Genomic DNA, 58,071 nt, shown 5'->3' on the forward strand with positions numbered 1-58,071 from the left:
ATAGTAATTAAACATTTTATAACAATATGCATGAAGAGATAGGAATAAAAAAACGTGGGCAAATATTGAGGAGGAGGGGGGTAATATAGACAGCAGTACACAGTGTATAAATGTATCAAGTGGGCATTTATTTGCATTGTTAATTGATAAAACTACTTTAGCTTTGTATTTAATAGAAACAATGTGAAAACAACCAGACCTTATTTTTTAATTCAATAAATTGCAATTTTTAAAAAAATATCGAACAGACGGTTAGCTTGTGACAAGTAAACACTCACAAGTAAGGGTGGTGGTGGTGGTGGTGGTGGTGGTGGTGGAGGATATGGAAATGTGAGGGCCAAATATACAACAACCAAACCATACAATCTTTTACTTTTTCTGATAACTGGAGTCAACTTTAAAAATATTGATTCTACCTACCCTATCATAATCCAAGATAACATTGCCCTTTGCTGTAGTATTGTGGAAAATCTCCACATTGTACTCAAAATCGATGGTTATCTTCTCCTTCACAAGCTGACCATCGACTTCCATTACCACGTTGTACTCCTGTAGTGTAACAATAAGTACAAACAATTAGATTACCACATTTGTTGTGAATGCCACATTTGATGTGAATGCAACATTTGATATGAATGCCACATTTGATCTGAATGCCACATTTCATACGAATGCCACATTTGATATGAATGCCTTCCACAAGCTAAGGTAATAATAATGATAATAATAACAACAACAATCTTTATTTCACTACCTTATCGTCAGCCTTTAAGTATTACATAACTGAGAATAAAAGTTTACAATTCAAGGGCTTGAAAATAACTAGATCACAGACAAAATACATGTGTACATGTGTCATTTTTTGTTTGTTTTTTGTTGAAATGACTTTGCTGGTCCTTTTTTTGTTGCAAAGAACATATTTTGCTAAATTTCTAGTTAAAATAATACTTTGAGTTTGCACGACACAAATTTGGTGTAGTAAAGTAACGAGGTAAATATTGAATTCTGAGGTCATGATAACATGGACAAATTAATTAGAAATTATATTGTTATTATTGTAATAAAAGCAAACGGTCTATGCGCTGTACAAGGTACTGGTATGTTGATAGATAGTCTGTCATGACGTCACTTAATTCAAAGAAAATTTAAAATAAAAAAATGTGAAAATGGTATCTGATTTCCGGGTTTGCACTCAAATGTAGTTAAAGGCTGATGGGCCAGGTATACAACTCATAACAACATAATTGACACAAAACTTACCTTCACATCACGCTCTGGCAGATAGATTCCAGTCAACACGCTCCCAATGATGAGAGCGGTCACGGCAACCATGCCAATCACACAAATCTTGAATTTACGGGTACTTGTAATATCAGCTACAACTCCACATCGTGAATAAGACTGCAATATTATAAAAAAATAAATTTATGAAACATCAAATTAAAAACATTTCTTACTAATATAAATAAATTATGATCGAAATCAGTATGTTTGCTATCCTAGAGCCATGTAATGGTCCCTTGGGCCGGGTGTGAATGCAAACATCGAAGACTCATCGATGCAAGGCCTGCAGGAATGAGTTCACACTTCATAATCATCCGGGGCCCAACCACCACCAACATAATATGGAAAACACCACGAACTCAGACATTCTAGCAAGCCAGAGTAAATATTTCTGCTAAAGCAACGAAAGTTGGTGGGTACGTTTCGAGCGGTGCGTAAAGAGTCTGTGGTTTACGACGATGGCGGGTACGTTTTGGACGGTGCCGTAAAGAGTCCTGGTTTACGATGCTGGGACTCAGAAAACAGCTCAAAATACGTACATGTAATGAATAGGACTAGTAAATTTTATTTAACCTGTTAAAACTAATATGATTTGTTTGAACACCTACAAAAAAAATAAACGCAATTAAAATAGTTTCGAATAACTTTTCTCAGGAAATGGAAAGCACGAACTATTACAGTTGATTTGTTCACAAAAAACGTCAAACCATTCCCAAAAAAGAGACTCATGGGTCATTGTACAAGTTGATTAAATATTGTTATTAAAATTAAGCCATTCTAGAAACCAATATAGCTCATAAATACTATTACATCTAACGTTCTTTTCTTATTTCAGGGAATCAGGAACAAGCTTCAAGTTTCATATGCCAAAAGTTGAAGAAAAAAAGCTATAAAGAACTTCTATTTTCAGCGAAAATTGCCCCCGAGGCACATATCATCTTAGAGATAACATTGCCATATAGACAAGTGTGGAGGGACTGAGGGATGCGATCAAATTCGCATATATATTATCGCTATTCTGTAAAACAATCACCAACGAGTTGTATATATATAGTTAGTTAATTAACACTCTGTATATATGACGAAACTTTTGAAAAGTCATTTTTTTTGTAAACGTATATAAAATGATTTTTTTAATTGTAATATGTGAAGTTAAAATCAAATATGCTGTTATTATTAAAATATGAAATTTACTTTTCTCTGTCAGCTGAACTGTAAACACCCCCCCCCCCCTCCCGACGAATGGTACTTGAAATAATATGTTGAATTGGTGGAGACGGCTATAACACAGCTTATTTGCAGTATAGCAGTGGGTTTTTTTGGTGTTTTTTTTTTATTTTATAACGTTTTTTATTGGACTTATTACAAAGATACAACTCTTTTCATGGATGGAAACTGTTACATTTTGTATTCGGAAACTTTTCTTAAGTTATCAATTTCAAAAACTGTCCCCATCTAACCGCAATATGAAACTCGACATTCTGAATAGTGTGCAAGTATTTTTTGTATGTCATCAAATCTGGTTTTTGTTTTCTAAACTTTGAAATAAAAATATAATGCTTAGCAACATTAACAAGAATAACAAAATTTAATAATAATGACAGTTGATTTGGAATATTAATAATCCAGTTTTCCTTCCCCATAACACATACAATCCAGTATGTCAATCAGTGTTACATCTACATAATAACTGAAAGAAAGATTATCACAGATAACTGAAACACTGAACATTAAAAACTCGGAATTAAGCCTTTGAACGCGTATGAAGATTACAAAATTAACAAAACACTCCACTCAAAAAAACTATTTTAGAAAAGAGGGAGATATGCTGCCTTACCGGTGGTGCAATGTTATTGTCTTCAGATACAATTTGGACTTTGTCTTCCATGATGTGACGAACGATGAGATTTTCAAACTTCAAACTTCAAAGATGTACAATTGGATTTGAGGTCACAGAACCAGTTGATAGTCCGCGGCTATCCCGTTTTGATGATTTTTCAAATAAGATATGCATATTTATGTCTTTAGAGGTGAATACATTAAGTTGTTGACAAAACTACTGGCCAATAATCGTTTATCAAACTGTTGAAATATTTGAAAAAAATTTATGGGAATTACAAGGAACTTCTTTGGGAGAATCCCTTGGCATACTTTTCTATTTGAATGTATGGAGCAGGGATATAATTGGGGAAAACCCCTTCCCATTTTTCTTGTAAAAATAAGAAATGTTGGCACATGTACAAGTAACACAGACTCCCGCGGTGAATATCTAGCACCATTCTCGCAAACCATAGCTGTTATTTCTTCCGCGAAATTCAAAATAACGGGAACGACCTCTGGTAGGGCACGCACTGGACGATGCCGTAAAAGAGAGGCCGTGATTTGCGACGATGATCTATCACTTGTATTTGTTTTGTACCACCTCGAATCTTGATCACGTGACCATGGATTGCCATGTTCTCTTTATTGTATTAGTAAGATAATTTCACATATTATCCAACAGTTCCAAGTAATATTCCATCATATCACCTTTTGTGCTTTTATATCATGATATGAGAAAGTTGACACATTCGAGTTGTAATGAGCGGTATAGGCGAACTTTCTATGAGTTTCAGAATGTGTACACTTTCTGATTTTGTGTGTATGTATTAGTCTTAACTAAAAGTAACAAGGCCTCTCCTTGGCTGAACGAAGAGAAATATTGGGGAATAGCATCTAATTATCTCTATCTTATGTGGTGTAATCTACCATTACGACAGGAAGATGGCGTTTATATTACCATCATCTTGTAACCATTTACAAAATGTCCTTTTGCGTGAACGTTGTCCCATGCCTGTCATTTCTTACTTGTCTGCTAGCGATTCAAATGTAACTTAACGCCAATTAGACTTCGACGTCAGTGACCTGAGTGTAGAGCATAACATTTTCATGAACCCGGAAAATTTCCACAAAAAAGAGAGACATGTATTTGTCAATTGGGATGGATGTCATGTTTATATATTGGATTTTAAGACATAACGTTGAGTAGTGGTCTTTCCTCTGTTGAGATCAAATAAACAACCGGCGATTAAAATGGTTAAACTCAAACATGATAAAACAATTTTAAAAGTCTGGCAACACAAGATAAAGTTGAAGAGTACCAGCTATGTGAGGCGTAGAGATTAAAGCTCACGACTAGCGCGATTTCCCCCCCCTCCCTCTCTCACCCCTGTCCCCCCTATCTCTCCCTTCCTCCATATCTCCCCCTCTAGCCCCTTTTCTTCCATCCCCTGCCCCCTCTCTTTGCAGCTGTTTTTTTTCGCTGAAAGCAATAATGAAATATAATATCAAAAGACGAGACGTATAAACAAAACATAGGTTGCATAATAGTTTACTCTGTTGGATAACTTTATATACTTAAACAAGAAAATGGCTCTGGCATAAATTTTTACAATTTCATACTTTCATACTCAAGGCAAAAGAATTTCCATAATAATTGCATTTTAAAAGGTAGATAATATTTTTAACCTTCTGCAAAAGTTTAGAAGAGTCAAGATCTGTAAAAATATACTTTAATTATTTTGATTTTCCTAAGTAGATCTAGAACGTTTACAGTATAATAAAATAACGTTTCTAAGAGGATCGATTTTCAAGGACGATAGAGGAAATACTTAAAGACAGTGGAGAAAATTTGTCGAAATGTCTTGCCATTGAAGGCGCTCACGTAATGAGAGGTCATGGCTTTCAGAATATTCTGAACGGTTCGTCGTTGCTGGCGCATGTTAACTGTGCGTTTAACACCACTCTAGAGGAACACATAATATTATCTTGAATAAGAAGGTGTATATGAGCAAATATTATCTTGAATAAGAAGGTGTATATGAACAAATATTATCTACCAGTCGTCTGACTATATGGAGACGAATAACGTTCCTACGAATAGGGGTACTATGTGCTATCCCTTCCATGCACATAAAACATCTCTTTCTTTCCACACGTAGCATTTTATCTTTCCACCCAAACAAGGAAGATGGAGTAAAACTGACTATAATATATTCGTATTTGTAACGTAATATTTCATATACCCATTCATACAAGCAAAATTAAGTGTCCATGTAAAAATTACGTGTCCATGTGAAAATTACGTGTCTATTAGACAGGATTGACCATAACGACGAATCTATCAGTTTAGACTTGGAGAGAAGACGTATACTGGGGGACGGTTCACATTACTTTATCGTGTATTCAAACGCTGGTAAAATAAATGTATATATCTTTCTTAAGGAACAAAAGGACGAATTGTAAAATCACAGTAATGATTGAACGACAACATAAAATACGACTTGTCTAAATAGATTAATATAAAACTGCACAATCCTGTCGCCGACTGATTTCTAAAATCGGACCCGCCAAAAGTTAGACGTGACGACGAAAGTTTAGTACAGTATAAAACAATGGTTATTAATTTTTAACAAGGCCTTTCTTGTTTAATGTGCCTACAGGCTTGAAAAGATTTTAAGATATGGTTAATAAAAAATATACAAATGCGAATACAAACGGCAATGCTTATAATAACGTAACGGATCTATATATGATGTAAATATAATTATTAAAATTGATAACTATAGAGGGCGCCACACACTATTTTTTCTAATTCAGATACGATGACGTATTGATTTTAAACATATGTGTTATGGCCCCTATCAAGAAATGGTCACGATCACGGTGAATATTTTCCCATAAAACCCGTCAACACGGAGGCGTTAAGTAACTTTGTCATGGTTACAAGTCTGGTGTAATGACATTGTCAAGTTTTCAGGAATTTAGAAAATTAACGAACAAAGCGTATAGTTTATATTAGATATAAGTTATCTAGTATTTATTCTCGAATATTCATTTAAAACTAAACACTATTGAACGGCAACGGTGTCATAGAAATTTATTATTAAATGTATATTAACTGGCCGATGGTGGCGCTATTTCTATTACTTCTATTTCACATACATGATTATATATGAGCCTATTAAATCTAACTTCAGTGGAATTTTATTCTTAAAACATGGAAAAGCGAAAAGAGTGTAAACAAATGGGAATCTGGGTGTTGTCCTGAAACCGTAAACCCATCCAAATATTTCAGTATATTCATAAATAGTCTAGATTTCAGTCGTCCGTTCGTTCTAGTCATGTGACGTCACCAGTTACGTCAGAGTTCGACTTCGACCAAGGCTCGGAATCCTTGACCCTGAACGGAGGCATCTGATTGGAAAGTAATCCATAGTTCTCCGGTGGTCGAGGTTAGAACTGTCGGTGGTGTCTTGTCGCCACAGAACCTACGATAAAAACATGAAGGATTTTAGTCATTACGATTAGATAAGCAGGTATTACAATACCAGAGTCGACAACACAGGTGCTTGTAGGATTTGATTTGCATATATTAGGTAAAAATTTATACAAGTACATACTAAAATACAAGGTATAAAAAGTCACCGAGGATAACACATAAAAGTATTTTTAAAAACACTTATTTCCAATGTGGTCCTCGTAGGGATATTCAAAATGCCATGGCGACAATAGCACAGAAAAATGTATTACATTGGAAATGCTAGAAAACTAATTAGAGTGATAAAATACACATTGACTGTAGTTTGTGATTTGGCAAACATTACATTTTTCAGAGAGTAATTTCCACAAATAGCAACAGTAAGCTGATTAAAAAAAGGAAAATAAAATGAATTCTGACTGAAATTCAGTGTGTTTTCTAACAAGAATTTACAGGATGTTTTCATAGGAAACAGTGTTAACAAATAGGTGACACAAATATTCATCGGTACAATCACAGCCCACAGGTGACTGTGGTTAGGAACCTTCACCTAGTACTCTTTCGACATTTAATGTAACCTTTGATTTATACTAACGAATGATTAATACTCTCTTTGTTTTATATGATAATAGGATGTTCACATTTGTTGGTTTCGTTCGGAAACGTCACTTTGTTTCGATAGACCCAATCTACAGCATCGTAGGGACAACGAATGTAAAGGCAAAGAACCCACACCCCACACAAACCCCGTCGATTATTATCAATTTTGCTTGACCCCATTTAACAACTAGTGTGGCATTATTGCAGACGGGGTTGTTGCCATTGGATTTCACAACTCGCAAACCCCAAGCCCGCACAGGCATTCATCATGTATGGCCGATAGTAAACACTAGTCTGAGAACGCAATATATATAAAAGTCGTGCCTATATATTTTAATTTCACATTTAAAACTTTTTAGGACGGCTATCACAAAAATCACTTACCTGCCAAGAGAAGTTTCCTTCCCGTCGCTGATATCCAGGAAATCGAAACGACAGTTTTCCTGATTCTCCAAGTCAAACACTTCAAATCGCAGCTTGATGGTTTTCCCAGTTATTTTCCATATGCAGTCCACTTTGTTGGGATAGTAATTCGGGAAGCCAGGGGATTCTAATGTACCTGTAGTGCCTAAATGATGAAATGAAATATGAAGTCAGATATGGTTAGAGGTAACTGAGCATACTCACAGGCAATACGAACAATATCTTTATAGGAATTGATTTCCTTACTTTGATAATAAAATAAAATATTTAGAACAATAACTTACCATTAAATACACCCCCACACTGTGACCCAACACTTTGTAGTTCATCTGTTTCATAGTGAATTGTAAAATTCCCATTGTGAGGCCACTCGGAATGAAAATGGAACCACACCACCTGGGAGTGTGTGTTGTGATCTCCTGGCCAATCAGATGGCTTACAGATGTGAATATAGCCACCATCTGGCCCATGACCTTGTCGTATACTGATAAAATCAGGACAATCTCCGTTATCTTCTGGCCAGTCAATGATGTCCAACCTACAAGAGACAAAATAAGTCTCTAAGTGTATTGGATGACGAGTGGCTTTTTTCTATCTGTGCACCTGAGGTAGGCGTACACAGAGTGATTGACATGTACAAATGGGGCTCATCAGCCAATCAGCTCTTTCTCTATATGTCATGATAATTATGTCTTCGCGCTCAGTTTTTGAATAAGAGAAAATACTCTTCCCAACTCAAATGCAACCATTTCTTCTCGATTTTGATGTAAGTTTGATTTTTAGCATATACAAACTAGAAACAGTACTACAGGCTAGGAGTTTGTGTGATAAAATTTTCAATTATAAGATAAATTAATTCGATATTTCGATGACTCAATATCGTCCCCATAGCCATTCTAGTAACAGTCTACATACCCCATGGTAATACCTTAGCTATTCGAATAACTGTCTACATACCCGATGGAGATACTCATGTCATCTTCGGCATCTATACTCCAGACACAGTCTATAGTGTTATTATTATCCTGTGGCATGATGGGAGATTTCATCGTGGTTTCAAGGGCTGTAAAATGCCCGCCACAGCCATCAATCACTGTGGGTAGGAAAGACAGTTTCAAAATAAAATTTCTAAATGATAAAATGCAGAAGATGCAAGGTCATTCTCTATTACGACTACTTTGTAATATTGGCCATGGTGAGCATTGCTGCGTCAATGACCAGGCCGGCAATGTACCGAGTAAGTCATTTATTCAATAGCCACTGCACTGTCTATTTTTTAAATAAAATATTTATTTATTAGAGATTTCTACAGGAGTACCCCATTTACATACACTCAGAAATTGGAAAAGACTAAAATGCATCAATATTTACAAAATTAATTTAAAAAATAAAAAAATATTGCCAAAATGTATAATGTATGTTGAAAGTGTTCACGTTAACGCAGTGTGTCTTCCTGTAGCCTATATACATGGACTTGGTACATAATTTATTCTCCATACTTCAGCTACCACAAAAACATACTCGGTGTACAGAGGAACGTGTGTCATGAAAGTCTAAATATTTATCCACATTTCCGTACACTATTACACTAACATCCAGTGGGTACATATATCTCATCGTATCATATATCATATAAATTTGAAGATTACAAATTTAAAAAAATGTAAAAAAATTATTGATTTTGTCTTTAATTGATGACAATGACTGGAAATAAACTAGAGATAAGTTAATCAAAAAGGTACACATTGAGAACAGAAACAAATAAACAAACTACTATGTCTTAACAAACAAACTATACTCCTCAGCAAAAACTTTTGAAAAGTCAACGCATGCGCAATCACTTACTTAGGCAACTTTTTTGATCAGTAGCCAAGAGGTAACCTGGGTAACAAGAACATTGGTAAGCTCCAAGGGTATTGGAACAACGATGATCGCAACCATTATTTTCTTCATCGTCACATTCATTCTCATCTAGGCGATACAAATAAAATTGGATGAAATTCGTAAATACACTTTCTATTACAGCCTACAGAATTATGTAGCACAGACACATTTGATTTGATTTATTCAACACGGATCGTTCTTTTCCATTTTCTTTGGTATAGACATCAACTCAATATAGTCACAATATTCAACAGCCTTCTATTTGAGTATATTTGTTTATAATTAATGTCAAATAATTTTTTTCAGATGTCTATACACATTTTATCATAACTGTTTTGATATGGTAGGTGACACGGGAAGGGATCCAGAAATCAAGTTGTTTACATCATCAATTACCGAATTATAGGTAAGTCACGCAAGTGTCTCTGTTTCTGCTTCTGCTTGATAGTATGCAACACTCCTTGCGGTTATCGCGCAAGTGTATTCCGTGGCAAACATTGATCTTTATGAGGGTTGTCTGAATTCTACGAGAAAAATCTACCGGAGGCACTACAGTAGTCTCTACGCGCGTGCAGATCGTGGATGCGTAGTTATGTGTACGCTAGACAAATGCGCGATGAGAAGAACTCATACGCGTTGTGTAAAGACGCAGTTGATTACGTCACAATACGATGCGCGTTCGCGCATTTGTCCAAGTCTCGGTCCTACCATATTCGAACATGCAGAATTCGACATGACGACAGTTGAAAACAATCTCTCATCTTTTGAATTTCTTCATATACTGAAATGACTCATGTTAAAGATGCAACAGCGGCAGTGAAGAGACTTGAGGAAACCCAAGAACGGATGGAAAAATTATGTGTGGAATTCGATAACATGCAAGTTGATATACGTTCACAGGAAGACTTCATTATTCGTAAAACAGAGAGACTGAGAAACATTGAGAAGGCGTTCTGCCAGATGAAATTTCAGATCACCCAGATGAAAGGACAGTTGGTGGATTTACAAACTAAGTTAAAAGAAGAGGAAGAAGAGGAAGAAATGAAACGAAGACTTCGACCTTGGTTGAAAGATTGAGTCGTCACTGAGTTATGCCAGTTCACTTCAGGAGGTAAACATTTCAATGTTTGATGTTGAACATTTCTTGATATGCTTTTGGAAAGAAAGACTTTGTCCCGACAATTTTTGTGAAGACTACAGTATAGGACATAATACAACATTTGGTATGGAGAGCGGAGACGCCGCCATTTCAATAGAAGAGGTCGACGCTCGCATCGAGGAATTGCGAAGTAGACTCGATAATTTGAACAGGAGCATGGACATCTTTCAAGCTCGCACCGAGGAAAGAGAAAGGGCGCTACATGAATTAGAACAGAAATTCGAAATGATTGACCAGGGTGTAGCAGACATAAAGGAGGAACAATCACAGTTAGACGACAGAATATGCACTTGTGAGAAAAAGGCGGAAGAAAATTCACATTTTTACGCCGAACAGAAATTGCAGTGTGATATCAGCGACTTGGTTGCAAACCCCGATTTACAAATCGGAAATATAGTTTCATATGTTCGAGAATGTTTCAAAATTATTCTTGAGTCACTAAATAAGATGGATATTGATGGAGAGTCGCCAATAAAATGCATCAAGTTGCTATGGTTACGAGAGGAGAAGAAAGATGGATTGAGACGACTGCGATGCGAGACATCGACGAGACTTGGTTTAGATGAGAACAAAATGGGCCAACTTAAGGAGTTTTATCAAACGTATCAACAGTTAGGGTGCCCTGAAATATTTCCGTCCGAAGAGTTCCATTATGAAGACAAGGAGGCACTGCTATTGCTCAGAAAACTTGAAAAAGCCAAAATGATGACAGATCTGAACGAAACTTTACGTCTTGTTATCGCGCTCGTCTGCGTCCATAGAAACCCAGAATTCTTGACGTCTCTGAAAGAATGCCATCAGACAGTCCTCGCAGACACTTTGTTTGGTTTAGACGTTAATTCAATAACGATATCAATACCGTCTGATGAGGATGCTGAAAATAGTGAAGATAGCAGAACCATTTGAATGAAATTTTTTACAGAAGAGCTTAAAAGTTCAAGTTTCACTCACAAACGGTTGCTGGAAACGCAAAAAAAGGAACGATTCTATATTTTCAAAAAAATCAATTATGTCGATTTAAGAGATAAAACATCAGATTAATTCGATAATCATACCCATTACGTTTTAATAGAAACATATTCAAAGTTAACGCGCATAGGATGTTATAGAATTGAACTTAAGTTTATAGTTTAAAAAGAATTAGTTTAAAAGATAACTACATGATAACATAGCATAGACGTATTACGTCGGATTCACAGCAATTTATAGAACATATCAATACATGTGACGACCAAAACATAAGGCTGTAGATTACAGACCGGGGGTGACTTACCTATACAGTTCTTTTGGTCGTGAGCCATGTAATAACCCTCTTGACATTCGCATACATATGCGCCATCCAGGTTGTTGCAAATATGAGAGCATCCCCCGTTGTCTTGTTCACATTCATTGATATCTAAGGTACATAAACGAAAGTAAGTCAGAATTTAACCCAAAATTGAACATTTAAAAAATCAAAATTTGTCGAAGAGAGTTATTTTTATTATCATTCGCAAAGTTATAATCTTCCTTACAGTATGACTGTTCTCCAAAGACTAAACTAAAACTCTGCTATACATGTATATTAGAGGAATGATACGACAGCGTAAATAACTATTCTGTCGGATAAAGGTTAGACCATAGACCTCTAGACCGACCTCCATGGCCCAGTAGAAGTTAACCCGGGTTAAAAGTTCACTTACCAGTACAGTTTCTGTTATTTTCGGCAACACGATAACCCCATCGACAACCACATGCATAAGTACCAATTAAATTCAAACAGGCTTGTTCACAACCACCCTGGTTTATTCGACACTCATCAATGTCTGCAAACAACCATAATGTATTTGTACTCACAAAATGAACGTTTCTGTTTTATTCATATCATTTTACACAGAACATGTAAACTTGTGAAGACAAAAACTGTTCTCGGTCCACCAAAAGAATGGAAGTAACTGGCGTTTTGGGATCAACCCTTTTAAAAGTCTAAAGTCCTAATACTACTTGGTTTGAGTCGTTCGTTTCTAATATTCTTCAAGAATAAATTAACTTTTCAGTATCAAAGGCAAATGCAACAAAACGTTGAAGTATGTGTGTGACAACTCTCTTGATTGAAACGTGGACTCTGCATGAAAGTAGGTCTATGATTAAAAAAAACAATTTTAAATAAACGAGAAACAATACTTTATTTCCATGACTATACAACGTAAAGTCTTTCATCATCGACTATTTACCTCTAGACTCATATGACGCCGAAAATCTCATAAGCAATGCCATCGACCCGTTGTCAGGTTTCCCAGAATGCAAACGGAGTCGAAGGTGGGGTCCACTGGTTGCAAGTCCCACGTTCCTTTGCGATTGACACAGCTTTGTTATAACATCTGAAAGGTTACTGTCTCCATCGATAATAGTAAGGTGGTGTCGACATCCAAGTACATCATTAGTTGATTCTTGATAAAAAGAAATATCATAATATAAGTTTCATCAATTGTATATACACAATGACTCATTCTTCTAAATCTGCCTCAGTTACAAAGACCCTATGATTTGAAAACCATACGTAAGCAATGCACGACTTTATCTACAACGAATGTATTACACTGACTCAAATAGGAGGTTCAATAAGAAGTCACATTGTACAATATGTATGAGGTTTCTTATTCACTTTCACCTAAGTAAGTTCATAGAATAGGTTATGTGAACGGTGTAAAAACTTTCAAATTGTACATTTAGTTGTAAGTATTGAGTTACCACTAATACATATGTATTTATGTACCGAACATTTAATTTTTCGTCTATTGGAAGAAATTTAAACACTAAACTCAAAATTAAAAGACGAAAAAAGGTTATTTCTTTCCAGCTATTTCAGGACTTAGCATGATTGAAAAAAATACACGACTTACCAGGAATAAGTAAGTCATCGATTGCCATGGTGATGATAAATCCATCTGGGACGGAGATTTGCCAAAGGCAGTCTGTGTCATGTGGAAATGACAGTGGATAGTTGAGACTTTGGATTGTTCCTGTTTTGTCAGTCAAAATTTGCCTGCAAGCTGAACAGAAAGAAAAAAAGATTATAATTCCAAGTGTAGAAGTAGAATGTGTAGTTGAAAAAATACACACGTTTAATGGCTTCGGTTGGTTTTCCCATGTCAAAGGTGATAGGGAATGAGAAAATATAGAAATAAAAAGAAAGAGTGAGAAAGAAATATTCCCTGTAAGTAGGAAAAAGAGAAAAGAAAGAAATAGATAGTGTTAAAGAATGTTTCATACTTCCTGACTGAAAATGTACGAAGAAACCAGTCTTCCCGAGATGCCCTGTGTCGCCTGTGTGGAATTTCAGGTAAAGACTGTCACCGTCGGCAATAATACGATCAGGTGATTGGTCACCACAGAAACGACCGAACAGAGGTGAAAGTTCACCCTTGCCGTTACGAATTTCTATATAATCTTCACATTCGCCGTTTTCTTTTACATCTGTGAAAACATACAAAATATTATGACTTGTCTTGGCCTGTCTTTGTTATATCTTTGAGTCTGTAGAATTAACACGTTTCTGTTTATTTATGTGGTTTGGGGAAAATATCAAAAATAACATGTTATAACTACATTTATAATATACCTAGTGATAATGCTATGCCATGATTCGCTAGAATCAGTCACGTGATATGGAAATAGTTCCGTCAACTATTACATGGTCACGTGACCACCGCGAGTTCACAGCAGGTCATAACTACATATATAGGCTCACTGAAAGTCCCTTCAAGCAGACAGGCCACTGTCGAGGGCTACGTCGAATAATATCCAACGCTGCAACGTTGAGTTAATGTTATATGTTTCAGAGCGATTTTGATAAATCTAAAACACAAGTTGACACGGTCATCAATTGAATGCCCCCCCCCCCTTCCGTCCTCATTCAAAGAATCTTTCAAAAATTAAGTTCAATTCATTTGCAATTGCTGGGGAATGACATTAACTAAAGACTGCTCGACAAAGTTAAACGTGTTTAATTTGATGCTTGAAATTTCAAATATACGACCTATTTCTGTATTTCAAGTTGATGATGTTGACATGTTCTAATGACATAGGTGTACTTTAGGATTGTATATTCTTCATCCGGTGATGTTGATGACTTACCGGAGAGATCGAAATGTTTGAACTTCAATGTAACCGTGTAACTCTTTTTGACAGATATGGTCCATTCACAAGTGATATTACTAGGATAAACATCCGGGTATTTCGGAGACATGATGTTGCCCTCAGTTGCAAATATCGTCCCGCCACATTCTGAAAAGAAACAAAATACAGTGGTGAGAGATAATTTTTTGGACAAAGAATGGAATTTGGTGTGAGTGGTTTTGTACTAAGCTGCAATATTCCGAATAATGAACAAAATATCCATTCAAACATATAATATGGTAGGGAGTGAAATTTGCATATTTGCCGCAAAAGTCAAAAAAGTATCAAATGAAATGTCACTACCCAATAGTCTTTAATATCACTTACCTGAGACTCTGTGACAATTATAAAGTAGATTTGTTTGTCTGATGTCCATATCACTCAGTTCTAATCTTTGTCCGATATACGCATCTTCATCCTTAGGTTTCATGGTGTGTCTTCCATTCTTACTGTAGTATTTGGTCCCATAATGCATCACTGAGTTGTAGTCGTACGGTTGGGCAAGAGAATTAACCTGCACAAGAAACCGAAAGGGAATGTTGTTAAAATATGGGGGAGGGGGTTGGTGACGTTTTTTCAGTAGTTTTGAAAACTTGGCGAGAATTTGCCCGCTAAGATAAGGGTGTTATTAATTTCTTTACATGAAATGAAATTACTTTTCGTGTATCAGTAAAATAAGATGGTTAACGAGAGAGTGACTGAAAAATGGAATATCCCAGGATTCATTTAACAATACTTGTAAACAAAATATAATATAAAACCAAAATCTGTCATAATCAACGATTTGACGCAAAGACTCCTTGTAGACTTTCATAGTTGTTCTTCCAGTCATTTACGGTGCGGGGATAATATGAGTATTTGCATGTATTTGTTTTTGCTGGTATTCCATGGAACGTGTGTGAATAAGATCGTCTGGTCGATTTTGTTGTACGTTTGAAGCATTGCTCTGTAGGTAATTCAACTTTACCGTTTTAACATCTTTCCATTTTGTACCTCACAATATAAAGATAGTAAATAGCTATCTATCCTACCTTTGATTTGGAGTGTTTGTTGAAATTGTACATTCCATGTGACCATATATTCTCATCATATATATCAACATATTCGTCTCTGTCTGGTCGACTCTGTTCGTGCCAAAACCCAATTACATGGCCAAGTTCATGAAGTATTGTTCCATATGACGTACACCCGTTGCCTAGAGACACAAGTTGTCTGCCTCCCCCCACACGGCCAACATAAGAACAGCACCTGCGAAAGATCATGATGAAAGGGTTTAGTATATTTTTACTACATGTACTACACTATATAGTTACTGCTGTGTACTTTATGGGGTCAATGGTCACATTATTTCTTACTCGCAAATGACCCGTTTGTGACTTTGTCGCAGGAAACCATTAAAATCTGTAAACGTTGCCAGTACCGGTAAAATGGGTACACAAGTAGTCAAATACTAGTAGATGTTCCTATCTCCTACTAAATACACATTTTGTTGTGATTTGTGCTTCTTTTAATGGTGAATATCACTCTGGGAAATTTTTAACTTTGAGTTCTGGAGAGTCGTTTCATGATTTTACATCACATAAATTGCCAAGAAACATCAAATTTAAACTTTGCTTTGTGTGACGGTCTTAGCCGTAATCCAGTGTTGCATCATGGGAGTTACCAGACATGACTATGTATTAGCCTATAAATATTGATGACTCCTAAGTGCTTACTCTCTTCAGACATATCTCCATTAATAGTTATTGTTAATCGAATGCATATACATGGCTACACACTCACATAAAGCAACGCTGGACTACTGCTATGAAAATAAATGCAAAGCCAGTTTTAGTTTGGTGTTTCTTGGCAACTGCGTAAAATTAGTGTCACGTGAAATCATGAATTGTTTTAACAAAAAGTTTAAGAAAATAAAATATTAGAGAACAACAATAAATTATCAGATACAGAAAACATGTATTTCAATGTATGACGCCATTTCTGGTCTTATAAAAAACAAAACATTTTCAATCTAAATTTCTGGATGAAAATTGTTAATATCATGACATTGTTTTAGTATTACATGTATTTGATGATAAAAGGTAATCAGTGCAAATAAACGGCCTGCCTTCTTTCTATTTCATAAACTTCATTTTGCACCAATACATACTAGTAGCTAACCAAGTATTATTTGACTCACAGTTTTTGACTATGGGTGGAACTTTGTATGTCAGATACATTATACAGATTAAGTTTAATTTAATTTATTGAAATGATTCAGGCAAATTATATATATATATATATAATATATATTGGGCATAATTAGCTTTGTCGCTCATCGGCATACACTATAGGCCAGTTAACCTTAAACAGAACACCATCTGACTTGACAAAATATTATGAACATTGCTACATCAATTAAAACAACAATTTTTTATAGCATTGCTTCATTTTATAGTCCTGGGGTGACAAAAATTATACTGATGTTGCTATATTGAAATAGTAGTCTGAGCCATCAAATCTGATCAGATCATCACCAAAATGATATCTGTAAATTTGGAAACTTTTTTTCCAAGCTCCTATTGCATTTGGCAACAATGCAGTGCTAAGATAGTCGGTGGCTCATTTAAAAAATGTAGCAATGTTGGTAATATTTTTGTTAAGCAGACGATAAAATGTAGCAATGTTGGTAAGATTTGTGTTAAGCAGACAATAAAATGTAGCAATGTTGGTAAGATTTTTGTTAAGCAGACTATAAAATGTAGCAAAGTCAGTAAAATTTGTGTTGAGCCAGACGATAAAATGTAGCAAAGTCAGTAATTTGTGTTGAGCCAGACGATAAAATGTAGCAAAGTCAGTAATTTGTGTTGAGCCAGACGATAAAATGTAGCAAAGTCAGTAATTTGTGTTGAGCCAGACGATAAAATGTAGCAAAGTCAGTAAGATTTTTTTCGAGTCAGACGACACTGTCTTCCAGGTTAAACGGCTGCTATTGTACCACATAGAGTATTATAAGAAATCCAATCCCGACTTTTACATCATTGATATGATATACATGACTTGTTTACGTCTTAAAATAAATCTAACCACCTCGTCACATTCCCATAATTAGATTTACTGAACAAAGCAAACGGTGCACGCAATTTCTTTGATGGGAATACACTCGATTAAGCGATAATATTTCAATGTTGTCATCAATTGGTTACTTCCATCGATTAGTCTGCCATGCGTATGGAGTTGAATTACGTTCCATTTATAGTGGTGCTTTCCGTGTAATAAAAGCAATCCTTTTTAAAGTAAAGGTCGTCTTCCCACGCGTAAAATTATTTCAATTTAACTAAGTTCACGTCATTGTAGCGAAATGGCAACGCGGGTTATTTTCGCCAAGAAATGGATTCTCAGCACTTTATATTCTTTTTATTCATTTCCTGTTTGTTCACTTTCGTGAACCTTTTCTTTGTAGAAAATGTCATCTTTGGAAATGTTTCGCTGGTACAGTGTTTATCAAATCCAACTTTCTTTATCCAAACGTGAATAGCAGTTTCTGATTTCAGACTGTATAACGATTAAATTACTCTGACCATATTTGCAAATGTTTATTTAAAGTTGGAACTTGTCGTTAATTAAATTTAGGTAGGATATTCTAAAAATTAAATGTTACACAAATATTGAACAAGTAATCAATACTCCTCAGTACATTAGTCATTATGATGCAATGACCAGGCTTCCAATTATGCATCACACTGTAAGTCTAGCAGGGTTCATCCACTTAACGTCAAGGAAATCCCACGACTTTCCCGGAGTTTTCCAGGAGTACTTAGATCAACGTTTGTTCATTTTTCAGGAGTGTTGGTTGAACAACGAAATCGATTTTATTTGTCAACAAACCTGGTTTTTAATACAGTTTTAATACATAGTTCTCAATATTAACTAATCCTTAATTCTCCCACCATTTCTTCCAATTTGGAAATTATGATACTCGATTTCACGACAGTAACATCGATCGTTCAGTCGTTCCAATTCCTATGAGTCGATCGCATTACTTCAGGACTTTATGAATACTTCAAAATTCGAGGAGTTCCCAGTAGCGCATGAACCCAAAGTCTAGACATTAACATTGTGGCATATAGCCTTTTAATTAATTGGACTTTGTTAGGATCCAGATAACTGAGTTAAAGGTGTGAAACGTGAAAATATATTCTATGGGTTAATTAAAGCTTATGATTTCTATATCGTTAACTCGTATCCCAAGTTTGAAGTAAATGGCACCTGTTACCGCGATAAAAGTGAATATGGTCCCATTCCCCTGTCCAGGTCACAAACTTCAGACACGTGTTTTCTTCCCATTTATGCATAGCTTCGAAGATTCTACTTTGAGTTTCGTCTGCGAAAAAGAGAAAACAGATACATTTGTTCAACAGGTTATCAAAACGATAGCTTAATTTTGAATGAATTTAATATGGCAAGTACATTTTAATGCTGTTGTGTAATCAAAACAATGCACCAAATTAACTTCCCATATGCAAAGACATACCTCTGTTTACTTCATAGAATTACGTCATTGATATGTCATTTGAATAATTTGAATATTTAAAAAATACATCATAAAACTCACTTGAAAAACTTTCTGATATTGTATATGGGATGATACCATCGGTCCATATACGTGATTCCAGGGCAGTAGCACCTCGACGATGTCTGACGTGTGATCCTTCTTGAACTTTATAAGTGTAACCAAGGGAATGTCTCTTGCGACGTTCGCTACTACTCTCATGTTCAAGAACTATACGCGTCCAATCGTCTTCCACAATGTCACTTTGGTACATGTCTGAAAATGAATAGAAAGTAAGGTAATGGACCTTTCAGTAAATAGCGCCCCCAATTGTCACTAAGGTTCCCACTGTGTTCAAGAACTATATTGTGTTTAATAGTCTTCCACTGTGTCACTTTTCTAAATAACTCAAAATGAACACAAAGTAGACCCTAGCAGCAAATAGCGCCCCAAAGGTTCGTCCCAATGAGGGGTAGAAAGGTTAGAGATAGGATATGTGGGTGGGGTGCATTTACTATTTAGAAAAAAAAATGACTCACACGTTAGGCCATAGATTATTATACACTCTGCAAAGTAATCGGATATAGGCCTATTTACACATATTCTAGCCTGCCACCGATAATGGACAAGGGAATAAACGCGTAAATGTTATGACGCCAAGTTATTGCAAAAGTTATTTGATACTCATTGAAGAGTGATTGTACATTTGGGGTGAACACTTTTCCATTGACATCTTTCTCAAGTAAAGATTGGTCATCGCCTTTCACAGATTTTCCAGATAGTAGTTACGATCACTTCAACAAGACAGTATGCATGGCGTGCCAAATATTTAGAATCTTACAGGTATAGAATAGAGCAATCATGTTTTAAAAGATGTGACGTACGCTTCTGCTGATATACATACCACTCGTATCAGTAAAGGCGATCATACATAAACCTTTTGCCCTTCAAAGTATGATGGAATGGCAATACATCGTAAAAGTAATAAATAACAGTACCATTGTACTGGACAAATACGAAGACTGCAGTTGAAACTTGATAACTGTATGTTATTTATGCATCTTTTACCCGCTCGAAAAGTTCCTTCACATACAAAATCACTGGGTTTATTTCAGGTCAATGTCTTATTACCCTACACGTTTCTCGACTCTTGTCTACTTCACTGCATGCGTCGTCGATTGTTGTCTACACACATGGTTACAGAATAATGACGAAACTGTAATTGTTTTTAATGGAAGGTCGGGATAACATACGTGTTTCCGGACTAGTTTTTAGTGCCAACTCTGGTCAAAACATATAATCTTTATTTGTTTTTATAATCTTACTACTTGATCTTTTCGTGTCAGTGCTGTTTTCGTAATCCCTTGCGTAGTTTTCATTCAGTGTAAATGTGACCTGACCCATTTATGTTGAGGTCCATAAAATGATAGCTTATACTTGTATGCCAGAATTATGACGCACTCACTGCTGTTTGTATTGTTGGGTGAAAATATCCTGATATATATGAAGAGAGAGAGAGAGAAAAAAGACAGAGAGAATAAGTTAACATTATAGACAGTGATAGCCAGCGAGAGATTGGGAGAGGGAGAAGAGGGAGGAGAAGAAGGAGAGAGAGAGAGAGAGAGAGAGAGAGAGAGAGAGAGAGAGAGTCAGACAGACAGACAGACAGACAGACAGACAGACAGACAGACAGACAGACAGACAGAGGAGAGGGGAGGGAGAGAGATGTAACACTTAGAAGCAATCAGGAGAGAGGTCACAGACAGACAGACATACAGACAGACAGACAGACAGACAGACAGACAGACAGACAGACAGACAGACAGACAGACAGACAGACAGGGAGAGAGACAGACAGACAGGGAGAGAGATAGAGTAAACTAGTATAGGCTTCGTGTAACAGAAAGATCGAAGATGATCGAAACCACGGTTAGCGTCTAGACCTAGAGACTGATATGGAGACATACATGTTAAAATGCTAACAAATTCCTCCTCCTCCATGTTATACGTGTATGATAGATACTGCCAATTCTTATGAACCGGTGTCACTATTTGATAATTAAATAAATATTTCACAACAATTGTGTTTTTATATGTGTTTCTATACCTTTCAGCACGTTTGTCATGAATTGGGGTCAGATGTCAAATTCTGATATTAAAAAAAGTTTGTAACACCATATAAGTGTCAACAAAATCAACTCTATATGATTGCCTGTCGATTACTCCGGTAGCTCTGTCCTTGGCCTGGCGCACCATAGAGTCACTCGTTGGCGCGTGTTCGATATGTGTGACGGCATTAATGAAGGTTTCAGTCGTCCGTGACCCAAGTCCACGATCAAGAAACTTGGAAACACTGGGTCTGACGCCAATTTGAACAAAACAAACAGTTTACAGCATAAAGAAATACATACGAATTAACATTGGTTTGTGTGTCAACTGGTCAAACCAATATTATAATCAATGTATCCTATAAAAGCGTAGATGCATATATTTTTATGGTATCACGTAGTCTAGCTACTGGTGTAAACATACCCGGTCTGTGTTCTGACGACATTTGTAGTTTGCAATATTTAATGTTTACCGTGCTACATTACACACCAATGAAATCTTCATCTAGAGTAGGGCGACGTCAATGACCGATATCGGATAACAAATAAAAAATTCTTTTTTTTTGTATGCGTTTGCGTAAAGGGGGGGGGGGGGTGATAAAAGCTTACAACGGATAAAATACTTTTAGATTTTCAAAACCAAATTCTTCATGGATGTGCATGTCTTTGCATATACTCAGTTTACATATATATGGACACAGACAGATAATAGAAATCGCGTGGACAATGAGAACGTTGGTGATAATTGTTTTACACCTAGAATTTTTAAATAAAAGTTACCGTATTTTTCCTTCTTAAGTTGCGTCCTTGTACACGATTTTTTATCAAAGGGTAGTAATGTACGTCATAATTTTGAATGAAGTTTGAAAAATATCATTTTAGTTAGATTAATGTGAAGGGGGAATGTAGGGGGTTGAGTACTTATTATCATTCTCACAAACCAGAGTTATTATTTCTACCACTACGGGAGGCGCGTTGCCGTAAAACAGGCCGTGGTTTTCGACGATGACTTATTTTAAACAAAACCATCGGACATCGATCTTTTTTATTTTTGCCTAATCTATCGATTTCTGTGTACTGGGCACGTCACTCAAACACGAAATAACAAACCAACAAATCGGCACTCTCCAATCTTCAGGGTCGTTGATTTAGAGGAATTTTCAACGTGCAGTTTCAGGTTTTGTCCTTGGCCCAGAACAATATGTTTTACCAGGTCATGTTTACCGTGACACTGTCAATGTGACGTCTGGTTTACTATGTGATAGACCATATTACCTTGTGTGAACTGCCACCTATTAATCCGTGTACGTTTGCCGACGATGTTTCAAACACCCATGGGGTATATCAGGGACTTAATTTCTTCCGCTAAGTTGACATTTTTCCGACTAACTAATTTCTGTTCCTCAGTATTTTAATATTTCATGGGGTAATGACAATATCAGTATTATATGATAGAAATTGTTCGTTTTTCTTTGTTTTTATAAACATTTGAATGTACTTTTACTTCAATCAGAACATGGGGGGGGGGGCAATTTGAAGTTTGTTAGGACCTGTCACCAAGTTTTGCGTGGGCTGTGTCGTCCTAAAAAAAACTTACAAGTACTAAGTAGTACAAGGTAACCTTGGTCTGTGAAAAACTGAAAAATAATGAGACTCAGTGCAGTTTTACAAACATGATCTCTGACACATATGACAATATGGAGCAAGCACTGTAGACTGCTAACAACCACTAGCTTTTATTTTCGCTATTTGGGGAAATTTGTGTATTTTTGACTTTGTATTAGGGACCAAAAGTTTCTTATGAATCAATGCCTGCTTTCTGAAATGGGCACGGAAGCGAACCCGGCGACTGCACAGAAGCGAACCCGGTAACTGCAGACTGTCTAACTACGGTCTAACATTTCTTTCATTTGCACGAAATGTGATGTCGATCTAATAAACCTAGTTTCTATGGTAACCGTTTCCGATTAATCACAGCCGACATCTTCATTGTCTGTAAAGATATAGATGAGTAGACTGTGTGTTTTGAAGAGAAATAGTTCATAATTGACACATTGAAGTGTCCTGGTAAACAAGACGTGTTTGTCCAGTGATTAAAATACCGGCAAACTACACACCCTTCCAAGTAGGATACTTTGTAATGTTTCGTGTTCTCTTTATCTCTGACGTACCTCTGACTGACCTCGACCCCAGACCATCGTACACAGACCGGAACCTCGACCTTAAGCCACCGCAAACAGGCCGGAACCTCGATGCAAGATCATCGTACAAATGCCGATCCTAAGACCAGCTGATCAATCAATCAATCAATCAAACAAACAAACAATCATTCAGTCAACCAACCAACCAACCAACCACCCAGCCAGCCAGCCAACCAACCAACCAACCAACCAACCAACCAACCAACCAACCAACCAACCGACCGACCGACCGACCGACCGACTATGACTACAAAGTCCACCGTAGGTCAGTTAGGTACAACCAACCAATAAAATAACATTGCTTGAATAAATCCTAACTTTCGACCCCAGTTCTGTCTACTCAGGGATGACAAGTCGGGATGTTTACGCATGCGTGACTCCAACATAAAAGTCCCAGACAGGCGGTGTAAATGCCGCTCGTCTCTATTTAGAGGCGGTTGTCATTTTCTTATGCATACATGTCTGCTTGTTTGCTTCCCTTAATAGAGAATATAAACACAGTCGTCATAAAACATCAACCCTCTTTACGAAATTACGGTAACGGTAATCTATGCCACAGGGGCGTGTAATATTTCATAGATTGTTGTTTTCTTATTTCTTAGAATGTCGTTTTCTTAGGAAAATATCGTACGAATCTTGCTGCTACAAATGTATCAATCTCTAAGTCTCTTCCCCTTACATGTAGGAATATATAGTAATCAAAAGGTTGTTATATTTAGTCTGTAGACCTGGAAAACAACAATCTATGAAATATTACACGCCCCTGTGATCTATGCTACATACAAACAACACGCGCCGCATTTTTAAAGCCCTAACAGATAAAACATAGGTGCTTTGGTTTGCGAAATTGAGAAAAGGTTATCCCCCACACCAATTCTGTTGGTAATTATGTCACCTGAACAGATAAATCTCCACCACTGAACCGATCACAATATCAGTTAAACAAGTAAACCCACTATGAACTCAACCATCATATATGAATGCACTAAACTGTCTCTCGATCTGCATGTGTATTTATCTGTTATTCACCAAACCGTACTCAGATCAGAAAACAATCAGTCAAGCAATCATTCGATTGATCTAGCATCGGTCATCCAATCAAATTTCCATCAAGTAAAAACAGGTGCCAGGCAGACTCAAAAGCACGTGGAGTGTCATTTCGACAAACATTTATCATACTCTAAAATATAAGATTTATTGCTACTATTCCGGTAAAAACGTTTACATTGTTTGTTCCTATACGTAGGAGCTCAGACCACTATGGTCTGAAGTAGGAGTAATCCGGCACAGGACACGGGAAATGTCCGCATCATGGCAAATCAAACATCCTATGCGTTATACTTTTATACTCGTCAACCGATCGCTATACACCACAGTCACTTGTGAACTAATATTCCATTCCAGGATGGCGATATTCTAGTCTAGGATGATCATAATACAAAATAATGTCTTTAATGAATGACGTTACTATAGGTATTTGCGATGTTCAAAAAATACACAAAATAATGACGTTATTTTAGGTATTTACGATATCAAAAAATACTGTTTAATACCGGTGACTGTTGCAAAATAGACTGTTGCGAAATAGTGTCTATTTCGGTAACCGTATTTTTTGATATCGTAAATAACTATAATAACGTCATTATTTTGTATTATGATCATCCTAGACTAGAATATCACCATCCTGGAATGGAATATTAGTTCACAAGTGACTGTGCCATACTCCTATGTACGTTGGGTTTTGCTCATCTACTGTGTACGTATCGGACGGGTCTAAAACGTGGGTTCAAAATAAATGAAAGCGATAAAAGTGCAGACAAACACTTGAAGACATGATCGTTAACACATTTGAATAGTGTCCAATTTATATACAGAGTTACATGTAATTAACCTCATTAAAGGAACCCCTTGCAGTTGTAAAAAATGTTATGTTAAATCGGAGCGGTTACAAGGTCGGGCTTTCTAATATGTCTAGGCGTAGTACCATACCGGGTTTAGGCCACTTGCATACCTCCGAAATGTCATCAAGATAACAAAGCATTTTGATTGAGCAAATTATTAGACGTTGACAGACATCTGTAAATTATTAATGATCAAATCACAAATCTAATGATCGCATAAATGTCTTTTCATACCCCAATCTCTCTTTACTTTGCCATTTCACAGACAAGTAATTATTTGTGACCATTTCAACAATTTGAGTTCCCTCATCACTGAGTAATCCGAAACGTGTGAAGACTACAGAAGACGAACTATGGAACAGTCAGGTTGCATAGAATTGGGCTTTCGGTGTAACGATGCATCCCTTTATGCGATTAATATGTTGGAATGTGTTTGAATTATGAAGACGATTAAAGTAAAATTGATATGTGTACACAACACTGAGGATATCAAAACGTTCAAAGAAACGCGTTCGGCTTCATATATGGACAGAACTGGGCCGTTTTACAGTATTTCACCATGATTTTGTTGGCGTATTTAGAAGCGTGTGTGCAAAGTGGTGCACGGTGGTGTATAACATTCTTGAGAAATGGTTCGTCTTGACAAACGTTTTCTTTCCCTTCAAAATCAAGAATGGAATTGTTGTAGCTGGTGTTTTGAGAGATTGACAGTTTTACCTGAAAGAAGTTTTGTTTGACCGAAAATAGAGGTTTAAAAGACGTGTCCGTAAATATTGATTGTTGCTAATAAAGTCAATGCTGAGCCTGTGTTGAATAAAATAAACGTATAAAAACAAGAATGGGTAGGGGACGGCAACGGAAGTAGTTAACAGCCTGTATGTTCCTGTCGATTAACCCTGGTAATTACAGAGAAAAATAATTTTGGTCAATAATTTTTAGTGCGTAGACATTAAATTTGGTGCAATAACTTTACCAGTCATACACCAGCGCATGGCGGCAACTCTCTGTACATTGACAGACAATCACATAATTGCAGTCAGCCAGAACAAAGAAATAAATTACAGAGACCCTATTGTACTCAATTCGTCTGGTTCCCAGGATAAAATAAAGGACATCTTTATTTTTCTTGAATAAAGACGATAATTTGCCGACTTCTTTTTATCACCAGGGTGAATTTGCGACGTGATTATAGTTGGTCAATAAAGTAGAATGGTCGTTTTAAAATTAACACGAATAACAATTCAGCTAGTGTACGGATATCGTCAGGCACTGTTGCTTTTTGTGGCTTCGATAGTTCAAGATTATTGCTTGAGACAGTAAAAGTATAACTAGTTGTGATTATTTGAATCGTTTAAGTTATTGAGCTTAGATTAATGGCTGAACTTTATGAGTACACACGCTTTTACACTGAGAAAGTAGGAAAACAGGAACAGGAATTTTAAGTCGGTGTTAAATATTAAGTGTAAAATATGAAAGTATTACAGCGCTGTAAATGGGTCTTCCCCCTACCTCCATGATGTGAACTACTAAGTTATAATGTAATGCCAACTCGACGTACCCAGTGTTTCCTGCTGATCTAGCACCAGCTGAAAATGATGGTTCTCGCTGAAATTCAGGATCTTTTATTAACTTCTCAACACCCCATTCACATAGAGACATGTCGTTTAATAAAGTCTTATCTTATCTTATCTTATCTTATCTTATCTTATCTTATCTTATCTTATCTTTCATCTTATCTTATCTAATCTTATCTTATCTTATCTGGTGTTTTGTTTAACCTCGTAGATAGCTTATATTTGTCGATAGTACGTTTTCCGCGGTGGTAATGTTGTATCCCTTATTATGCAAAGCGTTCCTCTGCTTGCATGGGTGGACGTCTTTTATGGTTCCTACGATTTAGAAGGTTAAAAGTCGTTTCACTAGACAGAGAACCACTTTGTGCTGGATGTTAAATAATGGTAGTCACCCTGAACTATGACTTTTAAACATTTTATGATCGTCTTTCATCACAAATAGAAAAATAGTTTTCTCACGATTAGTTTCGATGTAGCGCGGGTCTTATCTTGCAACATTATCAAAAAAGGTGATTGATTGAAATTATCTATCTCTATGCTGTGCTCTATCCTATGACACGAGTACAACTTTTATTGTCAGACTCAACTATGTAGCATTGCCAGTATTTTATTTCCAGGATTTTTTTTAGCAATACATTGTACTAATGAAAAAATAATGTAAGGTTTTTATATAGCGCTTTCCCATACTGCTCGAAGCACTCAAAAATTACCCCTGACACGCATCTATAGAGGTCCAATTGCTTTATACTTTCCTCATTTCATCGGAAGCATACAATTCAATGCAGCTTCTGTACATACTTTACATCGCAACCTCTATCCTACCAGGTCCCCAATAAAGCTGGGTTTACTACAAGCGTGGTTTAAAATCTTTCCATGGAATTTTAACTGGGGGCATGGAAACGTACATTTATCAGATTTCCGTCCTCTGTTACTGTGGTTCCCAATCTTAAACGTAGAACTGTTCTGACTGCCAGGTTAGTAGCTTCTTTCTATAGAGTGTCTTTATGGAAGCAGCTCAGACAGTTTTCAAATCTTCTACATTTGTTGGAATGTACTCCTTCAGAAATACTAAGGTTATTGTTGTTTGAGACAATGACTGTCTTGGAAGAAGATAATTTGCTCGATGACGTTTCTATGGGGCTTTAAACAACATTGTTCTCGTCGCAAGTTATATGTCATGTAGATGTCGCTAGTAGAAATAGTGGAGGGTAGAAGCAAGACAGTTTGGGGAGCAAGACAGTTAGGGAGTGCTGCTGATAGGGCGGAAGAGGGAGTCGCACTATTACAAATGAAGGACGCTACCTGTTGATAGTTTACTAGTGGTTACATGTTCTCTATTTCATTGTTATGATTTTGTCCTTCCTACTTTCAAAATGTTTAATTTGCCATGAAGGTTAATTGCTGCTATGTCTAAAAGACCATGTCGAACATTGAGTAACAACATGACCTCGGTATGAATGGACCATTGTTGCAAATAATTTTATACATTGTATCTAGCAATTAGCACCTATATTGCAACTGTAGGCAAGGGAAGAGAGGTCTTGTTACTATCCACTACACACTGGGTTTTACAATAGCTTTTTCTGTACGTTTTGTAAAATTGAACAATACTGAAATTCCTATCATATCTTATAGTTCTGACAACAAATCTTGTACCTAGGAAAATCCTACGCAAAATTGACAACTGGGAAGGAGAGAGAGAGAGAGAGAGAGAGAGAGAGAGAGAGAGAGAGAGAGAGAGAGAGAGAGAGAGAGAGAGAGAGAGAGAGACAGACAGACAGACAGACAGACAGACAGACAGACAGAGACACAGACAGAGACAGCGAGACAGACGGACGGACGGACAGATAGGTAGAGGCAGACAGACATAGACATGAAGACTAGACTGTATGGAAAAAGGATTTACAAAAGATGCGGCGAAGAGAGAAGTATCACTGTATGGGGATAACTTGCGTGTAAACATGTGTGCATCTTGCATTATAACAAAAGCATGGTCATTGTACGGGATTAAAGTTTAATTGTTTTTAAAAAAACGGTTGAAATAGTAAAGTTAATATGCAATTGTTGATACAGTACATTTGTCCCAGTGTTCGTCTTTCTAATCAAACCGCCTAATAAGAATATTCCAACTAATGATAATCAATTGACCATTCAAAGAAAAGGCACTTGCGCGAGTTTCTCCAACTTTGAGAAAATTATTTGAGATATTATGTCATTTCTATGGAAACTTTAAAGCTATGAAATGTTGCCATCACCTCTTTACTGTCTGCACCTAACACCCACTTTTCGTCTCGTATTCCATGTAAATTTACCTTATAATGTGTATATACTTTTCTACTACGACATTTCGTTCTACTGCTACAGAATGAACCCTTTCAGTGCCTCATACCACAAATATGCAGACAGTTTCCCCTTGTCATTATTCAAGTGACGATACTTTTTCTAATTTTACAGTGCTTTTAGTCTATTATATACTCAGCTCTGGGTTTCTTCCGTGTGTTCCTGCATAATAATTGCGAAGGACAGGCGCCTTTTCTTCGACTAAAAGTGCATATACTTTAAACGGAAGGAAACATATTACAACTGTTGAATTGAATGCACTGCCTTGGAAAAGCTAAATATAACTTCAAGGTGAGATTTCTTGAAAAGTCAAGACGAGTTAATGATTAGGCCAAAAAAAAAACTGTTTCTGGTCAGGACAGGTTGTCTAAAATGAGTTCTCATTTGCTTGTTCATGATTGGTTCGGCAGTTGTCACGTTCACTGAAGTATGGGGGAAGACGGTTATTTTGTGTTTCTCCCTCGGATCTGCAGACTGCATGGGCTGGACAAACACAAAAAAAGACCGACGCGAGGGTATTTAAGTGATGCCCGCGCTGACCAGAAACAATTCTTTATTTTGGCCTTGTACAACTGAAATCAAAGACTTGTCGAGACTTGTCGAGGTCTGTTAACTAAAAAGTAAACGTTTCTCGCATTAATACCAGTGCCGCTATGAAGGGAAATATATCACTGAGGGTGAAGTACGTGAATTGAATCTATAAACGGAGAAAGTGTCTGGAAGAGAGAGAAACCGGATTTTGTACCGTTTGTATTTGTCACGGACTGACGGTATTTGAAGAGTCTCGCATAATCGTGCATGGCCAGCCCGACTTCTTCTTTCATCTACAACACTATGATTTTGACCCCCAAAACTACCACGTTTTGCACGATCTTTTGGGAAAGGGCAGTCATTTAAGCTTCCCACAACAGATTGACAATTTTAGTTTGGATAGTACATATTGCGCTAGCCTATGGAATATGATATGAAACTAACATTTGCATGCATCTGGGATGTCTCTAACCTTGAAGACACGTAACACTATGACATTTCTAAAAAGCAACAACAAAATGGTAAAATTCGTATATTTTAACGTGCAACATACATAACCACGGCGTCACTGAAAGTAACGAATGTCTATAAATGCGAATATCCGACGCTATCTTCCATTTTGAAGGATTCTAGCCATCCTGCAAATAGTCTTTTTAACATTTTACGCTCTGGTCGACGTTATCGCAGCATTAAGACATCGTCTGAACGTTTTAGGAAGAGTTTTTATCCCTCTGTAATCCGAATTTTAAACCAGTCATGATCATTCATATTAATGTTTATTTAGATAATGTTCAGCCACTTTTATTTCCATTTACACTTTTAATATGGGGCGCTCGTGAAAAGTCATTTTCCAATGTTTTTTTTTAAACACATGGCAATAAAGTATCTGTATCTGTATCAATATCTGTATCTGTATCTGTATCTGTATCTGTATCTGTATCTGTATCTGTATCTGTATCTGTATCTCTAACTTAGAGTCTAAGCATGTATGTATAGTGAGAACTAATACATCCATGGTCAAAGACACAGACAAAGAAGAAAGTCTGTGTTTAAGACTATAAGTAAGACTAATTGTTGACCAATATGGGGTGTTTTGAGAACAGAAGGTGAACACGTGTTCTTATAAAACAAAATATCTTTCTATGTAATTTCCAATAGCAGTTATCAATATTCCTATCGATCTTGTTATGTATTATTGGCTGTGGGTGGGAATCTCCCCATGTTGACATCGTAAGGCGTCACACATTGAGTTAAGTTGGATGGTTTTTTTTATTATCTCAAGGTTAAAACCTTCGCTATTCAGTGACAGAGACTACCTACATTTACCTGTCAATACCCATTATACTATTGAAATGACTAGTGACGTAATGTCGCGAGGAACGCAAGGACGCACGGAAAGTAGGGGGGAGAAGGCCAGAATCGGGAACGAGGTCACCATATCTGTTCGTAATCTTGCCATCGATAATCCTCTATTGCGTAATGAAAACTGTGGGACACAAGTATGATTCAGGGGATTCAATATTCAGTTGCTTTATCAAAAGCTGCAGACGACGAATATCCTGCAAGTTGTATTCGGTTCAAGTGGTATGTTCCCTATGGGTGATTGCCAATTGACCCGGGAACGAGGTCAATGTAAAGTAGTGAGAGGTCACCCTGGACGGATCACCTTACGTTTCATTCGCGGATTCTGATTTGATTCGCATTTTTTAGATGGAAGGTTTGCTGCTGTGATATATAATGTATAGACGTTTGGGCGGATGGGAATTTAAAGCCTTTTTTAACAAGCAGACTGTGTGCATCCAGTTGACAATGCCCGGCACAGTACAATTAACTGGGAGACCTTTGAATACCGTTTTATTGAATACACACACACATACAGAGAGACATTATATGAAAATAAAGGGCAGAAATATCAAAGGTTTATCCCGAGTATAGAAACACTAGTGTCATCCTAAAATATGTACATGTAACTAGAAATTAAAACGCGGGAAGCGAGCAGACGAACAACACACCTATTGTTTAAGCTCACCGTGTGATATCAATGGCATTAATACTTGGCAATCATTGGCCTTCAGAAACGGGACAGTTCGGAATCTGCAGGATATTCCTCATTGTTCAAAGTTTGCAAATGTTGGAAACTTCAATTGCATGTTGAATAGACGAACGGAAGAAAACAGGAAATGTTTACAAGATTCTAGATAAGATATAGATAAGCTTAGACAACGACTGGAATGTCAAGTATTGTGAACTGTGCACCACATCCAGACAAGCTTCGTGTGTTTTCTACTCTCTGACTTTTTAGAAGGCCCACGATTTACGTTAACGTTAACTAAAAATATAACTATTGCGTTAAAATTATTAGAAAATCTATGACTCGTCGTTAAAAAATTATCACCAAGACAACATGTTGAATAGACGAACGGAAGAAAACAGGAAATGTTTACAAGATTCTAGATAAGATATAGATAAGCTTAGACAACGACTGGAATGTCAAGTATTGTGAACTGTGCACCACATCCAGACAAGCTTCGTGTGTTTTCTACTCTCTGACTTTTTAGAAGGCCCATGATTTACGTTAACGTTAACTAAAAATATAACTATTGCGTTAAAATTATTAGAAAATCTATGACTCGTCGTTAAAAAATTATCACCAAGACAACACAATTCTCCCCTGGAACGAGGACGAACCGCATCCTTGGTGACAGCCGTTGCTAGGGGACAAGGAGTTATCACGCACAGTGGCGAGATGATAGTTGGAAAATTAACTATTAAATATTTTGATGACAACTCATATCAGGCAAGTGTGTCAGAGAACAACTTTAGCCCTCAACTCAATTGACCTATGATCAAGTGTCTGTAAAACTCAACTCATCAAGTTACTTTCTGTAACTTTCGACACAAATGATGACGTCTTCCCGAATCATCATCCATCAGGGAAAATTGTCGAATATTAAATGTGTACTTTGGCATATTTATTTTATCACCAGAGGTACTATTGGGCAGTTCTGGTACACAAGTACGGGTTTTCGGCTAAAAGTACATTGCGTAGACGCGGGGGATACGACAACGCGCATTAAACATTCCAGCCGATGGGCCTCGAACATTGAATCTTGTGTGCCATGTCGACATACTTGTATGTAACGAAGTGTATGTACAGAGGCATATAAATACAAATGCATACCGATCTCACTATGTAACACCAACGGACTGGAAAAGGTCTGTATTTGTGATACAAGCAAATGTAAACACACCCTACCTGCACTTGGACAAGGGTCTCCCCCGTCTGCCACCTGTCTCATAGTATCAAAGCTTGTGCTGTCATCATCGGCTTGGTGACGGTGGTGTCCTCGATGAAGGTTGTGGTGTCTCTGGTGTCGGAGACGATGGTGATTTTGTAAATGCTGACTCGCCGTCTCACTGGTTTCGTGTCCTTGCAGAGTAGCCGCTGCGAAAAGAAATAACAGAAGTTGTAAACAAAACCAGCGTGTGGTCACGACACCGTGCATGATGATGTGTCTTCGGTGTAAAGTGGTTGTGGGTCGCAGCAGCCAGACAGACCAGCAGCTCTTGAGTGAAGACGGTGCTTTATGTGCGGGCGTACTGCTGTTCGACTACAAGTGCACAATAAACAAACCAGAAGACAAATGCTAGTTTTATATCATCGTGACGTGGCGTCACGTGGGATCGAATTAACACCTTTTAGGCTTCCCGCGAAAATGTTGACCTGTTTGAGTTTCATGCCCAGGGCTTCCTCCCCTCACAGACCCTACACGTGTTGGGTCTATGCCGTAACCTATGATACATACACGTGCTGACATGAACATATATCTGTCGACCCCAAATTGAACACAGAACATATTGGCACACAATGTTTTATACTGCAACCGTGTGCTTGAAACCATGGTATGTTTGTATCTCGGAACTTATTACCGTTGTAAAAGTCGTAGCGTTGTCAAGGCAACTGACTGCGAAACCAATATATGAGTTGACCATGGGAAAAGTTGGTTTGGGGACGAAATTGAAGTGACTTATATATTCGATTACATGTATATGATAGATAAGCAGATGGTGACACAGCAAACATGAGTCAAGTCCCACTCTACCTATCTGAAATCGTGTATGACTGGCCTGCAATAATAGAGTTAAATGATGATATAATAGATCTGTGCATACAGACTGATAATACCTATCGTTTGTACCACACTTTACTGATAATGTATGTATGTCTGTCTGGAGGTTGCCAGCCACTGCGGGTCGCTGTTAGTCTTGCTGCTAGACGTTCGGGCTTTCTTTCGATACTATAAGCGAACGAAGTTCGCAGTGAGGGCTTGGGTGTTCCATCCTCGATAGCGATGTTCGGGCGTGTGTTGTATTCTATCGGAAGAACATCCGAGGTCTAGCAGATAGACTAGGTCGCTGTGAGCCTGGAAGTGTAACTATTGTGCGGGGTGTGGGCCACTGCGGGTCGCTGTGGGCCTGGGAGTGTAACTATTGTGTACAGGTTTTGGGCCACTGTGGGTCGCTGTGGGCCTGGGAGTGTAACTATTGTGTACAGGTTGTGGGCCACTGTGGGTCGCTGTGGGCCTGGGAGTGTAACTATTGTGCAGGTTGTGGGCCACTGTGGGTCGCTGTGGGCCTGGGAGTGTAACTATTGTACAGGTTGTGGGCCACTATGGGTCGCAGTTAGTCTTGCTGCTAGACGTTCGGGCTTTCTTTCGATACTATAAGCGAACGAAGTTCGCAATGAGGGCTTGCCCGAACTCGGATGTTCCATCCTCGATAGCGATGTTCGGGTGTGTTTTGTATTCTATCGGAAGAACATCCGAGGTCTAGCAGATAGACTAGGTCGCAGTGAGCCTGGGAGTGTAATTATTGTGCAGGTTGTGGGCTACTGTGGGTCGCTGTGGGCCTGGGAGTGTAACTATTGTGCGGGTTGCCATCCACTATTCCATAATATGTTAATTTCTTCACTTTTTAAAACCCAAGACCTTGTTTGCTGGCCACTGAGGGTATATATGAAGGTCACACACTACGTGCAGTGTACTATTCAATAGAACCTATGTGTTGGGCATTTTGAATATACTAGTACCCCCCCCCCCCCACAATGGGTATTTAAAGAAAATGATTACTTCAACATATTCAACCCTGTTGAACCCACTTCTAGTTTGTTTTGTAGTTCATTGTGTGACTAGTTTTGAATGTTTACATTTCCTTTAGTTACCCTGGAAAAGTGCTAAACAACTTACCACATCTACTTATCACATCTCTGACATCATGAAGCAAATATGTGTGACTGGATCATAGGGGCGTGTAATATTTCTTAGATTGTTGTTTTCCTGGTCTACAGACTAAATATAACAACCTTTTGACTATATATTCCTACCTGTAAGGAAAAAACAGAAGGGGGGATATCGAGTCACGATCCTATATAAACTCCTCTGTACGTCTATTTTGAATAATCAGCTCGTTGCCGATTAGCTGTTCAAAACTGCGCCTATGTAAAGAAAGCCCATGGAAAAAATCACTACTTTTATATAATATGGGCCGCCAAAAGTGAAATCCAGTATACATAGATTGACAGTTTAACACAATAAAAATGCATCTGTATTGGAAATCATACAAGTAGACTCACAAGGAAGCTGTCAAGAACTTTTGGCGATCCATGGTTCCGGGTTTAGTGATGGGACATGCTTCTGATTTTGAAATGCAGTGGTCATCTGACGTTATTAGCCAATGCCTCTTTCTCAGCCAATCAGCAGTGAACATTTGACGGTTATGTCACTTGACTTGCCTTTGACATACAGATGATTTTATACAGCACTCACTCATTGTAAAAGGCCCATTTTTCTCCTTACAAAATCATTCTTTTCCCCAATGATAGTGTATAACTTTTATTTGGCATCTATTCTTCATGCAGGTATGTTTTTGTTGAGCAAATGTGCATGTTTTATTCATATTTGAAAGGATAATGCAAGAAGATGTCCCCGATGTCCACCCTTTAATATTTCTACTAGTATAAAGATTCATACATTTGTAGCAGCAGGATTCGTACGACGACAATCCAGGGCAGCAATCTAAGCAATATAATATGTGCCCCTGTGGACTGGATGGTGCAAATTGTGAAAGGCTGATGGTGGTGCACGCCATGACAGAAAGAGCAAGCAACAGAGCTATGGCCAGTAATTGACTAATTGACTATTTTACAATTTATACATGTTTTACATTCTATGGTTGCGCGAAATACATCGAGCGATGGATGGGGAGGTGTGTAATGTTTTCATCAGAAGCTTGTTTTCACTGCACTACGAAAGAATACCTATGCTTATCAGTGTTCAATGTGATTGGGTAAAGGATCCTGCTGTGTTTATTCTGTTTGTTAATGTTAGTCTAGGGTTGAAATATGTCTAGCTCTGTGTCAAAGACATAATGCCTCATGAGAAACACCAAGCCAACATCATTTTAGCTATAATACATTTAATACATTTTTTACATTATATGGTTGCACAAAATACATTCTACGATTGGGCGATGGTCGGGAACTCGCACATTCTATGGTTGCACGAAATACATTCTACGATTGGGCGATGGTCGGGAACTCGCACATTCTATGGTTGCACGAAATACATTCTACGATTGGGCGATGGTCGGGAACTCGCACATTCTATGGTTGCACGAAATACATTCCAGGCGATTAGTTAGGACGGTTCAAACATTCTGTCCATCATATAAACTCTGTAATATTTAATATGTTTCTCATCAACGTATGTGATCTTTTAAACAAGAAAATGTTACGAAGGAAATTTTAATTGGAGGTGTAGTACACAGACTGAGTAGTGTTTGTGTTGTTCTTATTCATTGGCATAATGTCAATGGCCTAGAGTGGGCTAATGATATGAATGTGTACACTTTACTGAGCACGCAAGAACATGTACATGTAAAATACCTGTACATGACATGACATTTGTACCACGAATAATCAAATGCTTTCATTTTACTAAAGAATGTGCCTATTATAAATAATAAGTATGTGCTCCCCCCCCCCCATCTCAATTTTACCCCACTAGTACTCCTACTTACTACTATAAGCTGGAATTTATTTTCCCGCGTGAACGTGTCTCCTGTCATTGGCGATATGTGTCGATTCTTAAGTGGCTTTGCTGCTAATGTACACCATCTAAATTAAAACACCCCTCATCTTATAATTACCAAGGCATCGGTTACAGAAACAATTTGCTTTATCTCTCATCTTCCTGGAGATTACCACACCAAACAAACACTTGGCCATACACAAACTACTAACTTGACTCTTGACTTGATGACTTACCTTAACTTGACTTGACTTGACAACTTGACGACACTTTACTTACCTTTACTTGAATCTTTGACATGATTGTTGACATGATTGTCGACTTGACTCTTGACCTGACCTGACCTGACCTGACCTGACAATTTAGAGGGTGGGCAAGGGGTATTTTCATACTTCGTAATCGGGACATTTTATTTTTCGTCATTTGCAAAATGTTGTAAAATGTTGTCAGCATACAGCGTAATCAACTATTTATTTTGATTGTAATCAGTAAAAGCACCACTTTTTTTTCGTACACATATGCAAGAGAAAAATACATACAACTGTACCGTAATTGTACGATGTTAAAAGGATTCAATACATGCAATCGTATACCCAAAACTTTGCAAAAATAGTAATCATATCAGAATACAATGTTTCTTCTTTTTTTTTCTGGGGGGGGGGTCCCCAAGCCCACGAAGGTCAAAGTTTGTCAATGGAATGGAAAAAATGAATGTTCCTCCAGTTTATTTTCTTCATAATTTGTGCTGACTGAAGCAATTAAATGTATTAAAAACAAGTGAAACAAGTTCAGAATAATGCTTATCAATCATCACTGTTGAATACATGCACTTCTGAAAACTCAATAACTGTTCCTTGAACTTCAGCACTGACTCTAAAGATCTCAAAGCTGATGGAATCGTGGTGTATTACATGTATTTTCATACGAGTAATGCTGTACCCCATATAATAATAGAAGGAATAAGTGTCAGACGAAAGCATTTGACAATTTCACACACACATGTACAGAAATACACACACACATACACACACACACACACACACACACACACACACACACACATACACACACACATTGACAATCTAGCATCAACATATTGCAGTCTAACTCAGAGTATTCAACTCAAAAGTATCGACTTCACACAAATACAATGCAAATTACAAGTACTATAAACTTTTGTTTGACTTACGGTTGCTGACCTATTCAACACCGACAGCGATCAACCAGATACTGCAAACAAAAAAGTTCATTTGGCAATACACTGTGCAAGTCCGAGTATTTTCAGTCAAAGTTCAAAGTTGATATTGTCCAGCAAATGTGTACACAGTTCTCTCTACTAGTTCAAAGCCATTAGCAAGTATACACCATTCATTTTTGAAGATAATGTTAATGAAAGTACTATAGACACAAAATCATGTTGATGTCAGGCATGTACCATATATACTATTCATCACCGACAGCGAAGAACTGGATATTGCAACCAAAAATGTTCATTTGTCAATACACTGTGCAAGTCCGAGTATTTTCAGTCAAAGTTCAAAGTTGATATTGTCCAAATGTGTACGCAGTTCCCTCTACTAGTTCAAAGCCATTAGCAAGTATACACCATTCATTTTTGAAGATAATGTTAATGAAAGTACTATAGACACCAAATCATGTTGATGCCAGGCATTTACCATATAAGCTTACGCACTCTGTGCAGAGATTCCTTAGTATGTCCAGGAATTGGAACACATTCAAAACGAGTTGCTTTTCACTTCAATTCCCAGGGCTGATAGAACGTCCGTTCTTGAGCACACAGACTTGGGTCACGCCACAAAACCACCTGTTACAGTACACTGTGGCTGTAAATATTTTCACGAGGACATGCAAATCCTGCCTATAAGTATTACTGAATTTATCAAGACACAGTGTGTATGAAAGCTGAGGGTTCTGATTGGCAGAAACGAAAATATTAATTTGCATGTAAACAACTAAGCCACCTGGTAGTACTATAACACGATAATTCACTATCAACTAATTTACATACAAATTAAACCCTCACTGATTTACATACAACGTACAAATGTTTTGTCTTTGGGTCAATCCTAAGTCAATGTCCAGGTTAACACTTTCACAAAACACGTCACCATTTTGTGAGACTGAGCTTTACAGTAATGAACTTACAATAAAAAGCTTATATGAGATTACATTTATGTATTTCTTTGATATATTGATGACAGTGTACGTTTTTATATTCATGAAGGTGGTAGAATCGACAATACCAGTCTGGTTCATTCCTCAGTTTTCCTTACTAGGAAATGATCACCTCTTGGCAGTTCCACCTTTTGTCTTGTTTACCTATCACATCATGTTGCATTGTTCTGTTTTGCTGTTTGGAGTCCTATGATGTACGATCAATATCCTTGTTTTGTCTTTTACACTGTCTTTTTTTCTTCTTGAGTTCTCCAATTTTCTGTGTGTAATTAAAGTCAATCAATATACAAAGAAAAATGAGATCGTGACCATGGAGATTTTCATCAGTCATGGCAGCACTCAACATATAGTACTATCCAACGGTGAACTGAAAAAAATAACCCACTTGATTAATTAGACTGACTATATTATCAGTGAACCCGAGAGAGCCGAGCGAAGACAGACATTGAAGTGACCTGTGCTCACTCAAAGCATTGATGCAGATCTTTCCGTCAACTGCTCCCAATAACTTAGTATTCACTTGTACATTGTTTTCATGTACATTGACCCGAAGTCAGTTTTGAAGTTTTTTAATGTATTTGTTATTGGACGATGCAATCCTATTTCAAACAAAATGCAACTTTATAGTTCCACTTAATTTGAAGGGTCCAAACCACTTGGACTGTCTGGAGTGTGTTTTTCAATCCCTACATACCTAAAGTGGGCATAGAACAAGCCGTTCCATTCACACAAGGCTGACTTCTACTTGTCTACCAACCTATCTCAATAAGTTAAAATGACGAGATTTTTGAAGGAAACGTACACACCTTATATACAGAATAGAACAAAATGTTTAGTCTATTGTTGCTAGAAAACGTTTAATGCAACACACACATTACAACCTGAAATGAAGGTATAGACGAACAAACAAAGCATATATCTGATTGATTAGTGGGATTCTGCAACACGTACCAACAGTGAACAAATGGACGATCATGTGTCTCGCGTACCCTACTCAAAACAGTGGTGAGATTTAGTTTAAGTTTGCTATAATATGCACATCAAGTGGTATAATAAATGAAAAAGACCCAATCGTATGGTCTTACAGGGGTTACAGGGATGCTGTGATCCTCAGGGAGATAATCTGTTCAGACATCACATGTGCCATTATAGGTATGTGCCACGTCTGATAGTGTATAGCACCCTGATCTCAAGGGAAAGCACAATGTACATGGTTATAGTGGGGGAATATCAAGTACCTATTGCTATTGAATATTGGCCATGGACCCGTGAATACTTAATAACATCTCAGACCACAAAACAGAGTTTGTTAGTTTAAGATAAAATATGATATTTCTGCCGATCGCCATCGGACATCTTGGTTCCTCTGTAATCCAATGAAGATGACAAACGTTCTATCAGTAGATATATCACAGGCTAGTGTGACAAGCACAATCTACAGCGTAAAAAGTGACACCCATTTTCTGAAAAAAACCCTTCTTCATTCTCTAAAACATTATTCTAACACCCCACCAACACCACCACCCCCACCCCCACCCCTTCAAATATATGGGTTAAAATGCAGTCAGAAATCGAAGGGGCGCGAGTAAAAGTCTCAATGAAAACGACTCTATTCCACCGCATCCACAACATCGACAATTGTAATAACAAAAATTTTCCCATGACTACCATTCCCCCACAGTGCATTTGTGTGAAGGCATTATATATTACATTAATTAATCCACGTGCTTGGATCTAATTGTCAGAGCCTGAAGGCCAGACCCCCAAAAGACTAGACATGTGCTATACTCTGACATAGCCTGGGCTAAGGCCAACATTCCCGGTCCACGACATTATTGACAAATAGTAAAATATGGTAAAGCACGTCGTAGACCGAATATTGAGCATAACAATGTGACATTATTTCTGTACATATATAGCGCTGAGATCGGACAGGGCAGTGTCCATATAAAAAATACATAAGCTACAATATATAAACTTATTCGACTCTTTCGGCATTCTACATCACAACAATACATAGCATGTCTAGCCATAACAGTTGACACTAGTCACTACATTCGAAGTCGATGCATTGTCGGAAATACTTTTACTATATTTACCATTATCTTGCCATACAATTCCCCTTTGTCTCTTGAGAATCACTCCTCTCCTCACACCACAACAAACAATTCATTCATTCATTCATCCATTCATTCATTCATTCATTCATTCATTCATTCATTCATTCATTTCATTTCATTGTTGCCAGCAGCGATTTCACTGATATGTTGATATTTGTAGGAACAACGGTGACATTGGTGGGTTGCCAAAATCACAAAATATGGAAACTTAGAAAATAAAATTACATAGCTGAAATGTGATCTTCCCATGATTTCATTTTTTACTTAGTACCGACGGCATCCTGATGATGTCTTTGCAAATCGATAACTAGATTAAGTACATCATATGCCAGTGAGTATGATTCACCGAACACCGAGTTAAGACCACTCGATTGATTTTATTTATCTTGAAGAAGGTATACAAAACTGAAATTATGTCAATTTAAATTCTTAAAATGTAATAACATATCGTGAATTTTATGAAACAACATAATTTGTTGAATGAATCATGGTAACAGTGGTTATTGTACATGAACAACAGATGTGAACATTTTATAATTAAATTTAGAAGTAACGAAAAGCAACTAATACTGGGATAGTTTAAATGGTACATCGACAAAGGGAACAATTAAGACCCCGAAGCTATTTTTCTTTTAATAAAAGAGTACACGAAAATGATCACTGTCTTATAGATGAAAACAACCATGCAGGTTATAGAAAGTTCAAAATTGGAATATTGGAAACCTTGCTTCAATATATGTTTGTTATATTTTAAATTAGCTTCATTTCTTAGCGTAGTATGTAAAGGTATTACCCAATATTTATGTATGGACCATTTGTCAATTAAGATAAAAGGTTAACAATTGATTCGTTGTCTTCTGACAGTTACAATTGAAGACTTCTTTTGATGTAAAAATAAATGTAGAAATAAAAGTATGAGCTCACGGAATGCTGTGCACTTTTCTATTTTTTCCGCCACCACATAATACGTCAAAGAAACGAAACAATGGTATACAAAGATTGAATACACTGCGAAACATTGACAAACTGTTCAAGACAAGATCACGAAGTCAGATGAATAGTCTCGGTTTGTTTTCTTATCAGAAATCATAAAGAACAGTAATTTTACTGTGCTAACATAACATTGCCGGTTGATTCTAGTTCAAAATAATTTTAATTGTTGCCGTACATGAATAAAATTTCCCCTAGATTAGTCAAATTAACTCTACTAGTAAAAATGCAAGTGAAAAGAAGGGTAGAATAGTCTTGTTTGAAAACTGGTGATATGATATTAAAGTAGATGTATAACAGTTTGCTAGATGTTTGAAAATCTGAGTATACCGTGACACTGGAGAACTTCGTGATGGACCGTATGCCACATTACACAACGGTGTCAGCGATGTAAGATATACCACTGATGTATTAGTGAGTAAAGGAGTATTTACTTGGGCCGTGTAAACAATGTCTTAGAGGGCGCTCTTTGTCCATTAGTGTTCCATTGCCGCGAATGGCGTATAGAAAGATAACAGTATCCTTTTACATGCTTTTCCACTGCACCGTACCATCATTCAATTTGACCTAACCTCAACGAGCCAGTATGTATAAGAGATATATATTTTATCTTGACTTGTGCAATATGGGTAGATAAGGACTTCACTTCAGACGCGGAGATCAGAAAGTAACATAATTATAACACATTGCTAGCTTATCCATCAGACGAGTATTGTATGAACCAAGATTTAAAAAAAAATACATATGTGGCACACACTGTGTTGGTGAGGTTAGGTGAAATTGGGTTGTTTGGAGCCAATCCATCCATTTTGAAGCCGGGACTCTTTCGACAGACTGTGTCTTCATCTGTGTCTTGTGTTGGTACTTGATGAATCATAGAAAGTGGTACAAGCAATTTACCGTGTTTTAGATCAGTCAGATCACTTGTAATATGAATACAAATGCCAATGCTAGTAATGTGATGGGATAACTGAGTGATTGTATCTTCGATGATCTTGACATCATACCCGAGTCGTGTTTAAGGCCTATACAATAATAAAAACAAATAAAGGCTAAATTTAAAATGAAGATGGTAGAGTATAAAATCAGTTATCATCAAATACAAATTGCTAGGCTAAGGTTCCAGTGTTGTATATATAGTTTAAGAAAAGTTAATCTTAGACTATTTATTTGATATATGTTGATGAATAAACTAGTGTGCATGCGCAGTATCAATATAGAGATTTCTATATATATTGAAATGACCCTATCTGTCCGTCGTTTGCTTGTTCGTGTGATAGTTGTTGTTTTTATATTTCGCTTCTTATCACCCATTCAAATGTTATCCAGTTTCCTGACTAAACGAATAATTACAACCGTATCTATTTAATATTAAGTGTACTTGGCAGCACTCTTACTTACGTATATCCGGGTTACCAGCAGCTGGTAAGAAGAAGAAAATACTCTGTTAGATGTCGACATTCAATCATATTAGTCAATTCAATATATGAATTCACTTCATTTTCACATTACCTAGGTCCTAATAATCACATGTAATTTAATGTAAAATATGAAATTTAGGCTAGTAAATGAAATTTTGAAGATTGTTTCATGGGAGTATTTTATTCATGGGGGTAATTTTTTATAGCTTGTGCGCCTACCGCTAGAGGGCAGGCGACACTTGATTTTAAAACTGTCAGCCTTGTGCTAGTCTAGGTGCTAGACCTCGAATGTTCTTCCGATACAATCCGACACACGATCGAACATCGCTATCGAGGGTGGAACATCGGGCAAGCCCTCACTGCGAACTTAGTTCGCTTATCGTAGCGGAAGAAAGCCCGAACGTCTAGCAGCAAGACTGGCCTTGCGCTTGCCTCATTTACGAATGTGGCAAACATACAATCCCAAAGACATTGAAAAACAAACTTGACGACGAGTTGCTGGACTTTCTAGCAAGCTGTGGGCAAAGTGAAGTAGAGCTAACACGCTGTGCAAATGTAAACTTTTGTGCACATTTGTCCTGAAATGGGAGAGCGGGCTGGGTTCATACCAAACACAGATGACCATACAGATACTCGATTCCGCATATGAAGGGTCCGGGCACTAGGCGAAATTGATATTGTGAATAAGTTTTCCAGTACACCCCTATCCCCCAATGATTGATAGGGTCGGGGGCCATATTTTGGAACTATTCAATCGAGGATGGGTGTCACTGTGTTGTGTTAATTGCGAATGCCCTTGGGAAAAATACTCCCATGAAAAACTACTCCAATTCAACAAACTTCAAAATTTTATTTTCCTGGTTTCCTCATTAACCTTCTATAAGATCGAAAGCCCAACACTTATGATCCATAGCTAAGTCCAGGTTAATCTTGTAATAAGACCCTTGCGGATCAGCGCTTTTGGGTTGCTGAACAAGGATGACCGTGAACGAACGGTTTTTAGCCTGAAAAACGATAAAAGAAGACTTGAATGATCATTTAGGACCCCCGTCTACCTCTTTGGCAGATAGAGGCTCTGCTTTGGCAAGCCCTCAACAGCACCTTTGACGGTATTGGACATGTGATCTCTTTTAAAGTTAGCAGAATTGTCGGACGGTCTAGCAGCTAGGCAAAGTCCAGGTAGGATCATTGCGTTTGCTCGTAAATGTTTAAAATTTAAAGGTTTCGTCAAGGAAGCAATTTACTTTTGACTGCAGGGTTTATATTGTAGTAACTAATAACGACTCGAGTCCATTTTGTTTATAAACCTAAACAGAGACAAAAACCTTATATATTTTGTCGGTACCCCTATGAGTAATGTGTTGACATGTTTAGGAATGTTCTTATACTTACGATCGACATTGATTTGAAAATAGCAAGCGCGCATAAAATCATTCGGTGCGTCACATTGTATGATGCATTTGTAGCGTCCTTGGTCGGTGTGCGTGACATCCTTAATAAGCAACCATTTCATATCTTCATTTATGAAATATTTGTCCTTAAGAACATAGTTTTCAACCCCGGCCTTAAATTTCTGGGCAAGAAGTGAGCCATCTGGTTTCCCACATCTAATCGTCACGATGGGATATTGTTCACAAGAGTGTGTATGGGAGCACGACAGATTAGCATTTTGTCCAGCCTTTACAAGTACTTCTTGTGTTGTTCCAGTCATCAAGTTCGAATATGTAAAATCTGAAAACAGAAATATCCTACCATTACGAAACATGACTCGCAACCCTTGGCAGAGGTTCACATCCACATTGTTTGTTCGTGTAAAGCATATAGCCATTATTGAAACAAGAAGAATCGGGTTTGGTCATGGGCGATGATGGGCTTATGTGTCAGAAAGTAATTGGAAACAAAACTATTTAGTTTTGAATGCGCATGTAGTGACTACTTCTTATTGGATGCCTAATGCCTACAGTGTACCACAGTATAATTGATGGTGGTGGTGGTGGTGGTGGTGGTGGTGGTGGTGCTATTTCATGATTTATGCAAGAAATTTAGCTTTATACATCATTCTGTGAAAGTCTCAGTGAAAGTTAGTTGTCAAAAATGTTCAAATGCCCACTTCCTATTCTCAACACAGGAAAGCTTGCCATCCCCGACTTCACTTGGCTTTCGTGATCCCTTACATAGTACCCGGGACATGTACACCCGTTTCCATGGCAAATATATAATAAACGAAATTCAAACCCTCATAACATTGCTATTACGCATCAGAAAGTTTACATACTTCATGGTACGCATCGTAACAGTTGAACAACGTTAATACAACGAAGTGATACGGTATTATTGCCCTCGTCCCTGGGTAAAGTGTATACATTCTTGTTTCGACCGAGATTGACAGACGCACCATCTGCTCCAAAGATTTTACACATTTTCACAAGACAGTTTATAGTGTATGCAACGCAACGCAACGCAATGCAATACCAAGCGACCGAAATTTTCAAGATAAGGACGTTTTTTAGAAATTATTTCTTAAATTTCTCCTTTTCTGAGTTCATATAACACAACTGTGGCAAATATTTTCATGAATCGTACAATACTTCATGACATGATGATACTTTATGTTCGAGGAGAAGCGTACTACAGAGAACGCTTACGCGTTCGCTGAGATCATGGAAGTAGGGGTTCTACTTCCATGCTGAGATAAACATGAACACTACCCAGGCAACGCGTTCCAATGTAACTAACATGTAGATAAGACGAAATGCATAGAGGTACATCTAAACAAGAATTCTTTAATTACCGTAAATACATGGCAATACAATCACTGAATTTTTTTTACAGTTTACTTCGTACGTTGTCGGCTGCGTGTGTGCACAAGTAACGCCATATTGTTTGTTGATATTCAATGCGTATGCCATGACAATGCCCACAGTACTCTCAGTAAGACGCAACCTGATTAGCAGAACGGTGTGGGCATGGACGCCAGTTCAGATGTAGAAGAGGAGATCGGGATTGTGGGTTGTCTAGCCCGGTTACTTTCAAAGTGAAACTAAAGAATTGTAAAAGTACCATTTATATTCTGTTTTGGTTCCATGAATTTGACACTTTTATGGCAATCTTTATTTGTGAGCGGCGAAACTGGAGTGTAAAAGTAGTATAACAAAGTTATACATGTACTTGGAATTCAACAAGCTCTGATGATTTCTCCCCAGAACCACAGACAAGTAACACATAGACTGGTAACAAGCCATCTCCCATCGCCTCGGGTAAACAACCAAATCGTACCAGTATTTGTACTTTCTCTTTGTTATGTTAATTTCCGTATGTCGAATTTCGTGGAAGACGTTAAATATTGTCAATAGATTAATGAGGTTTATGTTGATTGACAGTTGTCATCTATTCATGCTTACCTTCGTATTTGCATATCAATAGTTTTTTAATAGAATTTTTTAACCAGGATAGAAATAATTTCAGCTTGATTTTGAATTTCCGATATCTTTACTTTGTTTCTTTTTTCTTTTACACATTTTCAGGTTAGGAAATTGAAAATCGACTGAGAAATTCACAAGTGAAAACGTCGGAAATTCAAAATTAGCCAATGGCACTAGCAAATCAACCATCATACTACTCACCTATAGAAACCAAAAACAAGGTCACTACGCATACGTATTTCATCTTCTCTCAAATTCTTAACGTTGCAAATTCACCTGTATGTTGTAGTGTTGTTTAAAGTACAGGAGTGACCCAGTTGTACTACGAAAATTGTTGAACTGACTACAGAGAATGCCTATTCATTAGTTTTATCACTAAGTCTTATAATATTAAAATCAATAAGATGAAGTTATTCTTCGTGACTAGCGGTTTATTTTTGTTTTGGTATAGCCAAGTACAGTATCTATCAAAGTTCAATAAGATAAGATTGACAACTTTGATCCATAATAAACCAGATGTAAACTGAATGTCTTCCGTAAGGGCAAAGTTTTGAGATTGTCATTCCTACAGACAATGGTTGGAATACAACAGAACATATGTAATAAGTTATTTATTCTCATTGATTGCTATTTGCTCATTGCTGTTAGTGATCTCCTGGCCAACCACAGCATGTACTTTGACATTTGTTGAGAATGTAAAAAAAATAAGCGCATCGTCGTACCACTTTAGACAATATTTCCTGACGAGAAACTATTTTTTTTCCTTTTTAGTGGTCTAAATATATATGCCAATAATTTATTAAAACTAAAAGCTACATCAATAATATTTTCAGGACAAGTGCGATTTGGTATCGCAAATGCGTGTATCAAATTCTATTGAATTTGAAGTGTGCATTCTTGAGATATAGCCTAATTACCGAAAACCATTAATTATGTAAATTTCTCGTTAATATTCTTGGGATGTTTACTGAAACCTAATCAGTTCTTGTCACTACCCTACAGAACACATGCAATAAATTTTGTTTGAATTGAGCCAGTCGTGTTTTAGAAAATGGTGATAAAGTTGCACCACTTCAGATGACATTTCCTGACGAGAAACTATTTTTTTTTCTTTTTGTGGCCATTCGAAAATATGCCAATAACTTATGAAAACTAATCAGCTTATATTTTTTTTCAAAAATGCACATTTTTCTGACCTAGTTTGCAAATTACTCACTGGATCACTTTGACTTGAACAGATCAATCACAGAACTACTAATAGCATCCTTACTAGATTTCAGAACAATCTATTGTGTCTTTGTTATGTTTGTAGGACTTCGACCTGTGCACGTACGTACGTACGTACGTACGTACGTACGTACGTACGTATGTGTGTGTGTGTGTGTGTGTGTGTGTGTGTGTGTGTGTGTGTGTGTGTGTGTATGTATGTATGTATGTATGTATGATTATATATATAATGGACAAAGTTGGTATTAAGTGTATTATGTACAGTTTTGTACTTGGTATGGAATGTTAACGCACAGGAAGAGTATTCCAAAAAAAATTTATTCGGGTGGGGGTACTTGAAAATTTATTCGGGTGGGGGGGGGGGGTACTTGAAATATTTGGGGCTTTGGCAGGGGGGGTACTTGAAAAAAATTTGAATATGGCAGGGGGGTACTTGAAAAAAAAATAGGGTTTACAAAAAATCTCCCGACCCCCCCCCCCCCCAACAAGTTTTTCTGAAAGCAGCCTTATTTAGTTTTAAAAATTCGAAACCAGTTTCTGTTCCCGTGAGAAAACATATTCATGAAAACTGGAAGGGCATACCGTATAGTAAATGTCCAATGTTTAAACTTAGCGTACGATTTCTTGCATATATTAGATGTTTCTCTTGATATACAGGTTGACTGATTCGTTTCAACAACACTAACTTGGCCTTGCGGTGGCGCAATTAATAGAACACACAGCTGGTGTATAATCATTTTGGTGAGTAGTTAATACAAATTCTTCGCTTATTTTGAAACACTTTTTTGTGTGATAGCAACTTTGATTCTTAAATAATTATGTCAAGGCGAATATTTTATTAATAAAATAAATGTAGTATGCGGCGCGGTTGGCAATGGCTCGTTACTATTTGTAACACTCAGTACTACACAACTGAACTACATGTCGTTGTGAAACACAATCATGTCATTGGTACCTTTCACCATCTGCTTGTGATAGTATCAAAATGCGTGTAGAAGGAACTCATTTATAAACCACAGATTCAGTAACTATAAAATATTTTCATATTGAACTTCCCAGTATTTAAAGTTGGATAAGTGAAACTGACAGCATATCTATTTCCACACAATAACCCAGGCTACAGTCATTCACAGACGGGCCAAGTCAAACAAAATTCAAATTAGTCATAACAGTGACAATATAAAGTGTAAATTATAACAAAACTGTAATTAATTTGTTCGTTCGTTAACAGAAGAAAACAGTGTAAGTGACCATGGACAAGTTTGTTGTTTTAGTGTGTATGCGTATAATTTGTAATTTAGAAGGGCTAGCGAGTGGATTTAAGTTTTCACTACTTTTTGCCTTTTGTCCGAATACTTTGATCCGAGACCCTTATATGCACTGTCATTCAAATACATAGGAGTCGTACTGGTTGATGGCCTTGTATGGTCAACAAAGTGATCACTGCTACGGTATGCATTGATGGATCATATAACATTCTTTTACCATTGCATCACGATATAAATAGGAGGAGGCAACCCAAATATAACAAAAGGTCACTAGAAGTATTTATACAAGTGGCAAGTCGATTTTAAGTCCGCATTCCAAAACAATTAAAAGGTTGCCTCTTATCACGTCGTATAGCTATATATGCGTATGGTGCTTTTGAAAGAAGGAGAAAGATAAATAGCACCATAGATATGTTCTTTGTATTTTTCTTCTATGTTTACATATTGTATGTAAGATTATAGATGTTCTGTTTGTTTATTATATTAAATTTTTTGGAAAAGGTGACTTATAAGTCTGGGTTGGGTAGATGTATATCTTTCGTATATTTATTATAATTTATTTTTAAATCTGCACTGCAGAATAGCCCATGGTGAAAGGCTTATTTGACTATTCTCAGTAGCCTGAACATGTAAACGATGGTCCTCTGCTCAGTAAGCTGAATGGTAAGCGTTAGTGTGAGCACGTATGTGTGTATGTATGTATGTATGTATGTATGTATGTATGTATGTATGTATGTATGTATGTTTGTATGTATGTATGTATGTATGTATGTATGTATGTATGTATGTATGTGTGTGTGTGTGTGCGTGTGCATGTGAGTGTGCGTGCGTGCATGTAGATACATCTCATTTATATCAGACTGTGATTTTTAGCACAACTGAACTGAGGTTCAGTAGTGCTATAGGGATTGCCCGGCATCTGTCTGTCTGTCTGTCTGTGTGTCTGTGTGTGTATGTATGTATGTATGTATGTATGTATGTATGTATGTATGTATGTATGTATGTATGTGTGTGTGTTGTGTGTGTGCGTGTGCGTGTGTGTCTGTGTGTGTGTGTCTGTGTGTGTCTGTGTGTCTGTGTGTCTGTGTGTCTGTCTGTGTGTGTGTGTGTGTGTGTGTGTGTGTGTGTGTGTGTGTGTGTGTGTGTGTGTGAACAAGTTAAAGTCATAAACCGCTGAACCGATTGCCATGATATTTGGTGGGTCCATTACCTTGGGTGTCTAGTTGGGAAACTGTTCAAATGAAAATGATCGCATCAGAAATGTGCATTTTACGTTTGGAAATGTGATTTGTTGTATTACAAAATGCTTTGACTTCAGCCTGGAAATGAAAGATTCTTGTTTTATTGATGCAATGAAATGATTAAATCTTTTATGGGCTACTTAACATATCAATGTCAATGGCGTAAAGATTAACATCTGTTTAAGGTTGCTTGGCAACCTAGGCCTGTTTCTAGCACAGCTGAATTAAATCTAAGAGTAAGACACTATGATCAAAACAGGTTCATATAAATGCACAATCCTTAGGCATTCCAAAAAAAGTTTGTACAATGAATAAGAAGTCACACATTTTATGAGGAAAGAAAAATAGAGTCATATCAAGACCGCCATGATCATACTGTGTTTGGCAGGTTGAATTTCCTGCATGTACCGATTGCCATGATATTTGAAGGGTGTTTTACCTTCAGTGTCTAGTTGGGAAATTGTTCAAATCAAAATGATCTTACTACCGGTGTGTGATTTGGGTCAAAAAATGTAATTTTTTGTCCAAAACCTAAAGAACTATTGGGCAGATCGGTCTGAAATTTGGTGGGAACATCCTTATTGGTAATCATTCAAAAATATTTGCAAATGTGCCTAGCAACAAGACCACGCCCATAGCAACAGCCAAATTGTGAGGTATTTCACAAAGATTGCCACTGGGATTGAAAGACAATTGAATAAGCATTCAAAAAATGTATGTAAATTTGCTTAGCAACAAGACCACGCACATAGCAACAGCCAAGTCATCACATATATTACAAAGATAACAATAGACAAATGAATAAGCATTCAAAAAATGTATGCAAATATGCCTAGCAACAAGACCACGCCCATAGCAACAACCAAATGATCACCTATATTGCAAAGATAACAATTGGAATTGATAGACAAATGAATAATCAATAAAAAATGTATGCAAATAGCCTAGCAACAAGACCACGCCCATAGCAACAGCCAAATGATCACATATATTGCAGATAATACGGATTTATAGACAAATGAATAAACATTCAAAAATGTATGCAAATGTGCCTAGCAACAAGACCACACCCATAGCAACAGCCAAGTGATCACATATATTGTAAAGATAACGGGTAAATAGACAAATGAATAAACATTCAATAATGTATGGATAATCATTCAGCAAATGAACACCTATACCCAGCATGGATCGACATATGGGAAAACATTTTAAAAAACTGTACTGTTGTGCTATAACGCCGTTGGCGCTATTTTTATTTGTCAAATACGTAAAGTTATCAGTTCACTGCCAGGAAGCAATTGTCGTGTTTCAATACAATTTAAGATTAAAGTCAGACAGATTTGAACAATTTTACAAACAAGTGCCCTGCCATCTTAATTTCCGGCTCATGGTGAAGGATTGGTGCATTGTCTTCGAACATAGTTCATTCCACCATACATCGCATCTGCCCAATACTTTGACACTAATTAGTAACATAGGTCGTGGTACTTGCTGACTAATCTCAGAACAGCGGTTACCTATTTATGATAGAAGGCCAAACAACAATGATTAGGCATTGTTTGGTTGTAACTATTCTTTGTCCATTCAGTCATGTAGTCCAGTCTCACCGGGTCCTTTGATTCGTATACTGATAAGGTAAGCTTGTACATTTTTGTATGTACTGTAAGAATACATTCGTTTTGCTCTTTTCGCGCTTTAAACCTGAGAATTTAGTCCTTTTAAAACTCCTCATAGACGCAAGCCCGGTGTCTTGTAAAGGGCTACTCTAACTTTAGCGATGTAAAACCGTACTCCCTATTGTCTAGGAGCAAAGGAGCCTCCATAGGGGCGAGGGAAACCAGACCCAGTTTGTTGCGCAAAGGTGACCCTCGCCAAATTTCATCGTGTTGACGTGACGTGACGTGACGTGACGTGACGTACATACTTAACTTACTAATGCTTGCTGATTTTATTGGTCAGTTACAGTGAGTGTCAATCAATTTGGATAACTGTTACAAGTATACAAACGTTCACACCAGGCTATATATAGGCATGACTTTTAAATAATTTGAACACAACCAAGACAATCAGACCATTTTCAAAGGGTAGTTCTGAGAATTATAAATCGCGCCAGTCATATAAGGCGATTAAAAGCCTGTCCAAACATGAATTGCCGGGTTAGAAATCGGCTTATTTAGTTTTAAAAATTCGAAACCAGTTTCTGTTCCCGTGAGAAAACCTATTCATGAAAACTGGAAGGGTATACCGTATAGTAAATGTCCAATGTTTAAACTTAGCGTACGATTTCTTGCATATATTAGATGTTTCTCTTGATATACAGGTTGACTGATTCGTTTCAACAACACTAACTTGGCCTTGCGGTGGCGCAATTAATAGAACACACAGCTGGTGTATAATCATTTTGGTGAGTAGTTAATACAAATTCTTCGCTTATTTTGAAACACTTTTTTGTGTGATAGCAACTTTGATTCTTAAATAATTATGTCAAGGCGAATATTTTATTAATAAAATAAATGTAGTATGCGGCGCGGTTGGCAATGGCTCGTTACTATTTGTAACACTCAGTACTACACAACTGAACTACATGTCGTTGTGAAACACAATCATGTCATTGGTACCTTTCACCATCTGCTTGTGATAGTATCAAAATGCGTGTAGAAGGAACTCATTTATAAACCACAGATTCAGTAACTATAAAATATTTTCATATTGAACTTCCCAGTATTTAAAGTTGGATAAGTGAAACTGACAGCATATCTATTTCCACACAATAACCCAGGCTACAGTCATTCACAGACGGGCCAAGTCAAACAAAATTCAAATTAGTCATAACAGTGACAATATAAAGTGTAAATTATAACAAAACTGTAATTAATTTGTTCGTTCGTTAACAGAAGAAAACAGTGTAAGTGACCATGGACAAGTTTGTTGTTTTAGTGTGTATGCGTATAATTTGTAATTTAGAAGGGCTAGCGAGTGGATTTAAGTTTTCACTACTTTTTGCCTTTTGTCCGAATACTTTGATCCGAGACCCTTATATGCACTGTCATTCAAATACATAGGAGTCGTACTGGTTGATGGCCTTGTATGGTCAACAAAGTGATCACTGCTACGGTATGCATTGATGGATCATATAACATTCTTTTACCATTGCATCACGATATAAATAGGAGGAGGCAACCCAAATATAACAAAAGGTCACTAGAAGTATTTATACAAGTGGCAAGTCGATTTTAAGTCCGCATTCCAAAACAATTAAAAGGTTGCCTCTTATCACGTCGTATAGCTATATATGCGTATGGTGCTTTTGAAAGAAGGAGAAAGATAAATAGCACCATAGATATGTTCTTTGTATTTTTCTTCTATGTTTACATATTGTATGTAAGATTATAGATGTTCTGTTTGTTTATTATATTAAATTTTTTGGAAAAGGTGACTTATAAGTCTGGGTTGGGTAGATGTATATCTTTCGTATATTTATTATAATTTATTTTTAAATCTGCACTGCAGAATAGCCCATGGTGAAAGGCTTATTTGACTATTCTCAGTAGCCTGAACATGTAAACGATGGTCCTCTGCTCAGTAAGCTGAATGGTAAGCGTTAGTGTGAGCACGTATGTGTGTATGTATGTATGTATGTATGTATGTATGTATGTATGTATGTATGTATGTATGTTTGTATGTATGTATGTATGTATGTATGTATGTATGTATGTATGTATGTATGTATGTATGTATGTATGTATGTGTGTGTGTGTGTGCGTGTGCATGTGAGTGTGCGTGCGTGCATGTAGATACATCTCATTTATATCAGACTGTGATTTTTAGCACAACTGAACTGAGGTTCAGTAGTGCTATAGGGATTGCCCGGCATCTGTCTGTCTGTCTGTCTGTGTGTCTGTGTGTGTATGTATGTATGTATGTATGTATGTATGTATGTATGTATGTATGTATGTATGTATGTATGTGTGTGTTGTGTGTGCGTGTGCGTGTGTGTCTGTGTGTGTGTGTCTGTGTGTGTGTGTCTGTCTGTCTGTGTGTCTGTCTGTGTGTGTGTGTGTGTGTGTGTGTGTGTGTGTGTGTGTGTGTGTGTGTGTGTGTGTGTGTGTGTGTGAACAAGTTAAAGTCATAAACCGCTGAACCGATTGCCATGATATTTGGTGGGTCCATTACCTTGGGTGTCTAGTTGGGAAACTGTTCAAATTAAAATGATCGCATCAGAAATGTGCATTTTACGTTTGGAAATGTGATTTGTTGTATTACAAAATGCTTTGACTTCAGCCTGGAAATGAAAGATTCTTGTTTTATTGATGCAATGAAATGATTAAATCTTTTATGGGCTACTTAACATATCAATGTCAATGGCGTAAAGATTAACATCTGTTTAAGGTTGCTTGGCAACCTAGGCCTGTTTCTAGCACAGCTGAATTAAATCTAAGAGTAAGACACTATGATCAAAACAGGTTCATATAAATGCACAATCCTTAGGCATTCCAAAAAAAGTTTGTACAATGAATAAGAAGTCACACATTTTATGAGGAAAGAAAAATAGAGTCATATCAAGACCGCCATGATCATACTGTGTTTGGCAGGTTGAATTTCCTGCATGTACCGATTGCCATGATATTTGAAGGGTGTTTTACCTTCAGTGTCTAGTTGGGAAATTGTTCAAATCAAAATGATCTTACTACCGGTGTGTGATTTGGGTCAAAAAATGTAATTTTTTGTCCAAAACCTAAAGAACTATTGGGCAGATCGGTCTGAAATTTGGTGGGAACATCCTTATTGGTAATCATTCAAAAATATTTGCAAATGTGCCTAGCAACAAGACCACGCCCATAGCAACAGCCAAATTGTGAGGTATTTCACAAAGATTGCCACTGGGATTGAAAGACAATTGAATAAGCATTCAAAAAATGTATGTAAATTTGCTTAGCAACAAGACCACGCACATAGCAACAGCCAAGTCATCACATATATTACAAAGATAACAATAGACAAATGAATAAGCATTCAAAAAATGTATGCAAATATGCCTAGCAACAAGACCACGCCCATAGCAACAACCAAATGATCACCTATATTGCAAAGATAACAATTGGAATTGATAGACAAATGAATAATCAATAAAAAATGTATGCAAATAGCCTAGCAACAAGACCACGCCCATAGCAACAGCCAAATGATCACATATATTGCAGATAATACGGATTTATAGACAAATGAATAAACATTCAAAAATGTATGCAAATGTGCCTAGCAACAAGACCACACCCATAGCAACAGCCAAGTGATCACATATATTGTAAAGATAACGGGTAAATAGACAAATGAATAAACATTCAATAATGTATGGATAATCATTCAGCAAATGAACACCTATACCCAGCATGGATCGACATATGGGAAAACATTTTAAAAAACTGTACTGTTGTGCTATAACGCCGTTGGCGCTATTTTTATTTGTCAAATACGTAAAGTTATCAGTTCACTGCCAGGAAGCAATTGTCGTGTTTCAATACAATTTAAGATTAAAGTCAGACAGATTTGAACAATTTTACAAACAAGTGCCCTGCCATCTTAATTTCCGGCTCATGGTGAAGGATTGGTGCATTGTCTTCGAACATAGTTCATTCCACCATACATCGCATCTGCCCAATACTTTGACACTAATTAGTAACATAGGTCGTGGTACTTGCTGACTAATCTCAGAACAGCGGTTACCTATTTATGATAGAAGGCCAAACAACAATGATTAGGCATTGTTTGGCTGTAACTATTCTTTGTCCATTCAGTCATGTAGTCCAGTCTCACCGGGTCCTTTGATTCGTATACTGATAAGGTAAGCTTGTACATTTTTGTATGTACTGTAAGAATACATTCGTTTTGCTCTTTTCGCGCTTTAAACCTGAGAATTTAGTCCTTTTAAAACTCCTCATAGACGCAAGCCCGGTGTCTTGTAAAGGGCTACTCTAACTTTAGCGATGTAAAACCGTACTCCCTATTGTCTAGGAGCAAAGGAGCCTCCATAGGGGCGAGGGAAACCAGACCCAGTTTGTTGCGCAAAGGTGACCCTCGCCAAATTTCATCGTGTTGACGTGACGTGACGTGACGTGACGTGACGTACATACTTAACTTACTAATGCTTGCTGATTTTATTGGTCAGTTACAGTGAGTGTCAATCAATTTGGATAACTGTTACAAGTATACAAACGTTCACACCAGGCTATATATAGGCATGACTTTTAAATAATTTGAACACAACCAAGACAATCAGACCATTTTCAAAGGGTAGTTCTGAGAATTATAAATCGCGCCAGTCATATAAGGCGATTAAAAGCCTGTCCAAACATGAATTGCCGGGTTAGAAATCGGCTTATTTAGTTTTAAAAATTCGAAACCAGTTTCTGTTCCCGTGAGAAAACCTATTCATGAAAACTGGAAGGGTATACCGTATAGTAAATGTCCAATGTTTAAACTTAGCGTACGATTTCTTGCATATATTAGATGTTTCTCTTGATATACAGGTTGACTGATTCGTTTCAACAACACTAACTTGGCCTTGCGGTGGCGCAATTAATAGAACACACAGCTGGTGTATAATCATTTTGGTGAGTAGTTAATACAAATTCTTCGCTTATTTTGAAACACTTTTTTGTGTGATAGCAACTTTGATTCTTAAATAATTATGTCAAGGCGAATATTTTATTAATAAAATAAATGTAGTATGCGGCGCGGTTGGCAATGGCTCGTTACTATTTGTAACACTCAGTACTACACAACTGAACTACATGTCGTTGTGAAACACAATCATGTCATTGGTACCTTTCACCATCTGCTTGTGATAGTATCAAAATGCGTGTAGAAGGAACTCATTTATAAACCACAGATTCAGTAACTATAAAATATTTTCATATTGAACTTCCCAGTATTTAAAGTTGGATAAGTGAAACTGACAGCATATCTATTTCCACACAATAACCCAGGCTACAGTCATTCACAGACGGGCCAAGTCAAACAAAATTCAAATTAGTCATAACAGTGACAATATAAAGTGTAAATTATAACAAAACTGTAATTAATTTGTTCGTTCGTTAACAGA

General features: G+C 37.1%; 2 protein-coding genes across 4 annotated transcripts in view; both read right to left on the minus strand.

Moving 5' to 3' along the window:
• The window catches only part of LOC144441898 (uncharacterized), a 3,248-nt gene extending 1,876 nt beyond the window's left edge, over nucleotides 1-1,372 (minus strand). The window contains exons 1-2 of the mRNA XM_078131151.1: nucleotides 1,261-1,372; nucleotides 421-549 (exon numbers count right to left, since the gene is read on the minus strand). Of these exons, the coding sequence (XP_077987277.1) occupies nucleotides 421-549; nucleotides 1,261-1,332 (201 nt within the window). The 5' untranslated portion in view covers nucleotides 1,333-1,372. The remainder of the gene's footprint in view (nucleotides 1-420; nucleotides 550-1,260) is intronic.
• Nucleotides 1,373-5,144: 3,772 nt separating this feature from the next.
• Nucleotides 5,145-33,583, minus strand: LOC144442281 (bone morphogenetic protein 1 homolog). Of its 3 annotated transcripts, XM_078131583.1 has the most exons (16): nucleotides 33,250-33,583; nucleotides 19,402-19,614; nucleotides 19,056-19,170; nucleotides 15,839-16,055; nucleotides 15,135-15,321; nucleotides 14,766-14,915; nucleotides 13,902-14,105; nucleotides 13,532-13,681; nucleotides 12,863-13,078; nucleotides 12,332-12,454; nucleotides 11,923-12,045; nucleotides 9,452-9,577; nucleotides 8,564-8,699; nucleotides 7,891-8,144; nucleotides 7,568-7,751; nucleotides 5,145-6,593 (listed from the first exon to the last, which is right to left on the minus strand). In XM_078131583.1, the coding sequence occupies exons 1-16, from the start codon at nucleotides 33,497-33,499 to the stop codon at nucleotides 6,467-6,469; spliced, it is 2,775 nt and encodes a 924-aa protein (XP_077987709.1). In that variant the 5' UTR covers nucleotides 33,500-33,583; the 3' UTR covers nucleotides 5,145-6,466. The 3 variants fall into 3 exon arrangements, with proteins under 3 accessions (XP_077987709.1, XP_077987710.1, XP_077987711.1); XM_078131584.1 differs by lacking the exon at nucleotides 13,902-14,105; XM_078131585.1 differs by lacking the exon at nucleotides 33,250-33,583 and having other exon boundaries at nucleotides 19,063-19,170; nucleotides 19,402-19,528.
• Between the last annotated feature and the right edge of the window lie 24,488 nt (nucleotides 33,584-58,071).

This window comes from Glandiceps talaboti, chromosome 11 (assembly GCF_964340395.1).
Source record: "Glandiceps talaboti chromosome 11, keGlaTala1.1, whole genome shotgun sequence".
Classification (NCBI taxonomy): Eukaryota; Metazoa; Hemichordata; class Enteropneusta; family Spengelidae; genus Glandiceps; species Glandiceps talaboti.

Bases quoted from the DNA above. Each gene is read 5' to 3' on its own strand.
- LOC144442281 (XM_078131583.1), bottom strand. From the start codon at position 33,499: ATGCACGGTGTCGTGACCACACGCTGGTTTTGTTTACAACTTCTGTTA. The intron at 14,916-15,134 runs GTAAGTGATATT...GTTTCTTTTCAG, and splicing joins TAATTGTCACAGAGTCTCAG to AATGTGGCGGGACGATATTT. The intron at 12,455-12,862 runs GTAAATAGTCGA...GGTTGTTTGCAG, and splicing joins GGCGTCATATGAGTCTAGAG to ACATTGATGAGTGTCGAATA.